At 37.7% G+C, this 64,750-nt stretch overlaps 4 protein-coding genes across 23 annotated transcripts; all 4 read right to left on the minus strand.

The window, feature by feature from the left end:
- Nucleotides 1-2,026: 2,026 nt before the first annotated feature.
- Nucleotides 2,027-6,396, minus strand: LOC149021916 (protein CNGC15b-like). Of its 2 annotated transcripts, none has more exons than XM_089150094.1 (8): nucleotides 6,186-6,396; nucleotides 5,261-5,337; nucleotides 4,504-5,059; nucleotides 4,202-4,414; nucleotides 3,667-3,959; nucleotides 3,476-3,587; nucleotides 3,148-3,384; nucleotides 2,027-3,060 (listed from the first exon to the last, which is right to left on the minus strand). In XM_089150094.1, the coding sequence occupies exons 2-8, from the start codon at nucleotides 5,287-5,289 to the stop codon at nucleotides 2,458-2,460; spliced, it is 2,043 nt and encodes a 680-aa protein (XP_089006220.1). In that variant the 5' UTR covers nucleotides 5,290-5,337; nucleotides 6,186-6,396; the 3' UTR covers nucleotides 2,027-2,457. The 2 variants fall into 2 exon arrangements, with proteins under 2 accessions (XP_089006220.1, XP_089006219.1); XM_089150093.1 differs by having other exon boundaries at nucleotides 6,182-6,396.
- A 2,749-nt stretch (nucleotides 6,397-9,145) lies between these two features.
- LOC149021917 (RNA-binding protein CP29B, chloroplastic-like) lies at nucleotides 9,146-11,961 on the minus strand. Its single transcript, XM_089150095.1, has 5 exons — nucleotides 11,461-11,961; nucleotides 11,186-11,287; nucleotides 10,619-10,936; nucleotides 10,037-10,142; nucleotides 9,146-9,939 (listed from the first exon to the last, which is right to left on the minus strand). Exons 1-4 carry the CDS (start codon nucleotides 11,833-11,835, stop codon nucleotides 10,080-10,082), a joined length of 858 nt encoding a protein of 285 aa, XP_089006221.1. The 5' UTR covers nucleotides 11,836-11,961; the 3' UTR covers nucleotides 9,146-9,939; nucleotides 10,037-10,079.
- A 5,372-nt stretch (nucleotides 11,962-17,333) lies between these two features.
- On the minus strand, nucleotides 17,334-27,868 carry NCRK (Protein kinase superfamily protein). Of its 18 annotated transcripts, none has more exons than XM_089150108.1 (13): nucleotides 27,516-27,868; nucleotides 27,098-27,185; nucleotides 26,484-26,630; nucleotides 25,500-25,553; nucleotides 24,809-24,894; nucleotides 24,158-24,277; nucleotides 23,845-23,952; nucleotides 23,091-23,363; nucleotides 22,640-22,881; nucleotides 22,248-22,547; nucleotides 21,639-21,875; nucleotides 20,405-20,632; nucleotides 17,334-18,705 (listed from the first exon to the last, which is right to left on the minus strand). In XM_089150108.1, the coding sequence occupies exons 5-13, from the start codon at nucleotides 24,876-24,878 to the stop codon at nucleotides 18,397-18,399; spliced, it is 1,887 nt and encodes a 628-aa protein (XP_089006234.1). In that variant the 5' UTR covers nucleotides 24,879-24,894; nucleotides 25,500-25,553; nucleotides 26,484-26,630; nucleotides 27,098-27,185; nucleotides 27,516-27,868; the 3' UTR covers nucleotides 17,334-18,396. The 18 variants fall into 18 exon arrangements, with proteins under 18 accessions (XP_089006234.1, XP_089006229.1, XP_089006230.1 ...); XM_089150103.1 differs by having other exon boundaries at nucleotides 25,388-25,553; XM_089150104.1 differs by having other exon boundaries at nucleotides 24,809-24,937; nucleotides 27,516-27,867.
- Nucleotides 27,869-40,220: 12,352 nt separating this feature from the next.
- LOC149021919 (E3 ubiquitin-protein ligase WAV3-like) lies at nucleotides 40,221-45,028 on the minus strand. Of its 2 annotated transcripts, none has more exons than XM_089150114.1 (2): nucleotides 43,097-43,824; nucleotides 40,221-42,724 (listed from the first exon to the last, which is right to left on the minus strand). In XM_089150114.1, the coding sequence occupies exons 1-2, from the start codon at nucleotides 43,106-43,108 to the stop codon at nucleotides 40,784-40,786; spliced, it is 1,953 nt and encodes a 650-aa protein (XP_089006240.1). In that variant the 5' UTR covers nucleotides 43,109-43,824; the 3' UTR covers nucleotides 40,221-40,783. The 2 variants fall into 2 exon arrangements, with proteins under 2 accessions (XP_089006240.1, XP_089006242.1); XM_089150116.1 differs by lacking the exon at nucleotides 43,097-43,824 and adding an exon at nucleotides 44,755-45,028 and having other exon boundaries at nucleotides 40,224-42,724.
- Between the last annotated feature and the right edge of the window lie 19,722 nt (nucleotides 45,029-64,750).

Below are 64,750 nucleotides of genomic sequence, written 5' to 3' on the forward strand. Positions count from 1 at the left end.
GTTGGGGTCTACTATGAGAGTAGGTTCTCTTGTGGGGAACAATTCAATCATACATTGGATTTACTAACAAGATCTTATCCCGAGACTAGGGAGTGTTCACCCTTAGGGTGTTTCATCGGGTTTTGGGGAGAGTCTGTTAATAGATGTTGATTGTTCCGAGGATCAACTCCTCATCTGGGACAGGGAAGGTCATGGTTTTCCTTCCCCTTGTGGTGATTGGAATCATTAGAGCTTTGGTGGATCTTCGGATCTGTTGGTTAGTCATAGGTGTTGGGGATTCACTTGGGTTGTTGGGGTCATTCGTAGTGTTCCCTTCTCATGTCGAATCGGTAGAGAGGTGAATTAAAGAACATTGTCAACATTTTGAGAGGTGATCGCGTGCTTGGGATCTTTCTTGGCTTCGGAGAGGTTCTAGGGATCTTCCCGTTCTCCCGGCTTAGCGTTGGGTGCACTTGAGTTCCCCTTTTTGCCAGGTTCAAGAGTTCTAGGTTTCCCGCCGCGATGGTTGTTGGTTGAGGGAGTTCAGGTCGTCCCACTATCAAGTGTTTGCATGGTGGGATAGTTTACCGAATTAGTAGCTTTTGAAACTTCAAACAGATTTTACCATGCCTGCTGCCTTATTCAATAGGATTTAATGGGCTAAACTTCAATATTTTTGGATGGGCTTCTTTCAATACATCGTACTACTTACCTGTATGGAGGAGTCTTCAAACCAGGTCCAACTAAGCTTTAGGTCCATCAACCAAGTTCTTCTTCACAAATAAATAGTTCAACACCAAATCAAGTAAGGTTTCCATAAGGAAACACCATCATCAATATCCATGGGTTTTGGGTCAAACACCATATCTTCTACTGAGATGGCCCACAAAGACATCTTCCTAAGATTTTCAAAGATAGAAAAACTGAAATCACGGTCAAACTTCAAAGTCAACATTAAACAAAACCCGACTTCACCCAAAACAGATCGGGTCTCCGGGCTAGATTTGGGCTGGGTGTCACAACTAGAGTTTCCTGTCATTGAGCATCATTGAAATACACAGGGACAATGACGACTGCACCAGAGGATTGAGTGGCTCAAGAATTCCTCTGCTGCATTCTTCATCTTCAGAAGTAGCATAGCATGCACAATCTCCAATCGGTAAATCTTGATCCTTATCCTTGTATCTTATATGTAGTAGTCTCTTCTCTCCAAGGAGACATCTCGACCAAATACATAATCATATTGCCTTTGGTTGACACGATTCTTGGCAACACTTCCAATCAACCTCTCTTTGCTATTAAAAGCAATACAGGAAGGGGTCTTCCTGTTACCGTAGTCATCGGGGATAATCTCAATTTGACCATTCTGGGATACTACTATGCAGTTGTAAGACTCACCTAAGTTGATTACTTTGATCTAGCCCTAGTTCGAGCCTTGCTTTGTTACTAAAATTGGGAAATGACTACAGGAAGGAAAAATGCAAAAAAGTTTCAGAAACTGGAAAGGCTGCAGGAAAGAAAAATGCAAGTAAGTTTCAAAGACTGGAAAGACTCTGGTTGTTAGGAGTGCAAGTAAGGTTTGGGATGCTCCTTCATTGGTCCGGACTACCGGTTTCCTAAATCTCGAAACTTCCATAGTCATCTTTTCATTTCGGTCAAAATGTTTTTCTCACTTTGCTGTCAAAGTTTGGGAAATTTTCAGCAACACCCTAATAAGGCTATGCAAATTTGCTAGCAAAGCATACTATTGCACAAACTTAAGAGATCTTTTTAAAATTCAGATTTATTGGCTCTCAGCAATGCAGGAAACAATAATATTACATAATGTAGCATTGCTGAAAACCTAAGATTAAAATTGGGCTTAAGGTGAAAGTGGTCCTAACCACATTCCACAAACATCATTAGTGGGGCATAATTTTTATTCAAGAAATGTAAACAGTGAGAGATGTGTTGTTTTGTCTTCTATCCAAGTAGTTAAATCTAAGTTGTAAAAACCATTATTACCTTATGTATAATGGAATAATTAACAAGTACCAATTCATGGTAGGACATGAGGGGACAATAAATCTATGCAAACTAAAAGGTTCAATTCGTAATTTTATACTCCAAGGCTCAGGGGAACAATATCTTCACTTAAATATACATTCCTCCTATATTAGAATAAATAAATCACCCATGAATCTCCCAATCTAGTAGGCTAAAACAGAAAGATGATTAATATGCACAACATTCACACCATCAACTGAGGTTATCCAAACTGAACTATTTCCTCTCCCTAGCTGCAGGACCTTTGTATCCCTATAGTTGGTCTTCGCTACCTTCTCAATAGAAACTCTTTTACCAAAAAGACAAAAAGAACAAATGAGGTAACCCAAGACATGAAAGAGAGGGGGAGAGGGGGGAGAGGGGGGGAACTATTATTCCTCAGGGAAATTGAGGCATGCCAATTTTCCAGTATAACAAACAGTTGGTTCACTTTCATTCTTCATCTACTGTAAAATCAGGCTCCATTGGTTTCTGCAATGAACGAATAATTGCATCTGACCGACACAACTTGCCTCCTCTCCCCATGGCCGTGGGGCTCTCCATAGCTCTAAGTTTAGCTGATTCTCTCTGCTTCTTAAGCCGTCGCCATGCTGCTTGTATGAAACATGCAGCCCATGTGCGCCAATGATGAGAGTAGAACCGAAACTTATGTCTCAGCTTCTTGCTATGGAGTCTTCGGAATTGTGAAGCTACAAACCTCAAGTCCTCACCTACGAGTGCAAATGTCTCAACCTCAGAAATTGCCTTTACCGTCCTAGTAGATGATGGAAGGTTGACAATCGGACGAGGGTCCAAGGCCCATGTTAGCAGTTCTTCACCACAAAAGTCACCGGGGCCAATGCGACATATATTGAAGAAACCGCTTCGTCCACCATTGGTAGTGAATGAGTCTAGGTTACCCCGAATGATGAAGTACATCTCATTGACAGGGTCACCCTCACGCACTAGGCATGTCCCCTGCGTGCATAGAGCAGGCTTGAGTCTCTCACATATGGCATCCAACATCCGCTCATCCATTTGATCAAATAGTGGAACCTGTTTTCATTTCATAAAGCGAAACTCAAATCTAATGAGCATTAAGTAGAAGTAAATTTTCATTTTTATTGACAACGACTGACTTACTCGTCGAACAAGATCTAAGCAGAGGTGACGCTTGATGTCTCTTCGGAGGTCCAATGGTAGACCTTTGAGAATGGCTTCTTCGTCAACTCCTCGTGTTGCAATCCACTTGTATTGGTCATATCTTCGTACGCACTGCCTCAATTCTTGTGGTAGCTGCCTATGATGCATCCATTGCTCCGTATCTGTTCTCCTAATCCTCCACTCTTCCAATCGAATAGTTGTGGATTGGAGATATGTCTGTTTAACATGATGATTTATGGAATATTTAAGATGGAGGAGGGACAGAGCATATACCGAATAGATTAACATTCTTACATGCTTGACTTACTTGCATATTTCCAATGAGCAATGCAAACAGCACCAACCCAAGAATTGCACTAATGATTGCAAAAATTATTTCTCCAACATAAGTGCTTGTCATGAGATTCTGTCCTAAAGAACTGCAAAGTGATAGATTCAAGATTAGGTAGCATATCCTATGGTTAATGAATTTAAACGAGAGTAAAACAAACTACCTACCTCAAGTTTCTAAGACCCCACCACAGACAGTAGAAGTATCTGCTGAAGAATGACAAGGAGGTAACTCCAGAGGTCACCGCATCAGCATAGATACCAAACTCAAAGAAGCCGTTGTTGGGATCACATAGATTTGTGATGTTGCTTGACTCAAACCAATGGAGCCTGTTAGGATTAGCCTTCAGATGACAGTCCAAGAAACTATATTTGCAATATGGGTTTTGAAGGTTGCAGACTTTTCTCCAGCATGCTTCTTGTCGCTCAATTGATAAAAGGTACCAGGAGGCTCCTAATACCTATTCAAACAACTATAGAACTTAGAAAAAATAATTAAAATGAGATTGTGGCTAAACCAAGACATACTTATAGATGCAGCACTGATGACTAGTGCTTGCAAAACCATTCCGTTCAAGACACTAAATCTAAGTGATAGAACATGTGAGGTTAGAATTAAAAATTTTCACTATGTAAGACTTGCTTCTATTACAAGTTCCAGTTTCAATAGACAAGCAGAAAGAAAACAAATGGTCTTACTTACATGGCTTGCTAACATGTACAGCATCAGGTTATAAGCCGCCCCTGCCCATACTGTCTCCGTTACAACCCCGGTGGACTTTATAATTTGTTGTGATAGTGGAAATATGAGATATAACCTTGGAAGGTATTGGAAGACAATGATGAAGCGAAGCATATTTTTGGTATGGATCGTTGTTGAACCATTTAGACTCGGGATTACAACCCAAATTAACACCTGGAAATAAAGCAACATCATATATGGAATTGGAAAATTGAGATACTAAGCCATTACTATCGTAAAAGAAAATAGAGCAACATACATACCTGTGGAAGGGGTAGAGCAGCCAGAAGGTCAATCCAGAAGCTCTTGGCTAAGTACCTAGACGCAATCTTTTTGGGGTCAACAACAAGCTCCCCTCTTCCAAATACACGAGAGGAAGGAGCAACGTAAGCTGTTCGAAGTCGAACAAAAATCTGAATGAAGTAAAACACATCTCCTATCAAGCGTAAAACAGTAAGTGATACTTCAAGTTGCATCCCTATGTCTATGCACACCTCCTCTTTCTGAATCCCTGGCAAGTAAAACAACAGAGGATCCACAAAAAGAGAAATTAAACAAGCTACCAAGAAAATCCTATTCCATCTACGTATCACAGGTCCTCGAGGATCCAATATCTTCTTGTCTACTTTCTCATAGTCCTCAGAGAACACTCTGGACAATACTTTAGATTTCAAGGACCTTCCAGTCTTCTCCTGCATATTCCTATCAACTTTCTTACAGCTTGGTTCTGATATCTGTTTCCAACCAATCTTCTGCATGAGCTTAACCGCATTGTCTCCATTGGTCTTGAATTTTGCTTCTTCAAGATCATCTTGAAATCTGATCATCAAATTTAAAATTTGGGGTAGGCAATTTAGAAACTTGTCAAGTGAGAAAGCCTTAGCCATTTAATCAATCTGTATATGATCTAAACAAATGCAAAGAACAGGGATTGTAATGCTGTAAAGAACAAACCATCCCAGGAATCAGCTAGAGATTGAATTGATACAAATTGCAGAAAAGAAATTGTATAGGACAAACCTTAATGATTTAGAACTTCCATAATCCATGGCAGTTCCTCCTTCAGTTAGTTAATTGATGGTAGAAAGCATCTTCTTCTGGTATATAAGAAAGACAAAAAAAAGTTCACAGATACGAGGTCATAAACCACCAGAAAACGATGGGATTTGAGCAGTCAGCCACAAGAAATAAAGGGACCCTCTTCTCTTAGCTTTTCTTTAACCGTCAGGAATCATGTGACATGGAAAAAAATGTATCAACTTGGATAAGAAGCGAAACTGTGAGGCCTCACTCCTTTAGAGTCAAAAGTGCAGGTCAAACATGTGACAGATCCTCTAGATCACTTTTCTTTAAACAATGACTCCAAAAAAGAACTATCTACCGGTGTTGCTTTCCCCAAGAATCCTGGCTTTCCCTAATCACTCTCAATTGTGGGCCAAAAATTTTTTAATAATAATAATTATTATTATAATTGAAAACATAAATAACCCCATAATTATCAGATGTAATGAACGGAAAAACTGCAATACATTTGATAGTTGGAAGACTAACCCTCTAGTTCTCAACATCAATTAATTTTACCTCCAATGACAGGAACGCAAAAACAGAATTATTAGTGAAAGATTGAAAAGTGGAGGCAGTTATTTGTGTTGAACAGGAAAGAACAGAGAGACCCAAATGCAGTTTTACAAAATTAAGATCAAATGGGATATTTAATGTGGGTTTAACAGAAAGGGTCCCAGATAGAAGACGATAATACAAATTATGACATGAAACCGATTCTACTTTCTGGGTTTTCTTCTTCTTCAGGGAAATAGACAAAGAGTGCAATCGTAAAGCAAATGAATGAAAGAACAAATGTAGGCTAGATTAATCAACAAAGAAAAAGAAAAAGAAAAAGAAAAAGAAAGAGAAAGAGAAAACAAAGGGGTTTAAACTCACAGACGTTGTTTTCGTCCCCACCAACGTATCTCTTCCTCTTAGTTCATCAATTTCTCTAGCTTCTAGAAACTATCCACTTCCCAGTTCTCAACACTTCACTCTATCTCTGTAGATAGAACCATTGGTTTTTCACTCAGAAATGTTTGTTTGAGAAAGAGAAAGAAACTAGAAGTGGGACCCATGAATCTCTTGAGACCTTGCTGCTATTGAGTGAAGTGGCGGAAGATCATAAAGTGCAGAGGCGCGTAATGTGCGTTTTAATTTTCCAATTAAAGAGGCGTGTTGACAGGAATGGATTTTCATGGCTAATCACCTCGATTGACTCTGTCCAGTAGGAATTCTTTTTAACTCCAAAATTCAAAATTGTATATAAAAATATTATTGTTGCTCAGTCTTCGTTCCCTTTACTCTATAACTTACCCTCTAAGTAATATAATGTCACAACGGCTCAAATAAGATCTTACTCACCGACAAATTGAGCTTCCGTGTGTCTTGATCCAAAGCCAAAGTTTTTTCTATTGGTACGAAAAACAAATTATATGTCAATCATGGGTTAGTCAAGCGGCTAAAGACCTGCCCTCCCACAGGGAGATCCGCACCCACTCAAATGGCCTACACCCATGGTAACAAGCTACCTTTCCAAAAAAATAAAAAGCAAATTATATTGGAAACTTAAACCCTTTTGGTTAAATTCCACCCCCTTATTATGGGTTCCTCATAACCCTTGACAATGTCCATCACTTGCATTTAAATGAAAAACTTCGGACGGGTTACTATATTTTAGGCACGCGAAGAGAAAAAAGTTTTAATTTACATGTTAAATTCATGACACGTGACTAATCTAAAAACGAAATCCTATTTCTTTTAAAAAATATAAGAATTCAAATTTTCTCTCTCCTACATTCAAAAATAAAAAATTTAGATTGAACACCAATCATGAATCTAACCATATGGGTTGAAAAATTTTCGATTCATATGCGTGAAAGATCTAGTCTCAACGCTTCTTTTCTTTTTTTTTTTCCCAAAGACTCAAACTCTTCATAAGCTATAATTTTCACTTTTATTTTATTCAACAACCAATGTGATTGAGATTTTCTTTTTTCCTTTTATTTTTAATAGGTAGCTTAATATTATGGGGTACTATTACATATACCATAAAGAGCGTCAAACCCGTAACCTTTTTACTATAAAGTGTCAATCATTATTGACTAAGCAATCTTTCGATTGTAAGATTCTGTAATTTTAAAATATTAAAAAAAATTAGTGTTATCCCTTGCTATACCCCATAAAATTAATGTCATCACCTAAGTTAACCAATTTATTAGTCACAATGTCCATTTGGAAAAATGTATCAATGACGGCCCCTAAAGTCAAGGTGCGAAATATCACCAACACCCCTGGTGTCGAAGGCTATCAACACCACTGAAACCCCACAATGTGGGCAACATTTCTCCGACATTTGGATTGGTTCAATGAAAAACCAACCTCACATTCGAAGGGTATTAAGGGTCTTTTTTGCCTGAATTTTGTTGTTTAGCCTAATTTTTTTAGCTTAAAACATCACCTAAACTAGTGTTCCTGATAGGCACATGCTCGGCTATATACGAACAAAACTAAAAGTCAAAAAACTCTTATAAATCAATGTAAACATGCAAATAGAGCACAAGTACACAACTAGTAAAGAGAAAAAAACTCGCAAATCTATGTAAAATTTCACTTGATCGATGCAAACAACATGATAGCCGGTAATAACGAAACAAGATCTACTCGTAAATGTCGAAGATCATAACAAAATAGTGTAATAATGCAAAAAATAGGAAAGAAAAGCTCTCGAGATGACAAAGAAAATGATAAAAGTCGAGTGGAAAAATCGTCAAAAATCAATTGACATTAAAATAAATATCGCCAATAAAATAGCTATATTGCGAGAACTTGGTGATATATCGCTAATCATTTGACCATATATCGCCTATTTCTCAGCAAAATATCTCCAATAAATTGCAAACCACATATCACCTTGAGGTATCCTGTTGATACCTATCAATAAATCGCCAACATGGCGTACCTTACCTATATCTAGGAAATCATAGTTAAGTACTAATGTAAGCAAATTAATCTTTTTCAAACGACAGTTTGCCATTGAATGAAAAATCCCACACTAGACTCATCTTCATTTACTGTCTTCAACCACTGCTCTGCTTGCATTCACCATCTTCTACATGATTTTTATCCTCCAACAAGTATTTTTGGCTTTCCTCTTCTCCATCTTCCATTAAAATGTGGGGATAATATTTGAAATCTAAAATGAATGACAGAAACAAGTGAAGCTAATGACACTAGTAATAAGAGATCTAACTAAGAAACAGGGTAACTCAAGGCTTGGCATTGAAAGTTTCCGTAGAACTAAATCCTATGAGTACAACATCAGCTTTCTTCTGTACGATGAACATGAAAAGATAAAATTTTGCAATGGGGTACTTGAGAAGAACCACGATAATCCCTAATTTTGATTTGCATCAACTTTCACTAATTTGATTAGTATTTCTGTCAACTTTCATCAATTTTGATTAGCTAACAAGATTGATAACCTTAACAGAATGAAGCCCTTATCCCTATCACAGTTCGAGTTGGCTAACAGTGGATTTGAATCTAGTAAATCCCATCATCACTCAATCACCTTCCAGAAACATTGTAAGAGCTCTACCCAAGGACTATGATTACTACCCAAGAGCACCCCCCCCCCTCTTCTTTTCTCTTTTCTCTTTTTCTTTTTGGTGCATGGCCTCATAGAATGTGATTCTTTCCACCACACGAAGCAATGCTCTCTCCAAACCTTAGAAAAAGGCATTATTTTCAAAACCTAAAAAGAACCAAGTTTACAAATATCTGCTTCTCCACAGTTAAACCACCCAGAATACAACGTCAGATTTCAGAATTTTAAAGAAAATAAAGACTCAAATGGACAAGACTCAATATTGCACCAAAATAATTGTGGAACATTTTCACAAGCAACTTACCAAAACTTCCACCAAAATTCATACGCAGACTTGGGAAGACATGCAGTACCAAAGATCATCAGCTGATCATCTCAAGGCATAAAATAAGACAAAGGAAACAGTGTAATCCCTGGATGTGCTTATATATTTCATGTTGAACTAGTTGTGAACAATTTAACATTCTCATTCAGCTCCTTTAGGGACCTATTGTTTAAATGCATTTCTCTGGAACTTACTACGCTGATAGATGATCCGACAACAGGAGTACCACATGGCAGATCAAAGCAATCTTGCCGAGATGCACTATCTTGATATGCATCTTCTTCCAAGTAACTGGTTTTCATTCTTTCAGAAGGGAAATTCACAGTTCATGCACAACAGCGATGGTGTGAATATTCAGAAACGAAAACAAAATGGAGTTTCAAAGGTTTTCAGCCGTGAAAATTTCTGACACATTTACAAAACCTTCTGTTTCTGTACTTGAAACTAGCTGTTAACTCCATCATACAAGTCTTGCCAATGGATTGCACATTCTCTTGCCAAGAAATCAGAATTTTCGCAAAATGAACAAAGGTGAAGACAACACATCCTCTGAAAAATTACTTCTCCTGTTAGGCTGTTACCTTGTTAGCCATACATTACCTAAAACATATAAAAAACAAATAAAACAAACAAACAAACAAAAAGATAGACACAGCATTCGTAGGTAGCTACCACCAATCAAAATGCTGAGAGTTCGAAGCTGTGATGATATGATACCACCTATAAAGTACAAAATCTGTAAGTTATGTTTTTTGGTCATAAGAGGGATCGGAGAGTCATCACAAAATCTTTTAATTTTAGCAGTTCAGAACCATACCACAAGTCTTTTCTTGATCAAGGAGGTACAGAAATTCCAGAAATCAAAATCGGCGCCTTGGCCTAGCTTCTGCCATGGTTACTCGGATTGATCTGCCTTCCAAGTCCTGTACCATTCACATTTCAAAGCACTCAAGAAGGAACAAACACATGCAGAATTAAAATAAAGCATCTTAAACTAATTGAATTAATAAAACTATGAAATAAATAGTAGGTGGAGCTCCAGAAAAATGATGACATATTAAGAAACAGTACTCTGAACACTACAATCTTTGTTCAAAAAGTAAATAGAACAATGACCAGATTTTAAAAGAAAATGTCTAATTTCTTATAATTTCCTTGTAATTATTCCACTAGTTCCTTCTCCAGCACCACTGCGGAGCATGATATAGTTTTAGCCAGGTAAGGACAGGTGTCTTCACTTCATAACTATTAACCTGTGTTCTTTCTTCCTCCCAAACATATACTCAAAGTTCGATAAGTAATGAACATGGAATTTGAAGGCAAGCTTTATTACGCGACAGATAAGAATAGGAACAACAGGATATACCAAAAGAAAAAAAAGGGCAATTACTATACTCACCACACCATCAAGAGAAGAAATTGCATTGTTGACCTCTCTAGCAGAACCATAGGTGACAAACCCAAAACCCCTTGACCTACCACTTTCCTTGTCAAATACTACCTTGGCCTCCATTACCTTTCCTTGCTCACTGAACAAGGATTCAAGAGCTGAGTCGTCAACACCCCATGCTAGGTTACTCACATGAACCCGATTGGCTGAATTAAATCCTGGCCCCGGCCCTGACCCTGACCCTGACCCACTTCGAGGTCCCCTTGAAAAACCATCCTTGGGAGGTGGAGGTCCAGCATTCACTCTCAATGGCCTTCCATGAAATTCCTGAAAAATCATTGTGGTTTATTAGTTAAAGGTTAGAAACAAATGGTGAAATAGAATTCATCCCAGAGAAGATATGTGGTGATTTTTGGGATCTACCCTGTTCTATGTATAAAGGTGCGCAAGGAGTGAATCACCTCATTGTAATTACAAATGTATGAATGCAGAAAATACGAAGCATTATCAGTAAAACAGTGGCACTAAAACAAGGAAACATGAATGGTAGATGAAGAAAGAGCAAGAAAACTTTACATAGCCATTGAACTGCATAGCAGCAGCATTGACTTCCTTGAGGGTAGACATAGTCACAAACCCAAAACCCCTGCTACTTCCGGTCGTCTTGTCATAAATAACCTGCAAATCCAACTTTTACTTCACTCCACCATGTATATTGAACTTTCAAACTCAAGAAGCACAATTTCAGAAAAGCCCTAAAGTAACCCCAACAACTCAACTCCAAATTCTCAAAAATTGCTACCCAAAGAAGAGCTAAAATGGGTAATCAGAAATCATAAGCAAAAACAGACCTCGACCATTTGAACCTCTCCGGCACGTCCGAACAACTCGGCGAGGTCTGAGCTGTCAACATTAAAGGGGAGGTTACCCACAAAGAGTTTCAAGTCAGGAGTGAAATTACGCTCTTCTTCGTTAACGTAATCCTCCTCTTGCTCGAATTCAGACGAAATGGATACTTTACAAGTGAAAGGAGAAGACAAAAAGCTAATGCACCTCCGAGGCTTAGAGTGAGACGAGAGGGAAATCGTAGTAGGAGCCCTGTTGTTACATTTAGCAGACGAAGTTAGGGAGACGGCAGAGAAGAGAGAAATAAAAGGTTTCTGCGTTGAAGAGATGGATAGGGTTTTGGGAGAGAAAGAAGGGAAGAACAGAGATGATGAAGCCATTTCTGCTGCCGCTCCCGATAAGGTTCCAAGGACTCAAGGAGAGATGGCAAAGAGTAGCAATTAGCAACTCAGCGAAAGAAAGAGAGAGAGAGAGAGAAAGAGAAGACGGCGAATAGGGCATGACGTGGAGCGGTGGAGGGAGCTTAAGTTTTTAAATTCCTATTTTCTTGGTTAGCTAGGTTTCAAATTTTATTTTATTTTTTCATTTTTTTGGGATATGAAGTAGGTTTCAAATTCTGAAGCTTAAACACTTAGGATGGAAACTTATCTAGTCCATTTCTTTATCAAAAATGAATCATCTATTTTCTTGTAAATGTGTAACATGTGTTATAATATCACATCAAATGGTTAAAATTCATTTATAAGTCACATCAAATAACTCTTTTAGGGCTTGGCGGAGATTCAAAATCTGAGATTTCAAACTATAGATTTCAAATTTGGTTATAATTATAAATTAGATGTTTGGTTGTGGGAAACAGGATTCACCAAAACTTTTGCGCGTGTTTTGGTGTGCTGTGTTTTTGAAACTCGGTTTCACCCTTCCCATAAATCCGTCCGTTTTGTGTAAATGGACCGTTCGATTTATTTTCCCCGGGTAATCGGTTCTGTCCGTTTCCGCGCCCCCTTAACCATTTGATGAGATATTGTGACACATGTCACACGTCTATAAGGAAATGAATGGTTCATTTCCTTGTCAGAAATGGACATGATAATAGTCCATTTCTAATTTCAAACCGATTCATCGAACCAACCCTCAAACACGACTTAGGAAAGAAGAGAAGAAAAAAAACAACACATATTGATTGAGTCCTCTTTCTCGACGACGTTGCATGTCTCCTACGCCAGCAAACCACCTAGTTGCTTCCCACCAATCCATTTCCTTCCTCCTTACCTGATTACAGATTGGGTTTTGAAATGAAAACCGAATCATCGAAATATACAACCATGAAATTTGATTTGAGAAGAGAAAGGAAAGAAATGGAGACTCAGTGCCATTCTTCTTAGATTTCGAACTCATAGCAGGAGATGCTAGAGAATACTCTAGGTGTTTGGTACAAGGTTGATGGGTTTGGGTTCGTGAGAGCAATCGTTCTACCTACAAAGGAAGATCTAACCTGGTGGGTTAAGTAGCCAACAAAGCCTCTGTTGTCGATGGTGGTGTCGGGTAAGATGCAGGAATTCTACATCATCGCCTATTGTTATTGTTGTGGCTTGTTGCTTCAAAATCTGCCTACTCCGGTTCAACCAAGAAGCATATCGAACCAGATTTCTATGAACAAGAAACACGTGAGAGCATGTTGCCTCCGAGGGCGAAGTCAAACTTTGGATAACACAGTTCCTCTCTGAGAGGAGTAAATGCCCAAAGAGATGAAGTTTTCTTGGGTAAGTGTAGGAATTAATTATGTCTTAACTTCGCTTAGCTTGGCATACCTCACAAAGGTATAAGTGGCCGTTCATATATAAGAACATCATCGAGACAGCAGATGCTAGCCATAGGAATACCAGACATGATTCCCAACGATCCACATCGAAGGAACCAATGCAAAGGTTTGCGTTTGGTGCATCTGACAAGGTCCATACTGAACCCTGCAAAACCTAACACCAGATGGGACATGTCCTGCTCGGAACTCTCGACAAGCCGGTGGGAAGCAATACCCAAAGGGATTCTAGCGTGTTGGCATAACTCCTAATAAGCGCAGACAATGATGCATAGGTACGATGCATTAAATGTTAAATTTAATGATCTGGCACACGCACATTTGTATAAGGAGTGGTTTGTATCTGACTAAGATTATGCCAACAAGTGAAGGTCGAGAAGTCCATCCAGTGGCATGCCCAGAAAGTGTTAATGGTCGAGTCGCCAATACGAAAACTTGGTCTAGAGGAGTGACCGTGGTAAGCTTGAAATGTGACTGTTCGCCAAACCATATTTGAAACTTCTGAACCCATGCGAACTATATTGCCAAAACCAACCGGATTTGGCTTTGTCACTCTTCGGACTCCGACTTCTAGGAGAATGGTACTTGGAATTAGGTACTCCACATGTTAGGTTTGAATAGTGACTTCTCAAAATGCCTCTTACTTTCGTTTATTTACCGAGAACTCGAAGAGTCGGGGCTCCTTTAGAAATGGCTCATTAATTGAAGTGATAGTCTGTTAGTGGTTGAAAGGATGTGCCCGCCACTCAAGGTGCTCCCCATGACGCCACGTTCGCTTGCCATCAAGGTTGTTTCAAACCAAAACGTCACCTTTCAATAATCGTTGATTGGAAACAATCTGTGTTGTTCATTCAAAAATTACTTTGCCCATAAAGCTTTCAGCTTCCTCCATTCAACCTCTTTACTGCGACTGTAATTTCAAAACTTTGAGAATTCCTCTGCAAGTTACTAAAGTTCTTTCTCACATACCAAGTGTTTGAAATTCCTCCTTCCTGTCGTAAGTTCCTTTAACCTCCATACCTCATCTTCTTCTTAGATTATGGGTAGAAAATTGATTAAGAAACACAATGCTCAGGTGAATCTTAATTGCCCCAGAGAACCATGGGAAGAACTTGGGATTTGGGGTGATCCTTTTGAAGGAGCCCTCCCTAACCAATCATAGTCCTGCTTCAGCTTCTGGCAGTATGCAATCAAAGCTAGCCCAAGAATACGATTCTTCAAAGGTCAGTGAAATTGAAGAGATCAAGGTCAACCCCCATCCCTAGTTAGGTTCGAAATGCCCTTAAATAGGAGGCATTCTAGAGTTGATGAGAACTTCCTTCCAAATCCCAATAGACTTTGAGGTTTCCTGAGGCAGACGAGAGGGCTAGCTTGCTTAGAATGGGGGAATTTCTCTGTATTTTTATTCCATGCTAAGAGGAATGAGGGTTCCTTTGCACGCCTTTGAGATCCAAGTCCTCTACCACTACAATCTCAAACCTGGAATGTTGGCCCCAAATGGATGGAGAAGCATAGTTGGCTTCATAGGTTACTACCACAACTTAAGAGTTGAGCCTAATTTACACATTTGCCAATGGATTTTCACACTCAAGACCATAGAGCATGAGGGCTGGTATATCTTCAAATAGGAAAGGGACAACAATAGTCAAATTCGTTGTGCTCATCAAGGAATCCCTTCCTTCTAATAACAAAGGCTGGAGAGATAGATACTTGGCCTGTCGCCCTCCTTGCAACTAGGGGTGTCAATTTATAGCCCGAACCGAAATGGCCCTTTATAACCCGAATCGGCCCTAACCGAACCTTAATGGGTCGTAATTGGGTTGAGGTAGGGGTGTCAACGGTTCGGGTTGGGCCGGCGGCCCATTAAGAAAATAACGGTTTCGGGCCGGTGCGGTTTGGGTTTGGGTTGACTAACGGTTTGGGCTAACGGTTTAGAATTGGTTTACTAACAGTTTGGGTTCGGGTTTACTAGCGCTATGTTTTGAGTACCTTGTTGATATGTGGAATTTATCAAGAGCATGTAACACATATAAGCATTAAGTTATTTTCAAATCTCTTGTGTTGGGTGTTCAAAACCAAAAACTTTTTTTCTACAAAGAAGTAAAAATTATAGAACTAATGTACAAAAGAAAGCTAGCATCTTGATGAATTTTAGTGGGTTGTATTTGCTTATTCTCCTTTCCCTTCTTGACGCTTGTAAAAATGGATCAAAATAAAACATTAAAAGATTTTCAAATGATAATACACTTGCTAAATATTTACTAAGCCCGTCTTCCAAATGGTGAAGGCTTTGATAGGCTTGTTGTTTGCATATTCCAAAGTAAAACAATTAAGAAAACAAATAGAAACTTAGGGGGTTTTCTTGTCTTTTACATTTAAATTTATTTTATTTATTTATAACGGGTTTAACGGGTTGGTTCGGGTTCGGGCCGATTTCGGGCCAAATGGTTCGGGCTAGCCCGCGCCCAACCCGAACCATTGCGGGCTGAGGTTGTTCAGCCCAAACACAGCCCATTAAGCTTTGGGGTGGGCCGGTTTGGGCTATAACTGGTCGGTTTGGTCCGGTTTTAACGGTTCGGGTTAGGTTTTGACACCCCTAGGTTGAGGGTTGTGGAGCCCGCACTAACCCGAAACCGTACCGCAACCCATTATAACCCATTTACAACCCGTTTTGTAATTTTACATTAAATAGTATTTAAATTATTATATTACCATTAGGCAGTTGGTATAGACAATTAAGAAAATTAAGCATGAATTCAAAGATCAAATAGTCATTTTACTACTTAATATCTAGGTTCTTGATTTATATAGAATGGGTGGGTTTTTTTTAATGGAAATTGACCAATAGCAACTTTGCTTTCCATATAATTTTCGTTTTTGTTGTAGGATGCTCAATTGTTTCTTCTTGTTCATTTTCTTACACACCATAAACCGTTAGTCAACCCGAATCTAAACCGTTAGCCCAAACCGTTAGTTAGCCGAACCCAAACCGCACCAAACCGAAACCGTTATTTTGCTAATGGGCCGTGTTTGGGCTAGTGTTTTTCATCCCGGAACCGCCTCAAACCGCACCATTGACACCCCTGAGAGCACCTACATATTGTACGTGTTGTACTATTACAACTATCCAACTGTGTGGCTGCAAAATATACATACTTTTAAAAAAACAATTGGAACACTGGGTTAGGGAAATCAACATATGTCACATGTTTTGTTGTTTTAGCTAAGTCCATTAACCGTGGTAATTCCTCTAGAGACCACTTTTCTCTTGAAGGCTATGGTAATAGCTTTCTAATTTGATGATGATTGGTCCAAATCTCGTCTACCCTTATCCCCCTTTCTTACGCTATCTGCATGCCTAACTGTAGGCCAAAAAGCATAGTATCCAGCATCCCATTAATTTTCCACTTTCCAAAATTGACGGGCTGTAGGTGTCTGTCTCTATATACCCCAATGCTCCAGCCTGTTACTCCTAGTTGCTAGTGAGAAACCCCTGCACATATCAAAACAGTTTTGTTAGGTTGCAAGAAATGCATACACCAATTCCCATCTAGGTCATCTAAAGCAAAGCTATTGTTACAATATTCAGGGATATTTAATGAATTATTATCTTCATTCATTTGTATCTTCAGCACCTTAATCCAATGGTTCGTGTTATGTGACACCACCATTGGATTCGGTTTTTTATGATTAAACACCCACTCATTTCTTTCCTTCCATATGAAGTAACATGTTATTATGAATACCGCCAAAACCCATCGCGCGTTGTCTTTACTTAATTGTGAAAGCATATAGAGACAATGATTAAGGAGTGATGAATTTTGCCGATATTCGATGCGGGAACCCCAATGGTCCTGCCGCATGGATTCTTTTTCCCCAGTCACGTGAGATGATTATATGCCATATGGTTTCTTCTGATTTTCCACATGTGGCACAATCCGCACTCATGTTTGACCATTGAACAAGTTTGGCCCGAACCGGTAATCTTGCATTTAATACCCTCCAAAAAAACACTTTAAAATTTGGGTGTATTGGGAGTTTCCACATTTGTTTCCACCACTTCGCAGTTTGCTGGTCGTGATTCCCTAACCTCTGTTTAACTATCTCCTTATAGGCCTGTTTAACTATGAAATCTCTATTTGGAGAGATTAATGAAGACCAAGAGTCTTCAATTTCTGAGAGAGAGACAGATTGGATTATAGTAGATAAAGGATTTGAGATAATCTCCCAGTTCTGATTCCGGTTTAGATTAGATTGCTTCTTTATTCTTCTCATAGTACCTTTATACTCTCTAGCCGTTGTTCATCATAAAGGTTTTGCAACTTCCGTCCATAAAAGTCTTCTCCAAGGCCTGTAATAGACTAGAATGGCATATAACTTGTCCAGAGTGCATAATCACACCAATTTGAGAGCAGCTATTGTCTTATCCTGCGAACAGAGAACAGTGAAAAAAGGTGTCCAAGTAGGGACATGAACCACAGAAGTGAGGGAGGATAGGGGCTAGGGTAGAAAATCTTTCTCTAGTTGAAACATGCAAATTCATACACCAATTAACTTCATCATACTATTGAGTCTAGGCTCGGATGCTGTACAAGCATGTAATTCAAATCTGATCAGAATTTTCACCGAGATACAAGCACACCAATCTGTTTAAACATCTCACTAAGAATGCAGAGACCCAAACGGCCACTTTAGATTTAGGCAATCATCCAACATTTGGCACTTGGCTAAAGATAACAAAAGAAGAGAAAAATAGCTGAACACCCAGCACATCCATACCACTCATCTCATGATCTACTCAATGATCTTTCTATTAATATCCCATTGATGTGAACATGGTATATTTGTTTTTCAATTTCTCTGTACATCAGTAAAGGAGAGGTAAAATGGGGGGGGGGGAACAAACATATGAACAAATGAAGATAAAAATACACACCTCCTCACCTATTTGTCAGACTAGCCACAGTGAGAACATAAGAAATCTCAAATTACATTCACTTCCCGCTTTCTTTTGGGCTCATGCCCCTGCATCATAATAAACCTGCGAGATCTCAATCTTAGATGCTTCCAAATAAGTTACAACATTTTTTTTGGGGCGCACACCTCAAGAAGAGCAAACTAATCAGAGTGATTGAATGCTTGCCGCACAAAATGATTCAAATCGAGGTTCAGTTAAGTCTATCGTTTCATCATCTGGCACAGAACTCCCAACTGTAGAAGTTAAGAGTATAAATTTCTCTATATACTCAACTGACCTTGTCGTATCTGCCTGTTTCCTGCTATCACCAATACATAGGGTACGGTCTAAACTCAATGGTAACGAACACCGAGCAGACCATCTACCAGATGCAATTCTTCTTAGGCTACCAGCATCCTGTTCCTTAGCCTTCTCCATCTCTAGTGAACTTTTTGTGCTTGGATCGGGTGACCTCTGCATTTTATTTTTATTTTTTGGGGGTTTTGGGGGGGGGGGGGGGGGGGGGGGAATGGTTAGTTCAATGGCATAGAGAACAACATAATAAGTGCAGCATGTAGATCATACAGAAAAATTAATAAAAATAAATGTAGCAGTACTGGTCCAAAGGGAGTTCTTCTTTTACACTTTCTTTCTATTTTTTTGATGAAAGGGGGGGGGGGGGAAGGGATGTCTAAAAATCAATTTCACAGGCTTTGTTGCATCCATATGCTGAACAAAATGATGTATCTAGAAATAACTCAATATGAAACCTGGGAGTCCATACTTCAATAATGCATTCGTACAGGAAGATTTTCAACTGGGCAGGATAGGTTTTTCTTTCTTCATGTGTGATCTCATTAATTTCAGCTACATGGCAGGTTCTGCTAATCCAGACTCCACTAGATAGGGAAGTATGGATTGGCCACAAATTGAGTTCCGTGATCCAAATCAACTTATCACCGATCATGTAAGACTCGTCCAATCAAAGTTTCAGCCATGAAAATTTAGTAGTCAGATCACCCTAAAAAATCTATTTGCCAAAAGTGGTTGTGCAATTGGGATGACATTTATCCCACATGCAGTGGTGGCATCCTATGGTGACTCTTTGCACTTCACGATTTTGTGGAAGATTATTGGTCCTAGATTTGACAGGCAAAACCATCTAGAAATGATAGTTTAAAAACTCGATGAGATCTTGGAGAACTTGAGAATCTCAAGCATTCTAACATAAGATGGCATACGAGACACAAAAAAATGAATAGCTTCAAATAACTCAATCGGAATTTTGAATATTTCAAGTAGTACATACTTTCTATCGAAAAAAGAAAAAAAAAAAAAATACGCATGGTATTGTTTTGTTGAACTAGTGTAGTAAGCCAGCCATTACTTACGTATTATTCACGATACTTGGATGTCTCCATAATATGTATTTTGATCAACCCAATGTATCTTGTGGCTAGTAGTAGAAATCTGAAGTCTTTTAACCATTTCTTAAGTAATCATGTGTCTTATATATGTTTGTGTAATTATGCCTCAAAAACTCAAACAAGGAGTAGAATAAGCAATTTCAGGGTTTAGCATTTACTAATAACCCAGGACACAACATTAAAACACCATATTTTATGGGGGTTTTTTTTTCAACTTGAATAAAATGAATATGTAAATTCAGCCTAAAACAGGTTTCCCTTTAAGTTTTGGAGCCAACATGGCAACATCATTCTGAAATGCAAAACAAATATGTACAAACACCCCAAGATCTTGAGATTTTAAGAAATTTGTCTAGGTCAAAAAACTGTTTGAGATGAGTTTTTGAAACTTGCAAGAAACTTCCGTACCACTTGAATTTGGGATAGCTGCTGAATAGGGCACAAAGTACCAAAAAGATCTCAACTTCAACAGTTGAGTTACAAGCTTTCAATGTTAGTATGAAGTGAAGACGGTGACAGGCAGAACCAGAAAACATATATCAGTTCTACGTAGCAGCTGCTTTTTAAGACAAAGACAGATAAAGTGGACGAAAAAGATGAACAAAGGAAGGGTCTGCATAGATGACAAACATAAGGACCATAATGCATATTTGGACAATAAACTTATAACCTGATAGGAACAATCAACAGTAACATGAATGGCAAAGGTCCCAATTGAAAAAAGGACTGTGAAAACATGCATTTACCTGAAAAAGGTTTACAGTGAAATTTCTTCTCCTAGGAATCTCAGGTGCAATTGTGGAAAGAATCTGGACAACCTCACTCATTGTTGGACGAGAATCAGGATCCAGAAGCAAGCACTCCTTCGCTAAGTAAGCCATTATCTGCATCTCCTCTTTGGGGAAATTTCCCTTCAAAAGTGGGTCAGGCAATTCCGAGATCACTCGTTCGCTGTCCTGCAAACGAGGGGTAGCCTACAGAAGAGGAAACTCAATTTAGAGGATTAAGAACATTTCTCTTTTCATGAAAACCAAATATATTGCAAGACCTAAAAGAAAAAGATACCATTCTTTTAATTGAAGATAATTTCCATTCATTTCATGCAATTTCCAACTCCTTACACCTATGATGCACAACCAGTGCAATCAAATATAAATACGTTTCAGTTCAGACTATCCATAAGAAAGATCACCTCTTAACTTGATAATGGGCTGTCAAAATTAATCTGCACATTCTGGACAGTCAATCAACAACAACTCAGCCTTATCCCAACTAAACAGGAATGCTACATGGATCCTTGCCTCCAGTAAGCTTATTCGAGGTGATACTTGATGCAATGCTTAAAGCCATCAACGTCTTACCTAGAATCATTTTAGACCTACCACTAGTTCCGAATTGGAGCATCCAAAGGCCTAAAATCAATAAGAACGGCAATTGCTCAAGATCACTTCATATAGATGAATAGGATCACAATCATCAAAAAGGACAGCGGTTTTCCAATAGAATATTTAGAGAACAACATGTGGAGCTTCAAGAAGGGCGAACCCGGTACTTAAGGCTTCTACACAAACAGCATCCCCGGAGGGGGGGGGGGGGAGGGATTGGGGAGGGGCAATTTTCCTACACAGCCTTACCCCAGCACTTTTTGCTGAGAGGCTGTTTCAATACCTCGAGCTCAGGCCACAGCATGTGGAGCTTCAGTATGAGTAAAATATCTGAGCCTTGTGCAAACAAACCATACTGGCTTGGAGGAGGGATGACAATGGGAAGGTTCTCAGAGGTTTTATCCAATACCTTAGACAACCTTCCGTATGAAACATTAATGGGTTCACCAATATTACTGGTGACTAGAGGAAATGATCAGGGGTTCAACCTTTTGGGACTGGGATATGAACAATTTATCCAGCCCTGTTATCATCCATTAATATAACAAGGTGCTAAAATGATGAAAACGAGCAGAAGAAGAATTTAAAATTCTACCCATATGACTAGGCTTTCATTTCCTTTATTAGATCCTTTATGAATGGGATGCCGACCAGTGATCAACTCAAGAAGAACTACTCCAAAGCTGAAGACATCTGACTTAAGCGAGGCCTTTCCAATAATTGCATACTCCGGCGCAAAATACCCAAAAGTGCCTTGCAATCTTGCAGGAGAACTAGAGCAGCTGGGAGGGTCATCACTCCTCAAGCATTTAGCCATTCCAAGATCAGTAATCTACAAGTGAACAACAGGGAAGTGAAATACTTATTATGTCATCAAAGTTGTCATAATGTCAAAAACTTGAACTTAACCTAGAAATTGACCCTAAGTTGAACCATTATTATGAACCAAATAAGACGAGTGACCTTTAACACTAAGGGAACAAGAAAAGCATTTTGTTTCCTAATGTCTAATTTTGGATATTACATGCAACTGGCAAAGTGCGGGCCATAGAATGTATTCTTAATCGAACGAATTCCCAGTGAACCTAAACAGCTTTTTTCTGATCCCTCCACTCCCCCCCCCCCCAAAAAAAAATCTTTTTTACATTTCCTCTTTTCCTGATATCTGGATTCCCACATGAAATAACACATCTGAGGCTCTTACTTTAGCTTTAAACTTCTCGTCCAAAAGAATATTGGTGGATTTGACATCTCTATGCAAAACCCTAGGAGCAGCAGCTTCATGGAGATATTCCAAACCCCTTGCAGCCCCAAAAGCAATGCTAACACGAGTCCCCCAGTCCAAGGCTTCCTTTGCTTGAACTCCATCCAAGCAATCTCTTAGGTTACCATTCGACAAATACTCAAAGACAAGTAGCCTCTCAGCATGTCGTCCTTCAGATTCTGAGCAGTATCCAAGCAAAGGCACCACATGACAATGGTGGAGTCTGGATATCAGTTCAATCTATCAACAAGAGAAATAGGTCAGTATAGAGAACGACAGTTTTTCCAACTTCTTTCTCCAAAAGTAACCTATAAGAAAACAATGGGTATTACTTCAGTGAAAAACATAGAATCTGCTTCAGGCCCCCCTTGAGTTTTTAGCCGCTTAACAGCAACAGTGGTGCCATCTATCAGCTGACCACAATAGACATGGCTGCTTGCCCCCATGCCTATGAGGTTGATGTTGGAGAATCTATTGGTTGCCAGCTCCAACTCTGAATATGTAAACTGAACCATTTTTCCAGGTATTGTTCTTTTTTTGTTTCTAAACATGAAAGAGGCCTTCTGTATGCACCCTGCAGTAGCAATTGACATAATAATGGTTTAAAAATAACCAAGCAAGCTTTACCCTCATATAACACATTATAATCAGTGTTCAAATTCTTTTTCAGTTAGAAACACTCCAGGATAGTTGAAAATTTTATCCAAACAAAAACTTGTGTATACATCCATTACTGGTTTTCCAAACAGAACATCCACCATACAGTAAAATCACCGTTTTTACCTGTGAATGGACTCAAAGGGGAGTTCACATCAACTTTGAATTCAGGCATGGAATTAGACCTATGATTTATTAGGTTGGTAGTGCTACTGTAGCTTGAGTATTTATCTGATGAAAATACTGGAGATTGGAGACGATGTTTTTCCCTCTTATGCATATAGCATGCCAATGATGCAAGAAATGCAACAGTCGTGAGCACCACACATACTAGGAGAATGTATACAACGACTTTGCTGGAAATATGCTTCCTTGAAGGTTTTGGTTCAACGGTAAAACCTGCATGACAAGCATTTTGAATCCATTCAGTTAAAGTACAATTTTAATTAAAAACAGAACATTAACTTTACATTTAAAATTTTGCTAAACAACTTCATCCCAATTAAAGTCCAGAGCATGTTAATCAAAAACTGATCCTTAACTTCGCATTTAACAATTTGCTATTCAACTTCATACCACTTAAAGTCCAGAGCACGTTAATCAAAAACTGATCCTTAACATTTTGCCAAACAACTTTGTATCCATCATCCAATTTCAGAATGTTAATTTTACTTGCTGTTGCAGACTGAGACCCAAATCAAGGTCATTAACAGTATCGATTTCAGGAATTGCAGAGCGGAGGTATCCATGCTACTGTGCTAGGCTGGAAAACCGCAGGATCAATATAAAACATAACTAAAGATTCTTTATAGCATTGCAGTACAACAATGGCTACTAAGAAGTTCAAACGCAACATTTCCTAGGTAATAAGGAACTTTACCAGATGTGCAGTTGCACGCTGTGAAACAACCGGGATCATGGAGAGTGGCTGTTTTGGGCAATCCTTCAGCAGCACATAGACAAATCCATCTACCCCCACCAGCTTCTTCTGCAATAAGAAGTTAATGCAGTTAGAAGTATGAAAATGCATATTGGTCAGTGCTTCCACACCTATTTATCTCCAGAACAAAAAGAACACAATAACATACTTAATCTGTATTAATAAAATATACAATACTTTTCAGCAAAATGATACAGACTTTCTTCAAGCTAACAAGTCATAGCTGCTTATGTAATAAAAATCATCAGTATACCAGGATCACAATCACATGGTGCAGAGCAGTTAGGTCCAATAGTATAGCTCTGATTTACTTGTTGAGCAGAAGTACACAAACAGGTCCATTTGTTAATGTCTGGCCCATCAGAACGTTCATCTGTGACAAAGTCAATAACCCACCAGCTACAGTCAGCAAGAGAATCAGTTCAGTAATTGGCATGTAGCTGAATGAAATTTTAAAGCTAAACTCTTGTTGAAACAAGGGCAGTTTATTTTCTGCACCTAATTACTTATGGTGCTGTCTGCGACAGAACTTCAGCGACCCAATGAAATAATCTAAATATAAAGATGTAGGCAATCACTCTGGAGATCTTCCATGCACGAAGTCTCCTTAATGGATGAGCATTACCATTCAACATAAAATTGTCTGTCTATGAAAATGCTATATTTTCTGACCATATTACGAATCTAACAGATTGCACACTTTGAATTGTATAATCTATTCCAACTTTGTCCTAAGAGATTCAAAGGTGAGCCATGAAAAAGGTGGGTCTCACAACATTTTTTTTCCGGCCAAAAATCTATCCAAACAGCCATCTACTGTAATAAACTGGGGTCTTTCTTGGCCACAGGATGAATGGATAGAACATCACAACAAATTTAATATGTATATGAAATATATACTAACCACAAGAAGTATACTGAAGCCACAGCAACATAACAATCCAGATAAGTGTAACTTCCAACTGAAGCTTCATTCTTACAACTCAAAGGCTAAATCAAGAAGAATAAAACCGGTTAGAGGATTCCTGACTATCTGCAGCAAAAAGGAAATCATGTTAAACCTAAAATTATTTCACATCTGTATTTCTCTCTAAAAAGCAAATAAATCATAATTGGTACAACTCTTCATATGATGAAACGGTTATGATAGAACTGAGATTCATATGAATTTTTTTGCAGAACTGTAAAATAAATACAAGAAAAAATGAAGACCAATGCTCTTGGGGGGGAAAATTTACTATTCCTGCATTGTCTATCTCCTTAGAAGTATACATTTAACTCACTCTATACTAATTGAATCTAAACATCCTGATGATTGCAGAGAAAAATGAAATGCAATCATGCACCAGAAAATGTGCTTTCTAAAAAGTTTAGCTGACAAAGTAGTTTTTTTTTTGGGGGGGCACTAAAAGGTCAATTTATTAAATTAAGAATAGAAAAAAGAAAACAAGGAAAGAAAAGAAAAAAATCAGTAAAAAATTACATTTGCAAAGCATGATCCCTGCCTTCAACCTCACACACTTGATAACTAAATCAAGGCATAAGACCAATGGCAAGAGTTTTGTAACTTTTCAGAAGAGTCTAATTTACTGAACCTTCATGATCAACAAGACCACCTCTTCAAGTATGACTAATATAAGACCTCATACCTGCAACAGACGGCAGAATAATTACACAACGAAACAAAGAACTGGAAGAAACATTTTAAGGGGGAAAAATCAGCAGGGGAGCAATTTGAAGGAAATCTGGCATCCTTCAAATACATATCAAGACAAAGTTTTAATTTACAAACTATTTTGTTTTAACCTGCAGTTTAGATTTCAAAGAGAGAAGATTTGAGATTTTGGCAGGTCCAGACCAATCAGCCATTCATCTTTAGTTATGACCTACTTAAGCTAAAATATAAGAACTATATAATGGCTTAAATGCTTATATGCTGATTAATAAACTGAAATGTGTAGGACAAAAAGAGATGAATTTCCTAATTCCTAGAATATATATCTATAATAGTACCCCCTCCCCCCGAGTCTACTTAATTATGCGGATTCAGCCTGAAATTGAAATTCTCAGAGTGACACAGACAAAGCATAAAACAAATCCAAAACATAATCACATTCCATGGGCACGTACGTTTCTTAGGAACTGCAAGAAAAGTAATTTGGGAAGGAATGGCACTGTTAAACCACATTCTGCCCACCAAAATTTGTTGCCATACAGTATGTGTTACCAAAATGGAGTAGATGCACAGGATAACTGAGAAGAATCAGGACACTTAACTTACAAAGAAGAAAAATGCAGACTGAAGTGACAGTGGGTCGATGTGAACAGTGACAATACCCAAATGACTTAACCTAATCCCATCGCATCCTTGAAACTTTCTACCCTATCAAAAACGATAACAAGAAGGATGGCAAAAAAACACTACCAAAAACTACATTTCGGAGCCATCAGTGACCGACTATCAATGGTGATTGGAAAAGGCAAATAATGAAAACAAAAGTGATGGGTTTTCAATATATTCAAACAGAATACATTTAATTAAAATAAATAAATAAATAAAAAAGGCCTCCATTACTCACCAGTCGGAAAGCACCATTTTGGCAACCGGAAAGTGACGCCTCAACAATCAAATCTAAATATTTGGTGTTAAACAAAGCATGTCGAAAATTAAAACCAGCGTCGTCATCGACATCACCCTCGGATTCATTATCATCTTATCTGAGTGCCTAAATCAAAGACAGGACAGAATGGTAGGAAAGTAGAAAGGAATATTTTTCAAAATTTCAAAGATGGGTACACCAACGGTAAAGAATTAAGAACTTAGCTTCAAAGACATTTAATAAAAGTTAACGTGTGAAGGAGGAATTTCGACTTGTCTTATAGGGACACTCACCGGGCCCACCAATCTCTTCGTCGACCGTCGGAATTCCGGAACTTCCGGACAATAATATTATATGGTTTTAAAATACTGCTCTTCAGTGAGTCTCATCAACCTGACAACTATAGAGTGATCTAAGGAGAGGATGGAATGAAATCATTGGAAGGGACGAGTGAGCATTGAGCTCCATGCAGTTCCTAGTGGTCCCATTACACATGCAATCTTGAATGAAGATTCCAACTTGATGGTTATGATTTCGTAATAAGGTTGCAAAGTGGAAGAACATCATCAAAGTAAGAGACAAAATGGGCTCACCGTTACTTGTCTGCAACCCTTGCCGTGGATCTCCATGGAGCGGGAAAAGGATTCTCTTCCCCTCCTCTAAAGAAGAAAAAGCTTTTACCTTTCAAATAAACAAAGAAAAAAAAAAAGTTAGTCAGTCAAGTTTCACCTTATGGAAATGCGGAATAGAATTTTAGGGCTTTGGGAGCCAAGGGGTTGGGATAAGTAACCTTTTCCTGACCAGTTCTTGAGGAATGAGGAGAAGATGGGAAATCGCAAAACGAAATGGAATGCTTAGAAGTTAGGGATTAAGGACGAAAGGATCAAGAACATCTCATATTATATTCTAAAGCATCTGGAATCGAGTATGAGAAAATGATCTGTAGAAATCGAAAACGCAGGGAGATGCTAAGGTATTAGTGGGAATAGTTAGTTTGAACTTTGAACCTACCTACTAGTACCTGAAAGAACAATGTTCAGTCTCCGGCAACAGTGGATCCAACTTCAATATGCTAAAACCTACTACTACTCCATTTGACGGAAGGCGTAGGAAACGGAACAGGAACCGGGATTGTGCAGGTACGAAGAAGAATTAACACTATCTCAACTAAAACAGTAACTGATTAACTCACAAGAGAAACAACAGAGCTACTGGATTTCGTTTGGGAAACTAAATTTTCATCACTGAAGCGCATCAGATCAGCTAGCTGAAGTGATGATGAAGGAGAAGAGAGAGAGTAGAAAGGTGTTGGGAATTGGAAGCGCATCAGATCAGCTAGCTTGGGAAACTAAATTTTCATCGAGATGCGAATTTTACTGGCTGTGTGTGGTGTGCCACGGCGTGAAGGATTTTTTTACGTACATTTCGTTTTTTCTTTTTTTTTTTAATTAGTGTTTTAACTTTTAAAAAAGAAAATTCATTTTAATGCTTTTTATTTTTCCATGTAAAAACTAACAAGGCTTCGACGTAAACTACATTGCCACGTGGCATTATCTCTGTACGGATTCTAACGTACCGTCAAGATCTTATCATTGAGTCGGAGCACCTCTCCGTACTCAATGTAAATGTTGAAAAAATTACGTGATTACCGGCTTTAAATTTAAAAAATAACCACTTAATAAATTATAAAATTAATTAAAACTTACTTTGTATTTACAAAATTAATTAAAATAATATATTTTTATCCTAAAATTGGCCATATAGACATCAAGAGTAAAATTGTCCAAAGAGTATGAAAAAATTAGTGACTTACCTTTGGACAAAATAGTGATTTTCTTTCGATTGATTATGTTTAAAGGTAAAAAATATCCCAAGAGGATGAAAAATCATTCTTTTTGTTAGTTTTATCAATCTATACGACTTTAATTGATTTTTTTAACTGAAACATTGAGTGGTTAATTTTGTAAAGGAGAACATTTAAGTAATTAATCGTGTAATTTATTTAAATATTAATTGAATATTCCACATAAGGTGGGCTTCATTGATTGTGTTACACTTTGATTTGGTTTCTTATTGGTCTGATATGGGTAATATACAGTTACTAGAACTCTTATATGGACTGGCTAGTGTGGGCTAATAGGAACCGTTAGATCTTGATGGACGATCTAACGGATTTGCCTATATAAAGGATGCTAGGTCCCTCCTCTAAACCCTAATCATAATCACAATCACATCTCGCTAGTCGAAAGGATATACCATCAAGCCAGTGAATAGGGAGGAGTCTAGAGGAGAAGATCCAACATCAAGTTGATCATAGAATCAACTTCCACCTCAAGTTTGTTCCTAGTGGGAGACATAAAGAAGATATTCCGCTGCGCTTCGTCTCCAATAGAACCATAGAAAGGTATGCTCATCATCATCTTGTGTCATTATCATACTAAGGTGTTTTTAGTCGATCTATGCGATCTTGGATAGAAATATTCTTACATGTGGTATCAGAGCCTGTATAGAATCGATTAAAAACCCATAGGATTGTTGACTGATGAACTTAGGGTTCTAGAATGGAACCTATGAAACTTGTGAATTTGTTCTCCTGATTTTTTTTCAACAAAACCGTGGGGTTTTTTGTCAATAACTTTTTTTCTAGAAAGAATTTTGAAAATCTAAAACTACCACTGCGTAGATCTCAGAAAAACGAAGAAATTGATATATTATGGGTCTCCATCGGACTTCGGACGCGCCGGTAATCGCTGCCGGAATCCAGCAGCATCTTTTTGATCTTTTTTAAATTTGTGCGGTGCTGACGTGGCAGTTTGACCGAGTCAACGGGTCGGGTCAACCCGACCCATGACCCGCCAAGGCGACCCGATTTTGAACCCGTCAGGTCAAACGGGTCGACCCGGTTGACCAGTCATCGGTCCGGTTGACCAGTCATCGGTCTGGTTTCGATTTTTCGGTTCAATTTCGAATCGATTTCTAATTTAGATTCTTGGTTCAATTTTGATTCGATTCAATTGCTGATTTCGATTCGGTTCAATTTAGATTTGATTCAATTGCTTATTTCGGTTCGGTCCGGTTCGGCCTAATAAGATTCTGATTTATTAGACCGTTTTTATTTGCTGGTTGAACCAGTTTAATAAATAAATAAAAAACCAGAATACTATATGTTTAGTATTTGTTTATTTCTGACCAAACCGTAAGAAACTTTAAAGCGTTCTTCTGGGGTTTTATATTTTGGATCATTTTGAACGCAATGGAATCATTTTCAAGACCCAATTCTACCCCTATATATGTGAAATATTATATATCATGTTTTGGTTGAGCCGATAATTGGAATGCTATTTATTTAGTATTTTTTTATTTTTGGCTAAACCGTAAGGAACTTTAAAGCATTCTTTTGGGGATTTATGTTTTGGACCCTTCCGGACACAATGGAATTATTTTCATGACCAAATTCCACTTTTATATGTATGAAACATGATATGACATATTTATGTTGTATATGTAATTTCACCGTTGGGTGAATTTTTTAATATGGATTTTTTTATCAAATGGCTTTGTATTGTAAGCATGTTTTATATGATATTATACAATTGTAAAATATATATCATGCATGCCTTATAAAGGGTTTGATTACTTCTGGTAATCCGGATTTTTATGCAAATGTATTTTCGATTGCCTTTTGGTAATCCGGAATTTTAAATGTATGATGTATTTTATACATGCTTTGATTGCCTTTTGGTAATCCGGAATTTTAAATGTATGATGTATTTTATACATGCTTTGATTGCCTTTTGGTAATCCGGAATTTTAAATGTATGATGTATTTTATACATGCTTTGTTGCCTTTTGTATCCGTTTGTATGTGTTTTTTCTCTTTGTTGCCTTTTGGTAATCCGGAATTTTAAATGTATGATGTATTTTATACATGCTTCGATTGCCTTTTGGTAATTTGGAATTTTATATAAATGTATGATGTATTTTATACATGCTTCGATTGCCTTTTGGTAATCTGGATTTCTTCCAAACAATGTATTAGCATTATTTGTAGGTAACATAAAGTATATCCCAATATGAGAATTTCATGAGCTTGATTGTGAGTGACTGCCAAAGTGGCATTCATGGTTGGGTTTATGGAATGTCAGCCATATATAGTATGGGATGTCTCTTGATGTTAATGCATTTTTATACGCCCAAAGGTGGTAATTATGTGATAGCATTAAGAGGGAGACATGTACAACATTTGGTTGGGAGTTGATTAATCTAAGAAGTTTATACACCCAAAGGTGGTAAAATTTTCAAGGTTGGAATACTCTCATGGACGCCGACGTATAAGGGAGTATCACAACTATATGTCATGAATTCTGTCCAAAAGGTGTTTTCATGATGATATATGTGTACTCTTTAAAGTGATGCACTTATAAGTTATATGTTACCCACATTGTGATAATAAAGCGATGTACTTATAAGTTTCATATTAAAGTGCTAATAAAGTGATGGAGTATTACAACTATATGTCATGAATTCCCAAGTGTTTTCATGATAATATATGTGTGCTCTTTCTAGTGATGTACTTATAGTTACATATTAAAGTGATAATAAAGTGATTGAGTATTACAACTATATGTCATGAATTCTGTCCAAAAGTGTTTTCATGATAATATATGTGTGCTCTTTCTAGTGATGTACTTATAAGTTACATATTAAAGTGATAATAAAGTGATTGAGTATCACAACCGTATGTCATGAATTCCGCCAAAGTGTTTTCATGATAATATATGTGTGCTCTTTCTAGTGATGTACTTATAAGTTACATATTAAAGTGATAATAAAGTGATTGAGTATCACAACTGTATGTCATGAATTCTGCCCAAAGGTGTTTTCATAATGATATATGTGTCTCTTTCTAGTGATGTACTAATAAGTTACATATTAAAGTACTAATAAAGTGAGGGAGTATCACAACCGTATGTCATGAATTCGTCCAAAGGTGTTTTCATGATGATATATGTGTGCTCTTCTCGTTAGTCACATTTTCTGTCTATAACAATATGATTGTTATTGAGATTCTTAAAAATCAAACTTCAAGAAATTGTTGATGATGTGTTGTTAACCACACATTCTTTGTTCCGAGTAACGTGGATATGACTCATAAGAGTATAGAAGACAAAGTTGATTTTTGCGAGGTGAAAAGTAGTTATGTTCTTTTACCGCCCATTAAGAAGTCCATCAAGGAACACTTGATGAATTGTTTACCCACCGAATGCACTGCTTTGAAATTGTTGAATGCGAGCGTAAAGATACTAAGTCTCATCTAGTGTTGAAATAAGTATATTTCGTAAGAGTTTTTTTATCATAAGGTGTGATGGTTTTGGAGGAGTTAGGGATTATTTCATCAGATGATTATTTTTTAAGATAAAACTCATGATTCCTAATGTTTCTTTTATTACCCTTGCTATTATCCATCAATGCCCTTTGCATCCTCTACCGAGTTTGGAATTATAAAGATCAATACCTTTTTCCGAGAAGAAACTTTGTTCTTATGAGCATCAATACTCATAAAAATGTTCAGTGGTAAAGACTAAGAGTCCGGTCGACTAACAATTTGGGACTCGTGAAAACTTCCTTATAAATAAAGATGATTGTTGTAAGTAGAAGTTGCATTGAGTATAAGGTCCGGTTAACTAAGTGCGAAAATGAAAGCTATGATTCCTTGGTTTTTGTTTGAAGATTTGATTTTCTCTTGTCCCATTCAATCATGGTGTCTAGATAGTGGTCCTTATTCCTCCACCTTGCGTATAAATTATTATTTCATCATATTTGTTGATGACCACTCTTAATATGGTTTTTGTATTCAATTAAAGAATAATCTAAATCTCTAAGATCTTCAAGAATTTTTTAGACTGAAGTTAAGAAATTGTTAGATCTGACGGGAGGAGAGTATTATGCTGATATGAGGATGCCGACAGCTTAAGGGCCCATTCGCCAAATACTCGAAGATTCGGATATAGTTGGTCCGCTCACTATGTTTGATAGTCCCGAGCAAAATTGTGTAACCGAAAGGCTTAATCACAATTTTGTGAACATAGTGAACAGATGGTATGAAAACTATTTTGTCCCAATTATTTTTTATAAGGTGAAGCCCCGATAACATCCTCTTATATCCTTGATCATGTTCCTTTCCAAATATGTTCTTTTTTTTACTCCTTTTCCATTGCAAATTATTCATAAATCTAACTTAAACCATTTTAGCGTTGAGTTGTTCCAAATCTAAGGTTGAATAATCAAGTATTGTAGAAATTGGAACATAAAAGTTTTTCATTGTTAATTTGTTTCTTACTCAGATCTTGTTTTACCATCATTGTTAAGACAACAGAATTGTGAATTCTTAAATAGTTTTCTGAGTTTGATATAGCCAAGAAATGTAGCTTGTTCCCGACTATTTGATATAATGAACATGAATATAACATTGGCATTATGGTTGACCCAATACTAAAAAGTTGTTTTTAATTAGATTTATGATTGGGTGCAACGAGATATATGATATAGTTGATGAGACAATATGATGTTTGGGAAGCTTGTTAAGTTGCCCAAAGGCTTTAAACCCATTTATTTTAAGTGGGTGTATAAGACTAATAAATATTCACGAAGAAAGATTGTAAGGTTTAAAACCGATCGCAGCTAAAGAGTTTACTCATAAAGAGGAAGTAGACTAGTGAAATTTTCTCACCTATCTCTTCTAAGGACTCTTTTAGAGTTATACCAAATAGATGTGAAGATTGCCTTTCTAATTGAAAACCTTAATAAAGAAGTCCATGTCATTTAGCCTGAGGATTTTGCGGTTGATGACCCTGAGGATTTTGCGGTTGATGATTTTAATCATCTTGGTGTAGACTCAAGAAGTCTAATTTGTGGTTTTAAGTAAGCTTCCAACTATGGTGTTTAAAGATTAATAATATTGTGACTTCATTCGATTTTGTTGAGAAACTTGTAGATCAATATATATATATGGCAAGGTCATGGGAGAAATTTTATCTTTCTCATTATTTATGTTGATAATATTTTGCTCACTAGTAGTGACGTTGGCCTACTGCATAAAGACCGAGCAATTGTTATTTGAGAATTATGATATAAAAGACCTTGGTAAGGCATCTTTGTCTTGGGCATTGAGATCCATAGGATTGTTTATGCTATTTATTGGATCTTTCTCGAGGGCATATATAATTTATATTTAAAGAAGTTCAAGATGCTAGATTGCATACTTGAGAATGGTTTTGATTCTCAAGGGAGATACACTGAGCTTATTACGCTTGTCCTATAAAGGATACTGAGAGAGAACAATTGAAGAAAGTATCTTATCTTGAGATACTTGAAGAGGACAATTGATGATAAGATAATCTACAAGCTTGTTCCAGACCTATAGCATTAAGGTATATATATTTGACCTTGCTAATTGTCCGAATAATAAGAAGTCTACTTGAAGTTGTTTTCCTTGATGGCATGAGGGATAATATTGTGAAAAGTGTAAAATAAGGTAAAATTACTTATTTCATCATAAAGGTTGAGTTTGCTACATGTTATGGGGCTTACTCAAATTGTTTGATAAAGAATCTCATCGATAATTGACAATTCTATTTTAACATTTTTGCATAGATCCATCCAGCTGTACTATGATCACAATTCAGTTGTGTTGTTTATTAACAACAAGAAATGTGGATCATAGGGTCTAAATACATGATGGTCGAGTATTTGACCACTAAAGAAAATTGTTTGGTTAAGGAACCTCATTAGACAGTTGACATTTTTTTTTTATTGTGGATAGATCTATCCAGCTTGTACCGTGATAACAATTCTTGTGTTGTTTGTTAACAACAATAAGGGTATCACAGGGTCTAAACACATGGAAATTAAGTATCTGACTATTAAAGAAAAGGTTAAAGAATGTGACACCACAGTAGAGCATATTTGTACAGATAATATGGTTATAGATCCCCTAACTAAGGGTCCCCGCCCGACGCTTTGATAGACATGCGGTAACTATGGGTTTAGGAGGAACCTTAGATGCGTTGTTTAGTGGGAGTTTGAGAACTTTGCTCTATTGTGTAATAAGGTATTCTATCTCGTACTTGTCTCTTGTATGCACCGATAATTTATTTGAATTCAATAAAGTTCTTTGGTGACATATTAATCTTCACATTATTATCATGTTGCATGTTATGAAAGTCTTAAAGTATGTGTTAACTTTAAGCAAAAGCTAAGGCATTCATGTATTAGCCTTAAGGTGTGTCATGTAACACATAAAGTTAAAACTCGAGTTATAAAGATGACACAGTTCGTGGGAACCATAATGTACATATAATCTCATTTTTGTGGCATTGAGTCACAGGTTCGAACCATAATGTACATGCTTTCGTGGCATTGAGTCACAGGTTTGTAGGAACCATAAAGTATATTCTTTTGTGGCATTGAGTCACAGGTTCGTGGGAACCATAAAGTATATTCTCTCGTGGCATTGAGTCGTTCTGGGAACCATAAAGTGAGAGATTTGGATTGACAACGAATGACACATGAGGATTTCTATAAAGTGTCATTAGTTGCCACACTACCATATTGCATCTATTTTCGTAAGTTAAGAGTATTTGTGACCATGGATGGTCCCTGTTGCATAAAAGATGCACACGCCATGATTCGGTACTTAAGGCTCTATGTGAAGGGATTGAGCTCTAGGATTATCCTCAGACCAATATAAAGTTGTGCACATAAAGGTCAAAATGTTTTCAATGTATCTTTTTCAAATGTTTTCTTAAAACAAAGGAGATGTTTTGTTTTACTCGACTGTGTCACAATCAATATAGCCCAGTGGGAGAATGTTAGAATATTAATTGAATATTCCACATGGTGGGCTTCATTGATTGTGTTACACTTTGATTTGGTTTCTTATTGGTCCGATATGGGTAATATCGCTACTAGAACTCTTATATGGTGGCTAGTGTGGCTAATAGGAACCGTTAGATCTTGATGGACGATCTACGGTTTGCCTATATAAGGATGCTAGGTCCCTCCTCTAAACCCTAATCATAATCACAATCACATCCGCTTAGTCGAAAGGATATACCATCAAGCCGTGAATAGGGAGGAGTCTAGAGGAGAAGATCCAACATCAAGTTGATCATAGAATCAACTTCCACCTCAAGTTTGTTCCTAGTGGGAGACATAAAGAAGATATTCCGCTGCGCTTCGTCTCCAATAGAACCATAGAAAGGTATGCTCATCATCATCTTGTGTCATTATCATACTAAGGTGTTTTTAGTCGATCTAGGGGGGGGGGGGGGAGAGAGGAGGGGGGGGGGGGGGAGCTGGGCCCGCCCCCCCCCCCCCTTTTTTTTTGTCCCCCTTGGGGGGGGGGCCCCCGGGGGGGTTGTTTTCCCCCCCCCTTTTCCCCCCCCCCCAAGAGGAGAACCCCCCCTAAATTCAACAAGAAAGATTGTGGGTAGACCCTTGTTCCCTCACCCCCCCCCCCCAAGTGGGTTTCCTTCATAATGCATGGTGAAGTGTGAGGGAAGCATAGACCTCCACAAATTAAGGTAGTTGCCCCCCTACACTAGCTTTTCTACTTTAGTTGTAGAGGTTGAAAGCACTCGTCATGACCTATTGACCTATTCTTGGTTTCCTCCTTGCTCATCACTGATGTGTTGCTCTTCTTGGATTGCTTTCCTTTGATTAGCACCCTCAATAGTAAACCTACTAACATTTACTGCCATTCCCAAGTTGTTGTGGCTGAGATACTTTGTGTAACTTCTCCCTTCTTCCTTCTTATTAGCTGTAAATCTGTCTTTGGTTTCTCTTTCGAGGTTTCCCTTTCGAGGTTTCCCTTTGTTGTTTTCATTTAGTTAGTGATGCTCTATCTATCCCAATAAATATATACAGAAAGTTAACTGTGCTCTTAATTTTCCTTTTTAGGTAGAAGATTGGGAGCTTCATAGTGCAAGCCATCCTTTCATTTAAACAATGAGCCAATATGTGGTTTAGATGAAAAAAAAAATTTATTAAACGTCACAATGTGTCATATTCATATTTCTAAGGCACAAGCTTTCTTAAATTAAAGAAAATTGTTACTAATATTCTCACCCCAATGAACCGAATAAGTCATACTTGTTGAGGTATTTGAGTCATACCCAAATAGGTTGAAGTACTCAAGTTATACCCAACTTATTGTTGAGGTATTTGGGTCATACTCAACTTATGTTCTAATATGAACCATCAGATTAGTTACGATCTAACGGTGTAATGGGCCTTGTAGGAGAGTCCAATTACCAATAGAATTCAGTATTTATTCTATAAATACTAGCTGGAAGCAGCGGTCTGGGTATTCCAAACTAGATACTCAGGGTGTAATGTTTTAAGCAACCTCGTGCTTAAACCCTAACCCTAACTCACACTTTTGAGATTTCATAAAAAAAAGTCATTTGTATTCCAACTTCTTCTCACGGCGCTTCAAATCTAGTAAACAAACGGATCTTAAATGATTGAGAATTTTGAAAACTTTAGATATTATATTTATTTAATAGGAATAATTTATTTATTTTTTATTTTCTGTCTACTTTCTTCAAATGATAATCAACACATATGACATTTTATATCAGAAAGGTACAAAAAGTGATTGAATAAAATTAATCAATTATATATAAAGTAGACTCAATGATTCCCTTTTAATAAGATAAAGTGTGTTATGAAATCTAAGCTTTTTTATTTTTATTTTTTGTAATCAAATGCCAATGCCATTTGTCAACCAAGAACCACACAGATCCATTTCCACTTCTTTTCAGGTTAGTTGTCCCTTGTCATATAATTCCTTGGTAGTGCATTCAACTTTATTTATTTATTTATCTCTTTTTTTTTTGAGACAAGAACAAATGGGAATTCGAGCACATTACCCTACCACCTTATGTTAGGAGGATTGTATCTTTCACCTTCTTAATTAAGTCTCAAATGTATCATCTCCCCCAAACAAATACTGGAAAATAGAAAACCATTTAGCAATGCTATGAGAACATTTTGACCTTATAGGAATTGTTGATACAAAATTCTGCTCGTCCTTCCCTGTCAAGATCTTGCAAAACACGTGCTCGACCTTGGGTGGTCGAGGTACGTCTTTGACGAGCAAGTCACATCACTATATATGAAGCCTAGTTAAGATGCTTGATATATTCTATATTAATGCCCAAACAAATTTTATAATTAATGTCAACACTTAGGAACATCTAGTTGTAACATGTAAGTATGGACCTAATCTAACCACGTAGATGTCATTACCTAATCGTACTTGTTGTAGGTGTAGCATAGTTATGTCGAGAGTTAAGACTATTCTACTCTTAACCCAGTGTAAATTATAACTTAATATTCTAATAATAGATTTCATTTCCGTTGACAAAGTATTAAATACTTCACTATCCAATCTGAAGACTTAATACCATCGTGATATCATCCGAGACCCTCGCCAATGTCTTGTATGAGTTGATGAGAACTCATTCTTTTGTGTTTTTCATTTATATTTGTTGGATATCAATTCCATCATTGCGGCAAGACTATCTTTATTTTGTTTGAATTATTGTTCTTATCATTGAATGATTCAGCATCATGCAGCCATGCCAATCATGTAGACCTAACCATAGAATTTTCTTTTGAAAGAAAAAAAAAAAAAAAAACCTTATCTCTTTGGCACCAACCCTAGTTTGAAATAACAATATCTACTAAACCACTTTATTCTCAACTAATGGTTTTTTTTATTCCTGGTATAAGATCCTCTAATGATGATTTTTAAAAAAATGTTAGAATTCTTAATTGCAGGCTGGGGAGCAAATGATTTATGATTGCCAAATAGAAAAACCATTAAAAAGATGTACCACAGGCTTGGGTGTCCTTGTCATGGGCCCTGACAAGGTATGGTAGTGGATGCAGTGTCACCAGCCCAACAAAAACAGGAGCAACTGGGTCATTTGTGGCCCTTCTTAGTGTCGACTAGCCTGGAACTTTGTAGAGAATGAGCCACACAAGACACTAAATAAGTTAGAGGTCCCTCAACTTTAAATAATGTTTAAAGTATCGATATCAAGTATCATATCGGTTAGGTAATTTTAAGAGAGCATTGTCTTGAATCTGTATTGTATTTTAGACCAATGTACTTTAGATAGACGAATCGATCTGTATCGTATCAATTGTATCTAATTATAGCCCTGTGAACTACCAGCACAAGCATTGGCCCTATCAACATAGCCATCCCATAAACCTAGTATAATCCACAGAAGCGGTAGCGATCTCATGTCCAGGTCATACTACACAATGCAAAATGTCGAGGAGTAAAGGAGATTCAAACCTAAGACATGGGGACTACCAAACTACATGGGACTTGCAAGGATTTTTGTTTGCTGATGATATGTGTCATTTAGTCCAATGGTTCAAACAATTTTATTTTTTTTTAATTTTTTTTAAGTTTTAAAAAGTTTTCTAAACTACAATTTTTTTTTTTGGGTCAACTTCTAAACTGCGTTAATCCTAGGGGTGTCAATGGTGCGATTTGGCGTGGTGTCGGGCTAAAAAACACCTAGCCCAAACACGGCCCATTAGCAAAATAACGGTTTCAGGCCGGTTTCGGTTTGGTGCGGTTTGGATTCAGGCTAACTAACGGTTTGGACTGACAGTTTAGATTCAGACGGTTTATGATGTATAAGAAGAAAAAAACAAGAAGAAACAATTGAGCATCCAACAACAAAAGCAAAAATTATATACAAGAATAATATTGTGAAATTTATACCTTGATCAAGAATGACTAATGATCAAATTTTAATAAGAGCTGAACCAGAGCTCATACCACTCGAGAAAGCCAAGATGATGTACACCATACAAATACCATTGTACCTAATTGACAACAGAACCAGTATAAAAGAAATCTAGGAGCTTCGGCTGGAACATCTACAAAAATTAGCAAAGAACCTGAATTGCAAAAATTCACTAGTAAAGAAAAACAAAAATTTAAAAAGAAAGAGAACACCAAAATAGACAAACAGATGGGACAAAATAAAAAAAAAAGGAAAAAGATGGATGGCACCACCATTTTGGTGGCGAAGTGGGGGAACTTAGAAGAAGAAAAAGCAAGAAAGCAAAAGGAATTTAAGGGGGCTGATGGAGGCGATTTCATTAGGATTAACCAAATATGAGTCTGTAGGTTAAAAATTAATTCTATCACCTGGTTCCTTCTGCAAGAGATCAGCATTCAAGCCGTTACTTTGTATCTTTTAGGTTAGCATTGGGCAATTCAGTCACGCCCGGCTTGGTGGGCGACATGCTGAGGCAAGGGGGGGAAAGGGGGATTGGGTCACAGAGAGACAGCAACAAGATTTGTTAGCTAGGATTACTTGGGTCTCATTGTGAATTCAATTGTCATTGGCGGTAATAGATTTTGGGAAATTCGAAAAGGTTTTTTTACATGAACAATAATATATTAACTCTTTTGCTCCTATATTCTTACCCATTGGATCATTACAAAAACACGTACGTCCCAATGTCCTATGCGCTGCACCCACCTGAACAAAAATAAAAAAAAATCCGACCACGGGAGTGAGCTTGGACCACTCGACCCCCACCCTCAGTGGTGGTTATGTTTATCTGACGTTGAGTGAAACAACCTTGAGAGCATTATATCAACACAAGCTGATAGGATGGGCTGCTGTTGTTCCACACACATTTCCAGTGCAATAGATGCACTTTTCTCTCCCTGATGGATGGCTACCCCAATTGATTTAGGACTTTCACCATTCACCACACGCAAGAACACACAACACAACCAAGGCCAACTGAAAGGAAGGGTTGGTTACATTCAGGAACATGGTTGATGTCCGACGGGAAAAGAATCAAGAGCGTATTATATATCTAGTGTCCAATACACCCACCCCCCCACTTCAGTATCCCCCACAATTACAAGTTTACAACTTGACAAAAACTTATACCATCCCATACCCCTCGTTTTTTTCTTCCTCTCCTCTCCTTTTCTGTACATGATACATCATCTCATCACCCAAATTACAAATACAAAACCGAATATGAGATTGAAAACAAAAAGACATTATACCCCCCCCCCTCCCTGAACCCGGAACCTATACCCCACATCCAATTCTGACCCCTGCTTTTATTCATTTACATGATGAGCAAAAATAAACCACCCCCCTCCCCCTCCCCCTCCCTCCCTCCAGTATCCTTCTTCAAGGCTAACAAGTTTTACAATTTCACCTAGGCTGAGGTCGTACCTGAAATGAACGAGCTGGTCGAACTGGTGGCTGAAGTGTTGGGCTACCTAGCAACATACTATGTGACCGAGTCACCATGTCAACCATGGTTGGCGTCTGGTATGCCTGTATAAGACTTGTGCCATCTATGGAGTCTCCACGAGTAGTTGCCCTCTGCCATGAGTGAGAGCTCAGACCAGACAGCACATATGCTCTTCCGGATGCTTCGTACATTTGCCTGCTAGCCATCCTCTCCTGCAGCTCCTTAAGCTCTGCATCCAGAGCTACGCAGAGCCTGTCTCCAGCTCGTGCTGATGCAGTTTCTGCCAATGCTCTACGGCAGCTCTCCAGGTTAGACACCGCACCAGTGAGGTCGCCACGCTCCGCAGCAGCTCGTGCTGCACCCATTGCATCAGCAGCTCGTAGCCTGTTTTGTTGCCTGTCTACCTCTATAGACAACACCCTCTGTCCAGCGATTTCAGGTCTCTGAATTCTAACTTCATCCCCTTCCAAAGTCACCGTCTCTTTTGTCACAGGGTCCCTGTAAACACAACGCACCTTCACTAATGATGTCATGCCACTGGACTCACCAGCTGCCGGAACATTCACCGACAAAAGAAAGTCCCTTTCCTCATCTGCATACAGATCACCAACATCAATGTAGCCAGTCCGTGCATCATTTGCCACGTGGCTTGAGTAACTTCCTGCTTTCAGTGAACAGAGATGAAGACCTGGATGCACACACTCAATCTCTACCAGCAATTCCTGAACAACTACACTCAAGAGACCACCTATGCACTGAGCAAATGCATCCTGGATCACACCCTCAGCCTCTATGAAGGAGAATGTCCCCCCAGAAGTCTCTGAGATCGAATGCATTGAAGCAGCATCATGATCTGCACCAAATCCAAATGCATGGACCGGGATCTTACAACCAGTGGCACCACTGCCACGGACAGAGAATGGCAGAAGAGACTGATAATCTGGCCGTGGTTGGGCTCCTCCAGGACTACTGACAGTATAGGTATCCTGCCCATCAGATAATAAGATGATACTGCAAACAGGATTCTTCTCCCGGCGTTCTTCCATAACCTTTGCACCCTTCCTCAGACCCTCAGCAATATTTGTTCCACCATTCGAAATCAGGGAGTTCACAGCCTGAAGAGCATGCTGCTTCCCAGCATCTGTCATTCGACGGAGACAGAACAATCGACGTGCTGTGGAGGAGAAGGCGATCACTGACAACCGATCAGAAGGGCCAAGGTTTTGTATTACAAAACCCATTGCTCTCTTCAGTAATGCAAGCTTGGTACCTGCCATGCTGCCACTAACATCAAGTACAGTGACAAGATCAACTGGAGCACGAGATGCTTGTGCTGCTGCTGCCAAGTTAGCTGGACCTCTGCCTAAGACTTGGCCAGAACTCGCAACCGGAGCCTTAAGATGGATTAGAACATTAAAGCCCTCATGGGACTTGAGACGTGAAACAGAAGAAACCTCAGGATATGTCTTCAACTCCATTGTTCTATTGGAATTGTTGTCCAAATCATCCTCCCAAGAAGAGGTTCTCTCAGCAATATCAGACTGGATACCCAAAGGATCATCATCATTGAATAAACTTGGCTCAGGAGCCTGAAAGACAGACGCAATGTGCCTATGGGAACCTGCGCGAGTAGGAGGGAGTCTGCGTACTACCGTCATCCATGCATCATCTTGGGGCCAATCTACTGGGTTGATTCTTGCCCTCCCATGCGGGAGGTCTGAACTAGGACCTTGAAATGGGACCTCCTTCCATTTCGCTCTACAAACAGGACAAACTTGATTGCCATGCTTCACATTAGAAGCAATGCACTGAAAATGGAAAGCATGAGAACATTCGGCAGTGAATATGGCATGGCCCTGGCCTGGTTTCATGCTGGCTAGGCATATCGCACAGGTTCGCTGCAAGAAAAAAGGATAAGTTAAGAGACATAATCGCCCAATTCAACCAATGCTATGTTGGAAGCAAGCAATAAGAGAATTATACAGGATTGTCAAAATCCATTTATTGACAAAAAGGAATATTGAAATATAATATAGTTCATATGTTAGAAAGAGGAACGAAAAGTAATTTGAAAATATCTAAGGTTATAGCATCATCAGTTGATGTTTAGCCGTTGCCAATGTACCATGCAACAGAAACTATAAATCTCTAATACCAGCCCTACTTTATGCCAACTCATCAGTGTATAAGATACTTTTCACCATTTAGTTAATCATCAGCTTTTCGAAAGAAATAAATAACTCTAGAAAGCATTTGCGTGCTCAACTTGCCTTACACAACATGTATATGAACTCAACTTAGGTCTCTGAAATAGTGTGATTCAAAGGTAGAATAAACAAAACCTGTTACATAAATAGCTCTTTGATTAATGAGAGGTCATGGAAGAAAACTGTTTGATTATTTTATCAAATAGGTGCCATCACACTTTTAATGTTGACTACCATGGTAACATAATCATCACGATTTAACATCAGTGACTTTAACTGGAAAGTGAACAAAGGATGGAAATTTGAAAAAGTATTTGTTACAGGTGTGAAACAAATAGTATCAGCTTTTCAATGTCACGCCATAACATATATCTGAAGTCAAGAGATCCATGCTTTATCGTAGAACAAGCAAGGTATGATAAACAGAACCAATCAGGCGTATTTATGTGTCCAACTGTGCAAATTAAAAGCCAGACAATTTTCTGGGGAAAAAATACACAGAGAAGGAAGAATCACCCGCCCGCCAGGAAAAGTAAACAGCCATTGCCAAGCTTTTACAAATTGAGAGGTGGTGGATACAATGGAAAACTAGCAAAATCGGAAACTGCGACTTTGAAAAGTATGGACAATAGCACCTTACAATAATGATGAAAAGCTTTCATGGCAATCACGAAAGAAAAAACACAGCTCATCCATTAAAAAAAGAAGGAGAAATCACGAGCTACTGTAAGATCTTGATAAAAGGAAAATACAATTGGCGGTCCTACCCTTCGGCGATGCACCCCACCCCATCCCCACACGCAAAAGATAATACCAACAATAATAATAAATTAAATAAAATTATACACCCCCCACCACCCCAAAAAAAAAAAGAAGAAAAAGGGTCTACAGCCGTTCATGTGTAATGCATAGGAGAGGAACACATACAGGCGACCGGAATAGCTACTTTCCCTTCAACGGACAGGTAAAAAGTAAACATAACCTGAATATTTTCTTCTCTAATACGCCAAACGACAATGGTCTAAAAAGGGACAACATTGCTTTACCCCCACAAGGCAGTGCAAGAAAACAACAAAACGCAGGATAATATCAACTCAGGCGCCTGATAAAATTTTCATGAATTATTGAGATAAAATTGAAATCGAATGAAGCATAATAAATTGGAAAGAAAATAAGCCAATTGGTTTCCGCTAATTAAGCCTTTAAAGTTGACACATAACACAGGAATCGAATGGAAATAAAGTGAAACATAGATAATCGTTCATGCTAATCTCTTTAATAGAACCAGGTCGAAATCGAAGGCCAAAAGACTGAAAATGAGACAAAGTCAAAATAGTTGCAGCAGAGAAAATGGTAACAGTAAAATAAAAACTTGTAATATAAAAATTAAAAAAAAAAATCCTGCAGATCTCAAACTCTAGACGTTCTTCAACTGAACAAGAAAATATCCCTTGGCCCCAATTTAAAGAAGTAAAAAAAAAAAAAGACGGATACAGACGGATATTTTCTAAGAAGATAAAACAAGAGATTCTTCTACCCCAAAAAAAAAAAAAAAAAACAAGAGATTCAAAGTTTCCACAGAAAAATCTCTTAATCCCAAGTGTAAGTGCTTCTATTCATTCAGAACAGTGGAAAACCATCGGCTACACAGAAAGAATGGACTACCAGATAGAGAGATCAATGGAACATCATAGCAGTAAATGACAATAAGAGAATCAAACCTTTAAGGATCTGCTGCCGCTTTTCGACAGCCGAAGACCCGAAGAAGATGGGGAGGGAGACGCGGACATTCCAGATCGAGAATCTGAGTTCCGGGACGCTGGAGAAAGCTCAGACACATCGGAATACCTCCCAGCAGCATCAAGAGATGGGGGAGTATCATCCAGAGTCCTCGGAACGTAAACACAGAGATGCATACCGAGAGCAACCTTCGCTTTTCTCCATTTACTACTCATTTTGCTAAGATCTGACAGGAGCTTCAACGATTCTTCACAAAGTTCTCAGGTCCTTCATATAGGTACCGAAATCTTGAACCAGAACAAGCACATTCAAGAAGCAAAACCAAACAAGCCAACGACTTTCGGATGCAGTTTCAGATATTCGAAACCAGAGACGTGGCTTCCAGAAATAAAAAAGAAAAAACAGAACCAGTTCTCCAAATGCTAAGAGATTCCAGGAAGGGTGTGAAGATCCGAAAATTACAAGAGAATACCAGACTGAGAAAGAAAGGCTCAACTTTAAGAAAAGCAGAAATTGAACTCGAAAACCAAAGAGCTTTTAAACGAAGGTACGGTGGGTAATGTGAAGAGCAAAGACCAAATTAGCGATCTATATTATATAGCTTTTTCACACTTGTTTATTCAACTTCAACGTGATGAAAGATGAGAAAATTCAAAGGCGCACAAGCCAAAACACATCAACCACTGAACCACGTCAGTAAAAGGAATTAGTCGTGAAAAACAACACATGCTCGCTTGCTTGCTTTGCTTTGTTCTCCGGTTCCTTTCTTGACTTCTTGGCCGCCATTAGAGTTCTGGTTTTGACCTTCCATCGAGCTTCACAGCTGCCTTTTCCTTTTCCGCACCTGAATATCATCCGATACAATCGCTGTTGCTGATAAGCTTGTTTCTCGTCTGAGCAAAAACTCAACCTAGGGTTTTATACTGCTCAATATGTTAAATTCCGAAATTACCCTTTCGTGCTTTGAATATTATCACCTTTCTGCACATATGAATAATTAATGAGAATTCCGCTGGGTCCCACTGTTCGGCGTATTACGCCATCAAAGCCAACCATAAGACACTCACTACCTGGCAGACTGTCAATTCTCGTTTCGGTTTTCTTTTCAAAAAACTCAAAATCAAAACCAGACCGGTTTGGTTCAATTTTTATCCAATTCTATTTTTGGTAAGAAATGCATTTCAGAAGAACAATGAACACCAATTCTAGTTATGGTAGTGGTGATGTGTCACAGTTATATCGCTGCTCCTGACTAGACCTCCTCTTGTTCTCAGGATGATGAGTCCTACAAAAAGGGTTAGACGCGAGCCGGCTCGGGTGACGGGCAACTGCCTCCGATGCCTTAGTCAAACAGTGAACAAGTTAAAATCTCGTGCAAGAACTACACAAGACTATGTTCAAAATGTATTGGATGCTTATTGGAGAGGCGAGTCCTTGTTTTTATACTGTAAGTGTTACCTTTTACGGATTTGGTAAGTTTACCCGATGAGGGTTGTTGATTCTCCTGAGGATTATGTCTCCATTGTCATTGGTCCAGTTCAATCAGCTGCTAAGTTGACCTTCCATATTGAGTGTTGTTGCCATATGAGTCCAGCGTATGTGACGCCTTGATCAAGTTAGTCGGTAACTGTCCCGACTATATGACATGTTAAGCCCCCACAAGAGTCTAAACCAGTCGGGTAGGAAACTCCCGTATCAATCGGATTTGTCTCGACGGATATCGGCACCGGAGCGAGATATCGTTTTCTCAATTGATTGATAGCGAGAGCGAAATACTATAAATACTAAAATTAGGAAGTGAGATTTAAAAGCTGCACATTAATGTAGAGCACCTGCTGCCAGCGGTTGAGATTAAATTTTCGTACATGCATTTAATGTATTGTACTGAAGTTGAACCGAAAATCAAATGTTTGGGTCTGTTAGCAATCACGTCATGACCATGAACCATGAGAAGAAAGAAAGGGAAAGAGGGCATAGAAGTCATTTAAAGTTGGTTGGCGGGGTTAGTTGGGAGAAGAAATAAATTGGCATGTTAAATTTGGGTGACGAACCAGTAGATTCTTTAATGCACCAATAACAGTGATAGGCCCCAACTACTCACGTGCTGGTCTTAATACTCCAAGACAAAAAAGACAGTCCTGTCTACGGAGCAAAGCACGGGTTTTAAGGGCCGGACTGTTGGGATCCGGCTCCTTCGGTAGGAGCCCCGTGCCCTCTTTTATATGTTATTTAATATTTACTCCAAAACTCAAAAAAATATTATATTTAAAAAAAAAAACTCTAATAATTTAATTACTAATTTTACAGCAAATTAGCATTGACATTTCTTTTATGTTTCACAACTACAAGCATCCTAGAGTTGGACTTAGACAGATTAGTCTCATAATTATTCTAATCTTAATATTACTCCTAATTATATAAAATGACCATAATATCCTTATTGTACAATGAGTTGTTTTCTAGCTCTCTTTTATTCTTTAAAAAACTCCAGTTTGCTGTTAAAAAGTCAAATACTAATTGTGAGATCATATAGCTAAGTTGCTAGATTAGATGTTGCAAATGTGTCGTTTAACTTGCAAATTCATTATAATATTTCGTCCAAAATCAACATACCTTAATCTGGGTGGAGTGTTGATTTGAAAATCTTGACGTTGACCGATAAGATTTGGATTACAATTAGTTGGAATGGTGTTGATTTTATAACGCATACTCTAAAAGCAACGAACAAGCATCAGAAGGATTAGGATGAACAATTGCAGAAGTATAAATGAAAAAGCACATCTTTCTGAACATTGCTCTCTCCATCTCCAACTGCTTAAGCTTTTGAGCCACTTCCACCATGTCCAGCAACTTCACTTTGTATCATTGTCGAGTTGGCGTCTACTTTAGGTCAAACTTGATATAAGGGATTAGTAATGGGTTTAATTATTTAAATGTCTTTGAAGTTGTAGTAGCAATCGTATCTAACAAAATAATCCTTTTCTTGCTAACTTAAGATTTGGATGTGTATTATTTATTTAATTACACAAATCTAAATCCCTAAATAAACAAAAATTACCATTTATAATAACTATAGTTAATTAGGATTTGCAATTCATGTTTACGTGCGTTTTAGATATTTTTATCAAGTTGCAACTCTTCTCGGTTAAGTTTGACCTAAAATATAACTATAATGTCATTCTCCACTTAAAGACTTGTAGAGACTTTTAAATTATAGCCAATATGTATCATAAAATACAAAGCTTTATTTACAAACAAGATGTTTTATAGGGATATGTAATCTCTATCTAGAAAACTAAGAGATTTGTACATACGATATATATTTTAAAATAATTTCAGAAATTAAATGTATTCATACGACATATCCATACAAATACCAATATCTGATACCAATCCGGTTCAATCCACTAAACTGTGGACCATAAACCATTGGGTTGAACCCGGTCTATACATTTTACTCTTTTGTATTTGTATTGAGACCAATAAAATTCATTTATAATAATGTACGAAAAGAAAGCAATATCATCATCATCAAGTTCAAGTAGAAACCGGTGGAACTCACGATATAGAGTGGGGCCCTCCGCCCTTGCCCCAGCCAGCACTTCGTGTCCACTAAGTCCATCCATCCATCCATTGCGCATCATGATTTACGACTCAGCTACCACTCACCCTGTCAGGTGGGGTCAACGGACGTGGTGGATAATCATGATGTATCCTACGGTCCCACATTCGTTTTATACTTTTTTCCGAAATTTAAAGATTAAAGAGCGTGCTTTAACTGGTCAACCACAATCCACCTCACCCACACGTGCACAACATCATTCAAAGTCTTCGTGTAGGTCCCAATCCTCTCTTTGCCAACCACAGTTGAAATCTGATTTCGCCCATCCCCACTAAAGATGCCAATCGATTGGTCTTGATTTTCAGTGGGTATTATCCATATATTTTGTTAGAGATCTTCAATGATTTTGTGTTACATCATGTATGCCAAACAGTTCGCCGTTGCCGTCAATTTGGCTAACCGGGTCCCACTTCCAACCTTTTTGGTCTTTTGATTCCCCCTTCTTTATAAAATAAAATGGTATATTCCATATAACCTAGCCCGTCGGGTTGGTTTGGTCCATTGAAGGATTAAACCGGTCGACCCGGTGTTCACCCACTTGTAATCTTATTATTATTCTAGATGGTCCACGTGCTCGTGCAGTGGTTTCCAAAGTCAAACCTGCTGTGGTTCTAAATCAGAATTAATAAAAAACAAAAGATTTTGATTGGCCAGCCGTATGCCAGCTGCGCCCACAATATTTTTCTAATATTCACTTGTGCCTATTTTTATTGGTTCCTTACTAATATGTGTGCCCCACACCCTAATAATTGCGTGCTTAGGCTGAATATTTCTCTACCCAAAAAAAAAATGTCTCAACTGAAAATTTACATTAATCAGTCAAGGATTAACAATGGGATTAGCATAAGAGATAATGATGAGAAGGGATATTATTTAAACTTTTAAGTTTTGGGTGGCGTCTTGATAACCATAAGAAGGAATACATCTTGGACCACGAGATTTTATATACAAAGAAAAAAGTTCAAATACTCTATTGTCGTGCTTCATTTGCATTTCTTCATCATATGTATTTGAGCAGGTCAATCTCTATCAATATTCAGATGTGGATTTCCTCTAAAATATGTAGCGGAGAAGAGCGTAATCCTTTACTTCATTGGTAGAGGATCTCAACTCTCAAGAAAATCTATACATCACATCAATAGTTGTTCTGAATAAGAGTTTAGAATTTCAAATTCTTTAATTTGGACATATAACACGAGTAGTAGACTTATTTTAAAGTGGAACCCATGGTCGAGACATGGAGCACGTCCTTTGTGTCAACGTCAATGTCAATGGAAGAGCGAGCCAGGCATCCAATCCTTGAAGCAAATTGGAATCAATCAATTTGAATAGAGAAATTGATTGGGGTTTTGATATTGATTCTTACCAATTCTCATTGATTTGGACTAATTCAAAAAATTCCTGATTGGGATCTATTCAATTTAGGAAAGTAGGAAAGATTTGAACTAAACCAAACAAGGCCAATCTCGTATCAGATTCTCAATCTTAACATTGATCCCGAATTTCTCATTCCATTTAGATCTAAGAAATTATAAAAGATTAAACAACAATCATAAGGATAGGTTCAAAGTTCACTCACTCAAATATGTTTTTTCCTTTAGCATTGTTGGGTTGCCAAAAGAATTAATTTGCACCTTTCTTTAATCCTTAGGCAATGCCACTAAGTGGATAATGGACCCCATTCCCTTTGCACTCCTTAGATTCCCTCTCCTATGCATTGTATCCTCAACCCTAATTTCAACTCAAGGAATAAAGAAAATAAAAAGCCATGGATAATATTCAATTTTTTTTTTTTTTTTAATATTCATTGTTAATTTGAGTGCCAGTTCGACACTAAACTACTATTGGTCCAACCATGTCTTGAACCACTCAGAATTTTAGTTACAAAGAACTAAGTAAAGACTAGGGTCAAGGTTGAGTATTTAATTATTGTCATGTTCCAAAAGAACCAAGGTTGACCCACGTATTCGATTAGGTAAATAAAAACAATAGCAAGCAGCTAGAGGTGGCCAACATATCATGTTCATCAGGTAACAGCCTCCAACAATCAAGTTAGTAGATGAATGCAACACGTTCTTTAACAAATCTGATGCAAAAGGCTCACAATTGAAGAATTGCAGAGCAAAATGAGAAAACTAGCATAAACCACATGTAGCAAATAGAAGTTAGTTGTGTTCGGCCAATTACCTTTGATTGAGATAGGGATGCCCATGCTAGCTTTCATGTGATACGTCTAAGCTCAATTGGCATGGGACTTAGTCCAGTATTCAGTTCATATAACCATTTTGCAAATTCATTAGTGGGAGCATTATCCACGTTGGTCTGATATCTAAGTATCCCCCTTTAGTAGTGCACGATTATAGAATCCAAGTCATTTCCAACTACAATTCTGGGGATTCTCGAGCATGCACTCTCTCGAACTTCTCCCATCGTTGGGTTAGAGTAATCCCAACCTATTGTCATATGCTATCATTACACCATTTCAAAGATATCGGGTCAAGCCACTTGGTCGACTCGGATACCTCGATCAAAGACCGTGGACACAGTCAGACCACTAGTTCGAGACTCAATTGAAATTTGTATAACAACTATGATTGGCCTACCCTGACCTAGTCTGATCCTACCACCTAGTTTGGTTGTTTCTTGTAAAAATAGCAAAATAATATAGAATTATGCATTGTTTTATTGTTATGTGGTTAATGGTCAAGGTTAGGGTTAGAGTTACATGTTTAACTTAACTCGGATCAGACCAGGATATTTAGGGTTACAAATTGAATGAAGGTCTTAAAGAAACCCAACCTAATTCGAGTCTATTGCAGCCATATTGCTTTTAAAAGAACTTAAAAGCATTCATTTTTAATAATTTCTACATAAAGAATGAGTTTTACCCCCACAAACATTGAGTTGGTGTTGATCTACGTACCCAAGTGCATGCATTAGGATAGATTTAGATAAACCCTAGAAAAAGTATTGTTTATAAAGAGGGGAAAAAGGGGCATTAATAGATTAGGTTTGACTTGGGCATGATCGATTTTGCATGTGACATCACTGATTAGGAAAGTGGGGTAGGAGATGATGATTCTCTATCTGCACTCTGCACTCTGCACTTATGGGTTTGAAATCATTTTCTCCAAAACTCATTAATAGCTCTTATGGAGAATATAATGCATAGTTGACTTTAAAAGTTGAACATTTCACTTTTCTTCTCCTAAAGCTTCTCCTTAAATTCAAATGTTAAGTTTCTTTTGTGAAAAATTTGGATTCTGAAATAGAGAATTTGAGTTGATTTGATTTATTGATTCGATCCAAGAATTCAAAAATCCTAAAATTGATCTCTGTTTGATAATTAAAGCTCAAAAAACAGTTGAGAATATTTCTATAGTTTATTATAGAGAGCATTAGATTATCCTAAAATCAAGAAACCTAAGGTCAAGAAGTCTTCAAGTTTAATGGAATTCCACCAGAAAAGAAGTAAAATACTCTACAGAATGATAAAGTGGTGGACAGCCCATGATCTCAACCAGCACTTGCTGGGCTCACCAACCACTAGAGTAGAGAGAGAGAGAGAGAGAGAGAGAAAGAGAGAGAGAGAGAGGCTCCCCTTATAATAGAAAAAGAAAAGCCTGCCCTCCACCTTTTTTGTTGACTTGCCCCAGAAAGTTTAGCACACTTAGGGAGAGGAAAAGGAACCCTAGAGCCCACCAAGGGTCCATTAAGGATTCCTTTGTTGAGGGTACTTGCTTCAATGTAATCAACTCTGTTTTCTCTCACTCTGTCTCTCTCTCTCTCTCCCCATGGGCAAGCATGTTGAAAGCATATGGTGCTCTTAAAAGGTGGAGTGGAATAAAAAGGAGCCACTGTCTTGGTCCCTTGTTCATGTTCTCATGTAGGGAGGAATAACTTTAGATCTAAAAGATAGAGCCATTTCTTTTAAAAGGTAATCTTTTGGGGGAGTAAAATAAGTGGGAACAGAGAACTCCACTCAAATCTCAGGATCATGTGTAGTGAGTAGTGATTCCAGTGCTGTGCTTCCCTTTTTTTCAATTACATGGCTTTCCTGTGCTTGTGTCAATGTGGAAAACGACCTTCTCTCTCACTCTCTCACTCTCTCTCTACCCACATCATTTCCTAGAAGAGAAAGCCAAGGCTTGCCTCTCCTCTTAGATAGGGAATCTGGGTTTGGGAAAAGAAAGCAGAGCAGGGGAATCATTTAATGCTCCAATACCTTACAAGTGAATGAAGAGAAGATGTTCTAAAAGACTTCCACCACTCAAATTTGTCAAAATCTCCATCTGGGTTAGCTTGAAGTTTCAACTCCTGACAGCTCCCTTAAAACTCCCAACCTCCATGCATTTATTTTCCCTTTCTTGTCCATCCATTTGTTTTTTTGGTAATGAGATAGTGAGTTCCTGACATGGTCCAAATCAAATTGTCTTCTCAGTTCTTACCCACATTAACTTACATTTGGCTCTTTCTCTGAGAAAATTCAAAACCAAAAATCGTGTTCGGTTGCCAACCCATACATATATATATATGACTATGACCATGATGGTAACCTAACCTAGCCTCCACAAGAAAGAAGAAATTTTACAAGATCAGGGGAAACATACTTTCATGGGAAAAGTATTTTCTATTACAATACACTTTGTATTAGAGTAGCCTTTTCTTGTCCAACAATACTTAAAAGAGTATAAATATATCAACCCGTTTGGGTGTAATAGTTTTTAATCAATGGCTGTACTTGTATCAAATTGTAAGGAAGTTGCAGCAGGGTTGCTTCATTCAGATGAGCCAAGCAAAAAGATTATCTGGAAAGGTTACATCACTTGATGGACCCCTGAGAATTTCAATAATTTGGAAAGAAGAAGCTTATTTCATTCTTATGGATTGAATTTTGACTGGTCAATCAAACAAAATCTATATCTTATTCATAGTAGATAAGTAAAAGGAGACACAGATTATGGGGAAACTAATTCCTGCCCGCCTCTTTGTCTTATTATCTCACATCTCCTTCAAATCTCACAATGCAGTTCTGTATTTTCTGTGACATTTTACTATAATCTGGAAAACCAAAAGGTTATAAAAATGAAAACCCATTAAAACTGACTGGTTTTCTGTAGATGATTTGTGAGCACTTGTAATTTCAAGAATATTTTGGTGATCAAAACCACTAAAGACACATAAAACAATGGAGACATAGGTGTCCTTAACCCTATTCCTTCTATTATTGTTAAGTTTGTTTTACTCTTCCCCACCTCTATCTACTGTTGACAAAAGCAGTAGAGAGGTTAGATTCCCAGCTGGGTAGCCTTTTCTTTCTCTTTATAGAAAATGGAAACATCACAACCTCAACTTCAAACCCTTCTCAGGTAGCTATTACTTTATAAGTTGACATACATCACCATACATCTTCTCTCCCTTCCCAACCTCTCTCTCTCTCTAAACAATACAAAAGGGTTGAGCAAAACAAGATAGAGAAAAATCTGCTCAACCCTCAAAGACCTAAAAAGCAATACAAAAAGGACTCCTAGAAATAACTTTCCTGCCTTTCTTTTCCTTCTCTTTTTGGGCATAATGCATAATGGAGGTCCAACCAGCACTTTAAGAATTGGATCTCTCCAAGGCTGGACCTGAGTCGGTCAAGAACTAGAAAGAATCAGAATCAATTTGATTCCTAATTCAGTTTTTCTTGTTTTCTTTCAAAGTCAGTTCTGATACTTTTATAATCAGATGGTTATTAGAGACCTACTTCTTATAAAATTTGAGCCTGACTGACTTGTGATAGCTCTCTTTTCCCTGTTTTTTAGGGTTCGGCATTTTATATTTGTCACTTGGCATTACCTGAATCAATCCATGTGAAAGAAGAACCCATACAAGAACAAATATCCATCACAAAAAAACATCATAGATGCTGTAACCCTTATAAGCCTCAAGTCCAATCACACATCAGAAATATTTTTGGTCCCCTAACTTCTGGGGCTGGCATGTAGTGTCAAAAGATACATGTGAGTACTGTTTGTTTAATGCTGACCCACCCCTATGGGTTCTCTGTGAGGTCAAGGAAATGTACCCATGAAGCAAGATTCTCTGAAACCAATCCAACAACAACAGTAGAGAGAGAGAGAGAGAGAGTTCCATTACTGGGTAAGTAAATGGAGTAAAAATGGGAGATTAAGGTAATGGGTTCAATGGACTGAAACGATATGGGCATGGGTTAAGACAAAATATGAAAGATGCCAGAAAGTCAGGCCATCTGTGATTGCCCAAGAAAGCACCAGGCTAAGTGACAAAGATCTTGAACCCATAACCCAACAAACATCAATGCAAATCAACAATAGATGAAACCCACCCAAATTTTAGTGCCTTTTTAGATCTTGAGAGTTGAAAACCAGATTTACTTCTTTTCTTTCAGGATTGCAAATCAAGACTCATGGTAGCTTGTTAATACTATTTCACATATCTGTATCAAGATTTCCATTCTGAAAGTTCTAAGTCGGATACTCACTTCTCATTCTCCATCTTGCCTATTTAAAAGAAATGAATACAGAATCTATTGTTGATTAAAAATGAAAAATGATTTGGTAACTTTTATCCAAAATAAATTATAAAATGAAAAATAATAGAGTTTTGCATGTCAAACTAAAAAATTGATAAAAAAATAATAATGAAAATTGAGATAGATTGTTAGGGTTTCAGGAAACAACATTGTTTTCATAAAAATAAAAAAAACATATATTCCATTATAATCCCTCAATTTGCATAACAGCACCCACTATTGCCTCTTAAATTACATGGCACCCCCATATAAATTACAAGTTAACCGCATTTAACTTTGGTGTTAAAATTGATTATGAAATTACTCAATTGCCCTTACTTTTATTCAAATTATTTAAATTAAAATGTATTTTAAATTACCTAAATACCCTTTGGATAGGGAAATTACCAAATACCCTTTAGATGAGTGAAGATTTTCTCCCTTCACCCATCTTCTTCATATCTCTCACCGGAAACCTCCAAACATCGCCATACCCTGCCGGACTACCTCCACTGCCCGCTTTTCCCCTGCCGGTGTTCACCCACCAGAATTGCCCTTTGGAAAGCTACAAAAATTGCTCCAAATCGAAGCTAAAAGTTGAAAATTTTGTTTTCATTTCTGTGATCCTGAAATTTGAAACTCCAATTGAAGAAAAGTCTTGTTCAAATGCTTGTGGAGCTTCTTTAATATGGAAGCTCGCTAGAGGAATAACAAAATTACTCAAAGTATCTAAAAAATATGGAAATTTCTTTTAAATGCTTGTGCTTTGCAGTTTCAGATCAAAACGGACAAACTTAATTTCGTGGAATGTTAGATGTTCATATTCAATACCTAAGTGGTGAAGTGGATTGAATATCGGGAAAAAGCAGAGTATGAGAGAGATTGAGAGAAATTTACCGGGTCAGCAGGTGATGTTCTAGCACAGATTTGAAATTCATATACATTTTACAAGATTGTTTAGTCGGCCATTTTTTGATTTCAGGTTGATCAAAGTGGAATCCAAAGCCATTGTGATCAATTTACTTCTTTTTTTTCTTTTTCTTTTTCGGTAGTGATGGTGTGGCTGCTTGTATTTCAATTTCAATCGTTTGTAATGGAAAATCAAAGAGAAAATCGAAGGGGGAAAGGAAGAAAAAAAAACCCTAAATGGGATGATGGGAAATCCATCAAAACCCTAAAACTACTACTTCTAACCCTGCCCGTTTGAAGCTCCTTGGCTCTTCAAATCTCTGCAAAATCCAATACAAGAAACATGAGAAACGTTTCAGTTCTAGCAATACTTCATTTGAGAAATCAAAGGAGATGAAAGGAGGTGGTTCTTGCGATTTAGTTTTGGTCTGTGGCTGGTATTTGATCGTTTTCGACCATGGACAATATCTTCACCCACCTAAGGGTATTTGGGTAATTCCCTATCCAAAGGGCATTTAGGTATTTTGAAATATAAATTTTAATAAATAAAAGTAAAAACAATTGGTAATTTCAACTATTTTAACAGTGAATTTAACAGTAAGTAACTTGTAATTATGCACGTGGGTGCTATATAGTTTTGGAGATAATAGTGAGTAGTCAAGAGTTTCACCCCAAAAATAGCGTGTGCCGTGTAATTTGCTCAATTTTAAATGACTTGTACAAAAATGAATAGCACGAATTTTATACTCAAAATCCATTATAGACAAAAAAATCTATATGGATCTTAAGGGTTTTCCATTCTATTAAAAAAATAATATTTAAAATAGATGCCCAAAACATTAAAGAAGTAAAAAATATCAGAAAATAAGAATGGGAATTGATACCAAAGCCCTAAATCACTTGGGTATTGCCTCATCATATTTTTGCCTTTTAAAGCCCAAAAGTGTAATTGGACCTGCAAATATGGTATTGTCCATGGATGGGCCATTGGTTTTCAGGCTTGGGTCTAAACTTAAATGGGCCATCTTCTATACTTTTATCTTCATCTCTGTCTTTAACCAAAATTTGTCTTGAGCTTTGTAGAAGTAGATATGCATACCAAATCATCACTAATTCAACAAATAATTTTACTTTTTTTTTTTTTTTCTGAGAAAATAAAATTTTAATTCAAGCAGTAAATTCAAGCAGGTTATCTCCATGGTCGAGTAGAGATGATTTCATTATGAGTAAAAAAAAATAGTCCAACTTAGTTGTTTTTTACCCTTCTATGAGGTTATAAATATGGAACAGATGAAATCCTGCTTCAAGAAAAAAGACTAAAATGCCCCTATATTAAGAAATCTTAGAAATATTAAAACAGAAACTCCAAACAATTTGGGACCCACAGCTAGTCATTTTGAAGAACTCAAAATCTTAAACAAGTCTCAAACCCACTCGATGATGGTCAACGTTGAAAAACGACCATCAAAGCTCTTTTAAACCACGAAACGAGCCCCCGAAACATTTAATACGGTAAAATTGGTTTTCATCACAACATTAACAACTTAATATTGGACTATCATTTCATCATTCTTAATTCAAATGCAAGATAATGCGCTCCACCACAAGAAAAATTTCTCACAATGAAAATTACTTAAATTTGAATCAATAACAACCCACAAATTTAAACCAATAAAAGATCAGTTCCGAAGCATATTGAAATGGAAAGAGTTGGGTCCATCTTGTCAATGCTTTGAGATGAATCTTCTCCTAAATACGTGGTAAGAAATAATACAATCTTCTACCCATAAAAATGGAGGATCTAGATTCTATTATGGTTTGGTTTGTCCAAACTAAATTGTTAGTTAAGTCATCATCAGATTAACACATACGTGTAAGTATTATAGGGTTAATCAGGTGTTGGAGTTAATGAAAGAGGACCACTTGTTAAGGGGAATAGTAAAGAAAATGAAGAAAAATCAATTCAAACGTGCTAATCAACAAAAAATTGATCATTGAAAGAGTGGTCACTTTTTTCAAGATACATGCATTGAACCTAAATCAAAAGGAATTTAATTGTAAAATAAAAATAAAAATTTGATTACCAAATCTAGTATGTTCAAAATTTAATACTGCATTTTATGATTTACAATGCTAAATGATTATAAGGTCTAAAAAGATATAATAATTAGATTTTATCATTCTTAATGGAATCTTTTAAAAGTTATAATGGTAAAGCCTTGGATCAAGTTGTCTGTTTGTTGGCTTCTTAAAAATTTAGAAGGAAATAAAATATTATTTTGGGGAGTTTTTCCAAGGCTTGGATATAAGAGTACATAATTTCACCTTTTCACCCCTAGTGAAAAACAAAACTCATTGATACTTCATATTTTTTTTGGTATCTAAGGTTCATTCGGGCCCACATCGATTACATCCTCAGGGGGAGTTTTGCTGTCCGTAAGGGTCAAATCCGTGACCTCTCCACTGAGAAGTTTGGATCTTACTATTCTACCAATCCTGCATTGACCTAATGCTAATCAAACATGGTGAAGATTGAAATCAAAACCTAAAATGTTTAAACATTATGAATAAACCTTTTTCTTTAAATTGTATCATGGGCCAATGTGATCTTAAATTGGAGGGACATCAGCATAATTTTAAAAGCAATGCACCATGAAAAGAAATATCTTTGCCATAAATAATGGTTACTTAAATTGCTCAGGTGTAAGCTGTATTCAACATAGATTAGCATAAACTTCTTTTTGCCGACAAGAACAAAGTTCAATGAACATAACCACACAGTCCATTGCCCCCACTTAGATCTCCTTTCTCTCTTGTCTACTTATAAGAAGTAATGAAATAAGATTTGGATTTCCATTACCAGAAAAGGGCAAGGTTACTTGGATACTCTGGGCCACATTCACAACACCAGCCAATTTCATACATTTGGGTGAAGTGTTGAACCTAAGTGTGTCTTGATGAATTCAAATAAAAATGACAGCAATGGAGAACTCCACTTCCATGGTCTTTCAGGCTATCATGTTGTAATATTTGATGCATTGATCTTGGCTTATAACTGTGATATATTGATACAGTTTCTAGTTAAGCTGTCATATGGTAGGAGATGGCTTTCCATTCCCCTTGTACTCCAAATGGCACTTACTGTATGGTAAGAGAGAGAGAGAGTTTATCCAAACCAAAAAAATAAAAATAAAAATGGTAGGAGAGAGAAGTCTCCTCCATCAATACGAAATGGGACCCATTTTTTGATTGTAAACTAGGAACTAGGAAGTAACCTTACTTGTCATAATTTGATGCTTGACTGTTTTGAAATATGGTCCACTGCATCTTATGTAGTCAAAGTTATAACTAGAATTCCTCTTTCTTTCTTTTTTTCTTTTTTTTTTTGTGGTAATATGTGGAACTCTTCGCCTAAAGAAGGTAGAGTTTTTTACATGGTATTCACTATTTTTTGGGCGAAACTATTGACCACTTACTATTCTCTGAAAATTATATGGCACTCACATGAATAATTACAAGTTATCCATAATTAAATTTTGTTGTTAAATGGCTACTAATTACCTAAATGCCTTTACCATGTAAGTCATTTAAAATTTGAAAGTCAAATTACTCAAATGCCTTTTGGGTAGTAGATTACGTAATTACCCACAAGTGACTCCCTTATGCTCTCCCTTCAACGTCTTCATCTCCATGAGTTTTCTCCCTCTCTCTCTCCACCAAGACTTCTCCCGCTGCAACTCATCCTCCCTGGCGACGATCGCAACTCAAATTTACATTCATTAGTATCCAGAAAGAAACAAGACTCAAACCTTGTTGAGTACTTCGAATTTAGAAAACAAGAGAGAGAAGAGAGAAGAGAGACACGAGGTGATGTAGTAGCGAAGTAGGAGAGGAAGTAGAGCAGCAACAAAAGTGGAAGCAAATCATTCGAGATGTGTTAAAGTGAACTTGACAAAGCTCTTGAAAGACCGATTTGAAACTGGAGTCATCCAAGCTACAGAACAAAAACCGACATCCAACAGAAGAGCTCTACCATCAAAACTCTGATTTGAAGCTACTGACAGAAAAAATTATTGAGATTTTCAGATTTTTTTTTTCCTTCCATGAAATCCATATATGTGCCTCAATGTTGGAAAATGACTTAGTATTTCTTATTAAATTTGCATCCATGAGCCCAAGCCAAACTAGACAATTAGAGCATCACCATAACAATCTTTAATCAATGAAATCCTTCCCAATTTTCAACCAACTCGATTTTCAAGGGTTGTATGAATATCACTTCTCGTTCGCACTTTGAATCAATAATTCTCGAATCCTCATTGTTGGATGCCAAGCATTTCTACAAACAGTATCTTGAGAATGGCTCCCCCTGCACTTCATGCACCACAACCATTTCAAACATTCAGGTAGCTTACTTGCATGCAATCAAGTTGGGAGCGTCTCAACCTGTACTAGGTACCTATCAATCTATGCTGCAGGTTTCATTAATCTTTTGGACTGATGTGTTTGTTCTCTGTATACTTCTCTTCCTCTACTTCAAGCAATAAGAAATGTGATACCCTAATTTATGGGTTTGTGATCGGCGATAGTGTTGTAATACTGGTGTTCTTGTGGGTTTTTGGTTTTTAAGGAGAAGATTTAGAACATGACTTGGAAGTAGTTAGCGGAGGAAGGAAAAATCCACTGGCTTGATGATACATGGATTAACTAAACGAAGGAGATGGTTGTAGATGAGTGGTCGGAGAAGATAGTTGTAGAGAGAGACACACACAATGGTTTTAGGTTGGGGTACTTCCATAATTTTGGTGCCCATTTAAGTTATTTCAATTCATTTTATGAATGACTTAAATGGTTGTAAGGGTATTTAGGTAATTTTATCCACTATTTAACAACAAAACTTAACTGTGGGTAACTTGTACGTTGTAACCATCCATGTGGGTGCTATGTAATTTTAGAGATAATAGTGGGTGGTAATTAGTTTCACCCCAAAAATAGTAGGTGTCATGTAAAAAACTCTAGAAGGTATTGCTTGCTATAAGGATGTTGCAAACCTCATAAACAAGCAAGTATTAACGTTGGTAGGCACCCTAGTAAGTTTCTCTGCACAAGCATGACTTGGGTATTATTTGAATTGATCTAAAATATTATTTGTTTTGATCCTTACCGTAACAACCCCTCGTATTTCTAACCCGAGATCCGTATTGTAAGTCGGATAACCTGAAGGTCAAGCCAGAATAAGTTGTGGAGTATCCGGATTGAAGTCCATAATCCATATCTTAAGTTCAATCCTTCGTCCGTTTTACGAATCTTGAAGAGGTAAGTGATCTTCACACACTCCATTCTCTTTCCTCATCTTTTAGAATGTGTGGTCTTTTCCCCTTTTGTTGGTGGTGACTGAATTGTATTGGTTTTATTCCCCATTAGTGATTTCAATTAGATCCTGTCTGAAAATGGATCCTTGTATTCGAATAAAGGATAGATGTAATTGAAGGAGATTAGTTGAATATTGAATCTTTAGAATTTTAGGGTTGCTGCTTCGTGCTTGTGTTGTAGACTTCTTAAGGACGAAATTCGGATTTAAATCTTCCCAAAATCGAATTAAAATTGGGAGAGGATGAGGCAGTAGCGAGAGGAAGAGGACGAGGCAGTAGCGACCATGGATTCTGATGATTTTTGTGAAGTATCGGCCTTTTTTGCCTATATTTCACCAGTTCACCAAAAAATCAGATAAATCACTTTTGCCCCCATTTTTGTTTCGCTCCTCACCGAACCAGGCAAATATTGGATGAATTTTGCCAATATGTTTTACCCTGCCTAGAATCAACTCCACGCTAGGAGGGGGATCTCGAGAGGAAGTCAAATACAATATAAATGGCATGAACTCCTTAGACAACCAATGATGGGCTTTATTAGCTTCCTTATTGTGAAATCCCCCAGAAAATCCTAACCCGAAACCTTACTTGTAGGTTTGAGAATGTGGAATGTTAGTGGAAGATAAATAACGGGGCCATCCAAATAGAGACCATTAGACTATGATTAGAAATCCATGGATACGAGTAGTGCTGATGAAGGATCCGACACTTTGTTGAATTTTAGAAGGAGATTTGACACGAACTTGAATGGACAAGGAAGGTGGGTTAATAGCCGCAGAAGATGGAGTTGGAGAGCCCTCAAGCTCACATAAGAGGCCCTAACTTGGTCTACAAGGTTGTACTTGTGTCGCGAAAGAACCAGACCAAAAGACCCCCTGTGAGAAGTTGGAGGTGGAGGTCGATTGGGGAGGTTGACCGCGGCTGACTTTTTGAGGCGACCTCCACTTGGATCTCATGAATAGAAAAGGGTAGATTGGGGTTTTTTATTTATTGGCACCCTATTTAAAGGTGTTTTCGCCCTAAAACAGATTATTCTATTGTTTACCCGTCAAGAAGCCCTAGAGTGTGTTAGAGACTTTCTGTTGAAGAAGAAGGAAGTCGTGTTTCCGTTATGGATTGCGTTCTAGATCTAATAACTCATTCCCAATGTCTGATTTTTACTTTCTTATTATTATGGGTGAAGGAGATCCATGTTGAGAGAAGGATTTGGTTAAGAAAACCTTGTTCTCGATTGGATCAAGAGATTTGAATGATTCTCCAATTGTTTCTCTCATAAAGATTTCAAGGAAGATCTAGATTCAAGATTAGTTAGATCCATGTTTGTTTTATGATTTAGGGTTATCAGGAATGTTGAAGCAGGTCTTTGGGAAGGTTTTAACACCCTCGAATGACATGGAACTCGTCGGAAGTTGAAGATCAAAATTGACGTAGTTCTCTTCAGGTTGTAGTTCGTGCACCTGGGGAGGTCACTTAGTGGGAGACCCCCACAATCTACCCCCACCTTGCTGACTTTGTTTTGGGCTTGTTTTGAAGCCTATTTTGCCTCCGATGTTAATTTAGCTTAAACCATGCACTATTATGGTATTTTGAGGCGTGCTAGGCTATTCTTTGCTTTCTTAGAGAGGATTACTATCGTTGATTAGGTGAGGGATTCAACTTCATATGTGCATATATTTAAATCATGATTTCTTAAGTTAGTTCAATGACGCTTATTCTACTAATGTTTATTATGTTACTCTAAAAGATGCTTGAGTGGGTAGTTTGTAGATTGTATGGAAATCATGATATCTTTCTTTACTTCTTTTGCTATTGAATCATAATGGTGCTATGAGTTGGGAATTTGGATATTTAATGTATTCATGGACATTTACCTAGGGTTTTGGCATTGACCATTGCCCTTGGAACCTTACATTGACCATGTAAACTACGTTGCATATTTTAGGTGTCCAGTTGCATGGTTAGGAATAATTCCCCTAACATGTTATGACCCTATTAGCATGGGAATTGAGGCTGAGTGACTCGTGGCAGGGGTATTCGATTGGTGGGCCCCCAAGACTAGTATGAAACTATGAGGGGACATAGCTGTATCGTGTGTCATTCATTGGTAAGGTTGCATATGGGAGGTGCAGGGCTCGTGAGCATCTAAGACTGGTGAGACTCTGTGAGGGGACACGTGAGCATTCACCATATTATATATGGATGACCAATAGGGTTACAGATGCGTATCTACAAGTTGGTAGCCATCCCATGAAGATATGACATTCCCTATACTTGGAAGAATACTAGACCAAGAGTGTGAGATGTACGAGGGAAGGTATCTGGACTTTGAGTAATATGTTGACATTGATGACTCTGCATTGGGCTAGATATTTCCCTGAAGCGCGCTAGTTCTCATACCAATGGTCGTGGTGAAAGAGTATGGCCTTAATCCCTAGCTATAATCGTTGATTGGATTGTTATCCCTATACCTTGGTCAGGACGCTCATGATCAATGAGACTCCATGAGAAGTCTGTGTGAGACTACTCAGAGAAGGTTGGTGGTGATTCCTTAATGTGTGTCTACTTCGATAGAGACTAGCATGATTAGATACTTAGGAGCATTCTTGCAATTGCATTGCACATCATTTATGCTATCATGAGTTAAGTATGTGGATATGTGTTGTTGATGATCTCGCTAAGTTCTTTTGAACTCATCCATCGTGAAAATGTTGTTTTTTAGACTGTGTTGTAGGTAATGATGATCAAGTGATGCAATAGTACAAGATGTCGTTGGATGAGTACGAGAGCAACAGGATCACTGGGATGACGATGTTCATGGTGATGCATGTGCATGTTTGGAGTGTTCATACGACATTCATCCCTTTGCTTAGGAAGACCGTCACTTATAGAGACAATGAAACTTTTAAGTTTACAGTTTATCGTTTAATCAAGAACACACAGATGATCTAACAGTTTCACTTTGACTTTCTGTTCTATTTTGAGATTCATTGGAATTCCTTTTATGTGACATCATATTACACATTATTTGAACTCATTGATTATTCCTTGCTTATTGATTATGTTATTATGTGAAGTGGTAATGCATTGTACAATAGATCTAATTTGTGGACCACCTCCACGTGTATTTGGGTGGATCCGATATCAGCTGAGTGGAGTGTGACATTTATAAACAAGTCTAAAGGAGATATCTGATCCATCCCCACCTATTTATTGGATCTACCGTAATCCTTCATGCGAACCTACCACTCTAATGAGGCTTGGCTTGGACAAGTTGAATGGCCCTCAGAAAGAGAATTCCAAGCTTCCATGGATGCAGCACAATAATCTCAAATCATCACAACACTCTGCCAGAAATAGAAGCTGACGTCATAGATGTCCTAATTTCTCCAATACCATAAGAAATAGGTAGTACACGCAATGAGAACCAACTATCCTAACCCTAAGATCTAGGCCAAAGGGTTAAATTGAAAAATATTCGATTCATGAGGGTCTCTTGGAAGAAAGTTGGAGACCTTTCTTTGGGGAGAATCGAAACACAA

This window comes from Hakea prostrata, chromosome 3 (genome assembly GCF_041222555.1).
Source record: "Hakea prostrata isolate BN-2017 chromosome 3, UWA_Hpros_2, whole genome shotgun sequence".
NCBI classification, from domain to species: domain Eukaryota; kingdom Viridiplantae; phylum Streptophyta; class Magnoliopsida; order Proteales; family Proteaceae; genus Hakea; species Hakea prostrata.

Excerpts from the sequence above, each read along its gene's own strand:
- LOC149021917 (XM_089150095.1), bottom strand. The coding sequence starts at position 11,835 with ATGGCTTCATCATCTCTGTTCTTCCCTTCTTTCTCTCCCAAAACCCTA. Across the intron at positions 11,288-11,460 it reads GAGAGGTTCAAATGGTCGAG|GTTATTTATGACAAGACGAC; the intron begins GTCTGTTTTTGC and ends TTGGATTTGCAG. Across the intron at positions 10,143-10,618 it reads TTTCTTCTCTTGATGGTGTG|GACTTGGAAGGCAGATCAAT; the intron begins GTGAGTATAGTA and ends TGAATGGTACAG.
- LOC149021919 (XM_089150116.1), bottom strand. The coding sequence starts at position 44,988 with ATGAGTAGTAAATGGAGAAAAGCGAAGGTTGCTCTCGGTATGCATCTC. Across the intron at positions 42,725-44,754 it reads GCGGCAGCAGATCCTTAAAG|CGAACCTGTGCGATATGCCT; the intron begins GTTTGATTCTCT and ends TTTTTCTTGCAG.
- NCRK (XM_089150109.1), bottom strand. The coding sequence starts at position 24,878 with ATGAAGCTTCAGTTGGAAGTTACACTTATCTGGATTGTTATGTTGCTG. Across the intron at positions 22,548-22,639 it reads ATTCTATGTTTTTCACTGAA|ATTGAACTGATATCCAGACT; the intron begins GTAATACCCATT and ends TCTTGTTGATAG. Across the intron at positions 21,876-22,247 it reads ACGAGAAGTTTAAAGCTAAA|ATTACTGATCTTGGAATGGC; the intron begins GTAAGAGCCTCA and ends GTTCACTTGTAG.
- LOC149021916 (XM_089150094.1), bottom strand. The coding sequence starts at position 5,289 with ATGGATTATGGAAGTTCTAAATCATTAAG. Across the intron at positions 5,060-5,260 it reads GGAAGTTCTAAATCATTAAG|ATTTCAAGATGATCTTGAAG; the intron begins GTTTGTCCTATA and ends TTTGATGATCAG. Across the intron at positions 3,061-3,147 it reads GCTTAGATCTTGTTCGACGA|GTTCCACTATTTGATCAAAT; the intron begins GTAAGTCAGTCG and ends AAATGAAAACAG.